The sequence below is a fragment of the Schistocerca cancellata genome, chromosome 5 (genome assembly GCF_023864275.1).
Source record: "Schistocerca cancellata isolate TAMUIC-IGC-003103 chromosome 5, iqSchCanc2.1, whole genome shotgun sequence".
NCBI classification, from domain to species: domain Eukaryota; kingdom Metazoa; phylum Arthropoda; class Insecta; order Orthoptera; family Acrididae; genus Schistocerca; species Schistocerca cancellata.
In genome coordinates, this window is record NC_064630.1 from 8,551,334 (window position 1) to 8,623,422 (window position 72,089).

The 72,089-nt window shown below is 43.4% G+C and overlaps 2 non-coding genes across 2 annotated transcripts; one reads left to right on the forward strand and one right to left on the reverse strand.

Annotated features, from left to right (window-relative positions):
• Positions 1 to 35,436: 35,436 nt before the first annotated feature.
• Trnat-ugu (transfer RNA threonine (anticodon UGU)) lies at positions 35,437 to 35,511 on the reverse strand. Its single transcript has one exon. It is a non-coding gene; the product is annotated as a tRNA-Thr (tRNA).
• A 70-nt stretch (positions 35,512 to 35,581) lies between these two features.
• On the forward strand, positions 35,582 to 35,656 carry Trnat-ugu (transfer RNA threonine (anticodon UGU)). The gene has a single exon. It is a non-coding gene; the product is annotated as a tRNA-Thr (tRNA).
• The last annotated feature ends 36,433 nt before the right edge of the window (positions 35,657 to 72,089 follow it).

Consider the following 72,089-nt stretch of genomic DNA (forward strand, 5'->3'; position numbering starts at 1 on the left):
GTCATTGTTCACGTTATGAAGTTCAGTACTAACATACAGCTTAATTGCATATTTTCAATTCATTACTCGGTTGCCTATTTCAAAATTTAAAGCGAAACATAACGTAAGAGTGACTTCTCAGTTTTCTTACATACTCACTTAGTGTCAAAAAATGATACAACCTTCAGTTACCACGTCAGTGTTTAATAATGCGTGTTTTTCGTTCCCATCCTCTTGTACAGGATTTTGGATGTAAATTGGGATAGTGGGCTGGCGACCATTAATTATTTCCTTTTCGTTCATTAGTGTAACTTTTGTATTCACGATCAGTGGTATCCCTTTTCTGTCTACTTTTGTCCGTGAGTTAATACACAAAATAACTTTCATTTTCCAAATCATAGCTCTTTTCAGTTTAATTACTTTTTAATTTTAGTAGAACTTTCATCAGAAGGGTCGGTTGTACATTTCCTCCTACTTATCGGTATCACTTCCTCGCCAGTGATAGCCTTATCTAATTAGAAAAATCCATTAGGCATACACGCGATCCACGGTCATATTTTACATCGCAAGCAGGATAGGCCAATTAGTAAGAGGGAGGTTATAGACAGACGTGCAACTGTTGGGCATCTGACCGCTCAGACGAACCGAAGGGCTGACAACAGTGTCTCCTCAACGACCGTTCAGCGAACGTCGCTGTGTGTGTCGGCCTCCGAAGCAGGCCCCTGGTTCGTGCACCCGTGCTGACTTCTCTTCAGCGGCGGCGAAGGCTGCAATTTGTTCGCCAGCACCGTAACTCGACGTCCGCCGAGTGTCCACTGGTGGCCTTTTAAGGTGAACCACGTTTTGTGCTCCATCTGCGTGAAACGTCTGAAAGCAGACACACAGCAACAATCATTGGAAGTTCAAACAAATTTCTGGCTTGCAGCCGGTCGTCGTTCAATCCTTCGCACGATATTTCATCTGGGCACCTGCCAGTCATCTTCAGGTGAGACGTCGCAGACTGGCGAAAATGTTTTTTTTTTTCTTTATTGAATTTCAATTCCCCCCGAAGGGGGCGGGCTGGCAGCAGCTTAGTATGCCGCTCTTCAGCCTACAGACTTTGTGAGAAAGATCAAGAGAATAAATAATAAAAAACAGGCGATAAAATCGGAGACTTAAAGAGTAACATGGCGAAAAGAAATCGTGGGACTTAAAACAAAGAACAGAGGGATGATGATGCTAATAAAATACACTCCTGGAAATTGAAATAAGAACACCGTGAATTCATTGTCCCAGGAAGGGGAAACTTTATTGACACATTCCTGGGGTCAGATACATCACATGATCACACTGACAGAACCACAGGCACATAGACACAGGCAACATAGCATGCACAATGTCGGCACTAGTACAGTGTATATCCACCTTTCGCAGCAATGCAGGCTGCTATTCTCCCATGGAGACGATCGTAGAGATGCTGGATGTAGTCCTGTGGAACGGCTTGCCATGCCATTTCCACCTGGCGCCTCAGTTGGACCAGCGTTCGTGCTGGACGTGCAGACCGCGTGAGACGACGCTTCATCCAGTCCCAAACATGCTCAATGGGGGACAGATCCGGAGATCTTGCTGGCCAGGGTAGTTGACTTACACCTTCTAGAGCTCGTTGGGTGGCACGGGATACATGCGGACGTGCATTTTCCTGTTGGAACAGCAAGTTCCCTTGCCGGTCTAGGAATGGTAGAACGATGGGTTCGATGACGGTTTGGTTGTACCGTGCACTATTCAGTGTCCCCTCGACGATCACCAGTGGTGTACGGCCAGTGTAAGAGATCGCTCCACACACCATGATGCCGGGTGTTGGCCCTGTGTGCCTCGGTCGTATGCAGTCCTGATTGTGGCGCTCACCTGCACGGCGCCAAACACGCATACGACCATCATTGGCACCAAGGCAGAAGCGACTCTCATCGCTGAAGACGACACGTCTCCATTCGTCCCTCCATTCACGCCTGTCGCGACACCACTGGAGGCGGGCTGCACGATGTTGGGGCGTGAGCGGAAGACGGCCTTTACGGTGTGCGGGACCGTAGCCCAGCTTCATGGAGACGGTTGCGAATGGTCCTCGCCGATACCCCAGGAGCAACAGTGTCCCTAATTTGCTGGGAAGTGGCGGTGCGGTCCCCTACGGCACTGCGTAGGATCCTACGGTCTTGGCGTGCATCCGTGCGTCGCTGCGGTCCGGTCCCAGGTCGACGGGCACGTGCACCTTCCGCCGACCACTGGCGACAACATCGATGTACTGTGGAGACCTCACGCCCCACGTGTTGAGCAATTCGGCGGTACGTCCACCCGGTCTCCCGCATGCCCACTATACGCCCTCGCTCAAAGTCCGTCAACTGCACATACGGTTCACGTCCACGCTGTCGCGGCATGCTACCAGTGTTAAAGACTGCGATGGAGCTCCGTATGCCACGGCAAACTGGCTGACACTGACGGCGGCGGTGCACAAATGCTGCGCAGCTAGCGCCATTCGACGGCCAACACCGCGGTTCCTGGTGTGTCCGCTGTGCCGTGCGTGTGATCATTGCTTGTACAGCCCTCTCGCAGTGTCCGGAGCAAGTATGGAGGGTCTGACACACCGGTGTCAATGTGTTCTTTTTTCCATTTCCAGGAGTGTACTTAAAATGGCGACGTTTTCCTTACTTGAACAGCGTGCAATCATTCGTTTTCTGAATTTGCGTGGTGTGAAACCAATTGAAATTCATCGACAGTTGAAGGAGACATTTGGTGATGGAGTTATGGATATGTCTAAAGTGCGTTCGTGGGTGCGACAGTATAATGAAGGCAGAACATCGTGTGACAACAAGCCGAAACAACCTCGGGCACGCACAAGCCGGTCTGACGACATGATCGAGAAAGTGGAGAGAATTGTTTTGGGGGATCGCCGAATGACTGTTGAACAGATCGCCTCCAGAGTTGGCATTTCTGTGGGTTCTGTGCACATAATCCTGCATGACGACCTGAAAATGCGGTAAAGTGTCGTCCAGGTGGGTGCCCATGTTCTGGGACAGCGAGGGCGTAATCCTTACCCATTGCGCTTCAAAGGGCACTACGGTAACAGGTGCATCCTACTAAAATGTTTTCAAGAACAAATTCCTTCCTGCACTGCAACAAAAACGTCCGGGAAGGGCTGCGCGTGTGCTGTTTCACCGAGACAACCCACCCGCACATCGAGCTAACGTTACGCAACAGTTTCTTCGTGATAACAACTTTGAAGTGATTCCTCATGCTCCCTACTCACGTGACCTGGCTCCTAGTAACTTTTGGCTTTTTCCAACAATGAAAGACACTCTCCGTGGCCGCACATTCACCAGCCGTGCTGCTATTGCCTCAGCGATTTTCCAGTGGTCAAAACAGACTCCCAAAGAAGCCTTCGCCGCTGCCACGGAATCATGGCGTCAGTGTTGTGAAAAATGTGTACGTCTGCAGGGCGATTACGTCGAGAAGTAACGCCCGTTTCATCGATTTCGGGTGAGTAGTTAATTAGAAAAAAAATCGGAGGCCTTAGAACTTGAATGCACCTCGTATACCATATACCAAGAACAGAGAGCAAAAGTTTCTCGCTTATTATTTTTGACGTTGTCTAATCGGTGCGTAGCTGCTTAAGACGTAAGCTCCAAAGGTAAGAATTCCGTTGCCCGTTGGGAGGCTGGCGCCCCTCGAACGTACGAGCGGCTGGGAGCCATCCACCCTGCGACCGGCTGCAGCGAGCGGGGTCGAGCCACGGCGGGAGATCGGCGCCTGAATATTTCAGGCGTTCCTCCGACTGCAGCGCCGCCTCTGCCTCTGTTACAACTTCCACAACCGGCCGCGGCGAATGGAAAATGTATATTTGAGGAGGGAGAGCGCCGAGGAACGAGTGAGCGTGCATATATATTCAGCCTTAGAGGGCGGAGCGCCGGGCAAGACGCCGGTGGGACGTGGCGAGTGAAAAACGCCGCCGGCAGCAGCGGTGGCAGAGGAGGAGCAGGAAGAGTAGCCCGGGCCCTGCGGTGCCGGTAAATGCGCCACAGGGAGAGCCGAATAATTCAGGCACCACCGGCAGGGTCAGGTGGCTCCTCGGTCAGAAATTAGTAATTCACGCCAGGGCTGAAATTATTTAGAGAGGGAAACTTAGCAAATACTTTGTTCCCTCGTCATACTGATGTTTACGTTCGCGCGGTCGTTGTAGGGTTAATTTGTACCAGGTTCCTCTGTCACTGAAAGTACGAGGAGCTCCGCGTTGTCTCCATCGAAATCTAGCACTCGCTTCGCCAACTGGGCAATCAATGTGTGTTACAGCCAAGGAGGATCGGAAACTGAATTTGGCACAGCAGAAGCAGAAATAATGAACAATTTTTCAAAATCCTGAAACATTATTGGGACAATGTTTCGACGACTTTCACACTCATCATCTTCGGGTGAAACTTGGGGTTCTCGTTTAGTTGATTTCTTGTTAGCTGGCGGATTGCAGACTGCTCCCCCCATGGTCAAGTGGATTGCCTATTCTTGTGCCTATGGAAGAGACAGCTGCTGTAAAGGAACCAACTGCACATGAGCCCCACACTTCACCTAAGGATGACAGGTAGAAAACTGACCGAAACGTAGTGACAATATGAGTCCATGACGCAGATGATAAGAGATTTATTTGCAGCCTGCATTGCTTTTGAAACGTCTCTTTAGAAATGAAATCAGAGACAATGCTCCCAGTTTAATCCTCGTACCATTACGAAAATGAGGGATATACGCTGGCCAATAATATTCATGTGGCCATCTGTCAAAAGCGTGAATAACCACATTTTGCAGCGCAGATCATCCTGTGACGTGCAGGGTGAGACACAGTGCGGTTATGGAACGTACTGACAGGGTTGTGGAACACTGCCCACAGGATTGCCGTGGTCAGCAGCGCTAGGTTTCAAGGTTGAGAATCCACGGTGCGAACAGCCCAATCCACGTGGTCTCACGGATTTTCGATTAGGTTTGAATTTGGGGAGTCTGCTGGCCAGGGGAGTACGGTAAAGTCATTGTGCTGCTCTTCTAACTACGCACGTGCACTGCGAGTTTCGTGACGCGTTGCATTGTTGTGCTGGTAGATGAGATACTCTGGAAGAAAAAGAAATTCCGAGTAGGGATGGGCATGAAGCCCATGGATAGATGCGTGCTTGTGTTGAACCATTATCCCTTCCAAAATGACGAGATGACCCATGGAATGGCCCGAAAACTATCCCCAGGTGTTACGTTTGCTGGACACTTCCGACGATAGTTACAATGTGTTTGGTGCCAGACGTTTTGCACCCTACACGCCAAGGCCCATCTGTCAGCTGAAAGGGCCCACGTCTCTACACTTCGTGGACGTCCAGCTAAGGTACTCAAGCGCAAAGCGCATCCTTCGTCGGACGTGAACAGCAGACCGCATGTGTGCATCTCTAGGCACCTGCTGGGGAGGCCCATACAGAGCACGATTCATGGGTGGTCTTTGACGAAACACTGTTCATAGTCCTTTGGTTCATCAGGGCTGTCAGTTCCTCAACAACTGCACGTCTAGTCACCCATACACACCCGCAGCCGTTGTTCACCCCACTTCTGTGGCCAGTGGTACACCCTAGTTGACATAGAGCGGGTTTAAGGTAGAGCAATTTTGCAATGCGTGGTGCACTTTAACCACAGCGGCATGCGACCAGCTTACAGACTTTGCCGCTCTGGAAATGGTTCCACCCGTGGTTCGACAGCCAATGATTATACGTCTCTGGGCGTAAGACAAATCGCTCTGTTTCCGCATTACGGCAACGACTGCATTGTTTCTTCGTCCCCCAAAACGCCTCCTTTACCCTCCACTGCTAGTGCTGCCACCTTCCGTCTGTGAGTGGTTACTGCATGTTATCGTCGAGCATGGGCGAGAGCAGAATTAATATTATTGTCAGTGGGCTTGAGAAACAGACGAAATCGCTGAAAGTAAGCAAGGCTCCAGTGTCGTGTGGGATTCCTTCCGATTCCATAAAGAATTTGCCGCTCAGTTAACTCCCATTACAACCATAATACATTGGAGACCCTCAGACAAAGAAAACCTGTGCCCAGTGGTTGAAAGAAAGCACCGGTGACATCCGTCTACAAGTTGGCTAGCAGAAGTGATCGATATAACTATTACTACTCACGCGCATCCGTCGCGGAATTCTAGAAGACATCCAGGGCTCTGACATAATGAGGTATCTCGTACACTATGACATCTCCAAAGCCAGTCAACATGGATACCGTAAACACCAAAACAAGTTGTGTTTTCCTCACATTATGTACTGAAACCATGCGTCAAGAGACTCAGGCGGATGGAGCTTTCCTGAACTTTCGAAAAGCTACTCCAACCTTTACTAACAAAAGGACGGTCGGATGAGGTATGGAACATGTGACTGGTTGAGGATTTCCTGAGTGGGGTGACGCAATATACTATTTCTGAGGAAAAGTCATCCACAGAAGTATTTCTAGGCGTGTCCCAGGGATGTGAATTCGGAAATCTCTATTATACACTCCTGGAAATGGAAAAAAGAACACATTGACACCGGTGTGTCAGACCCACCATTCTTGCTCCGGACACTGCGAGAGGGCTGTACAAGCAATGATCACACGCACGCCACAGCGGACACACCAGGAACCGCGGTGTTGGCCGTCGAATGGCGATAGCTGCGCAGCATTTGTGCACCACCGCCGTCAGTGTCAGCCAGTTTGCCGTGGCATACGGAGCTCCATCGCAGTCTTTAACACTGGTAGCATGCCGCGACAGCGTGGACGTGAACCGTACGTGCAGTTGACGGACTTTGAGCGAGGGCGTATAGTGGGTATGCGGGAGACCGGGTGGACGTACCGCCGAATTGCTCAACACGTGGGGCGTGAGGTCTCCACAGTACATCGATGTTGTCGCCAGTGGTCGGCGGAAGGTGCACGTGCCCGTCGACCTGGGACCGGACCGCAGCGACGCACGGATGCACGCCAAGACCGTAGGATCCTACGCAGTGCCGTAGGGGACCGCACCGCCACTTCCCAGCAAATTAGGGACACTGTTGCTCCTGGGGTATCGGCGAGGACCATTCGCAACCGTCTCCATGAAGCTGGGCTACGGTCCCGCACACCGTAAAGGCCGTCTTCCGCTCACGCCCCAACATCGTGCAGCCCGCCTCCAGTGGTGTCGCGACAGGCGTGAATGGAGGGACGAATGGAGACGTGTCGTCTTCAGCGATGAGAGTCGCTTCTGCCTTGGTGCCAATGATGGTCGTATGCGTGTTTGGCGCCGTGCAGGTGAGCGCCACAATCAGGACTGCATACGACCGAGGCACACAGGGCCAACACCCGGCATCATGGTGTGGGGAGCGATCTCCTACACTGGCCGTACACCACTGGTGATCGTCGAGGGGACACTGAATAGTGCACGGTACATCCAAACCGTCATCGAGCCCATCGTTCTACCATTCCTAGACCGGCAAGGGAACTTGCTGTTCCAACAGGACAATGCACGTCCGCATGTATCCCGTGCCACCCAACGTGCTCTAGAAGGTGTAAGTCAACTACCCTGACCAGCAAGATCTCCGGATCTGTCCCCCATTGAGCATGTTTGGGACTGGATGAAGCGTCGTCTCACGCGGTCTGCACGTCCAGCACGAACGCTGGTCCAACTGAGGCGCCAGGTGGAAATGGCATGGCAAGCCGTTCCACAGGACTACATCCAGCATCTCTACGATCGTCTCCATGGGAGAATAGCAGCCTGCATTGCTGCGAAAGGTGGATATACACTGTACTAGTGCCGACATTGTGCATGCTCTGTTGCCTGTGTCTATGTGCCTGTGGTTCTGTCAGTGTGATCATGTGATGTATCTGACCCCAGGAATGTGGCAATAAAGTTTCCCCTTCCTGGGACAATGAATTCACGGTGTTCTTATTTCAATTTCCAGGAGTGTATATTATGATTTGTCAAAGAATACTATTATTGATCTCCATACAAATATTCATTAAGATCTTGGTAAGAATGCTAAGTGATCCTTAAATTGCCATTTGATTTAAATATTCTGAAATGTAGAATTATGCACTTCATAAAACAAAGAAATACAATACCAGTGAGTTAAAATTACAATGAGTCAACTCACATAAACACCTTAGTGTAAATATTTGTATGCATACACGTACAACATAGGTAAAGATCATTTCGGAACTTTCTCAGGATGCTGGGTCAAAGCATTGAGACTAGAAGAGTTTGCTTTCAGAGCACTTATTCAATCCATCTCTAAATATTAATCATTTGTGTGGAAAACTTACCACCTAGAACAAACAGAAGATGATGAACGTACTCAAAGAAGGTCTGCAGGAATCGTCACAGGTTTTCTTGTCACAGGGGAATTTACCAAAACGGATTTGGTGTGTGTTTTTAGATATACGCCGATTACCCCGTCAGCAGTATAGAAGCGGCAGGGTCGGCAAGACATCCAAACATGTGATACAAGTACTCAGTGCCATAGCTACACAGTGCTATGCAGAGTGTACACATAAATGTGTAGATTTATGAAGAAATGGGATGATAGGTATCGATTCTTAGGAGTGTCAAGCGATTTTCCTTGTACCACGAAAACAACTGAGACCACTTAGCCTCGTGATAAAGGAACTGAGGAGCTAAGAGATAGATAGCAGCAAAGGTTCTCGTATCACCCCCGCCCTATTCCAGCCACACTTCTTGGTCCATGGAATATAACGAATATCGCTGGTAACGAATGTAGGAATGACGAGTTTAAAGACTTTTCAGCAAAAATGATTCAAGTTCCGTTTTGTTCGCCATCGAAAGGAGTGGACGGAAACTTTTGAATTTGACATAGAAAGGAGTGGAAGGAAGAACTAGAACTTGACTCTGCAAGGGTGGCGAGATCATTGGTTTTGGAGCACAACCTCGGACTGAGAATGGAAATAAACAACCCTTGGTCTTTTGAAAATAATCACCCTTTCGCCTTTTGGGAAAACATAAATCTGGATGGTCGAAACTGGATTAGTGCCACACCGTCTTAACCGTAAAGCATGTTGGTGTATGAATCTGCAGTGGAACGAATGCACAGAGTTAGTAGTGGGAAATGCTGATGCGACACTGAGGTTGATCAGAGGAATCGTAAGGTAGTGGTGAACTAGTGGCTGGCGCACCAACATCCCACCAGGATGCTAACCAGGTAGGACTAAGAAACTAAATACAGGAGGTCCAAAGAAGTGCCGTTTTGACACGAATTAGTTCATAAAACGCGAAAGTATTCGACTCAAGTGTCAGAAGAATCATGAGAGGCAGTGTACGTCACGGTTTATAGCTGAAATTCCAAGAACGGAACAACAAAGGGTGAGTAATGGACTGCGGGAAAACCGGAAAAAAAAAGAATCAAAGCATATGAGATGTGATGCTATAGAAAAATGCTAAGAGTTAGGTGGAATAGCGAAATAAGGAATGAGGAAATTACCGGCAAAATAGGCGAAGAAAAGAATTCAGGTGAAACACTGAGAAGAAGAAGGGACAGAATGATATGACAAGTGTTCAGACAACGGGGTGTAACTCCCGTGATACTGGAGGGTGAAACACCCCCCTTTAATTCCTTAATTGGGTTTTGTGTAATTTATCGAAGCCGCCAAACAGTTCATTATTATGATTATATGACCGTGTGCTTAATGGATGAAAGGCTATCGGTTTTTCTGCTGTGGTTTCGGGGGTATTTCAACCGAATGCGGCTGTTCTGAGACTGAATAGTGGAATGATTGAAAGTTTGCCTATTATTAATGACCATAAAGGTTGCGATGTACAAACTGGTATATATTTCCTACTAACACACTAATTCTGAGGCAGTTGCTACCTTCGCCTTACACGTCTAATTACAGTTAATATCTTTTTATTGGTTGCTGATTTCGTCACACGCAATGCTGATGGTTAACATTCACAACAATCCTCACTGCAATCCATGGTTGTTGCTGGCCGACGCGAAACACGTAATTCGGCACTTGTCACTTTCTGTTTCACATCACTCGCGAATCGGTATTAGAGAGGGTGAACCCCACGACGATCAGGGGGACGTGCTCACTCGTCATACTCCGGTGAATTTCACCGTTTACAACTCACTCGACCACCATTCTTGCCCGCCTCTCCAGCACCACTTGTCACTCGACACTTTCCAGTGCTACTCGCGCACTCAACACTAATCTCACTGCCTACTGCAGCGCTCGACAATCGACCCCTGTCTATTATCGACCTTGACGTCGGATACCAGCATCTATGCTTGTGGGCTCACGGATTCCTTACAAGGGGCTGTAGAGATAAAAATTGTATGGAACACGAAGAATGGAATACATCCAACAAATAATTGAGGACGTAGGATGCAAGTGCTACTAGGAGTTAAAGAGAATGGCACAGGAGAGCTACATCAAAACAGTAATGACTCAAAATTGGGGGGAGGCAGCATATCCAGTTACTTTGAGGACAATTTGGAAGTTTACCAATAGTCGCTCTTTCTGCGGAAAGGAGAAAATAACAGAGGTAACCGAAGGTCTTCTCGTCATACACAGTGAAGTGGAGTGCCGATTATAGACGTAGATTTTTGCGGGCTCCAAGTCCTGTGACTCGATTATTGAGTCACAGCTGTCTGCGTAATCAACTGAGCGTAAATCTGTCATACGGTAGCATCCAAATATGATGGGCAGGCGCGGAAGAAATGTTTGTCATGTCAGCAGGCGTTTATTGAACATGGCATCGTGCCGTTTTCTGCCACAGTACTTAACGAGAATCGGACGTTCTGAATCCCCACAGTGTTCCAAGCTAAATATTCGAAAACAAAAAAGGAAACTCGTATTCAATGCACATCCTCGTTTATACTCATTTCGCACAAACTTCTGAAAACGGCGTGTATCACTACTATAGCTCATAATAAAATTTTATCAATTTATCACGACAAATCTTAAGACTTGATTGTCAGTCCGTATGCCAAAACATGCAACTAACATCAAGCAACATCTCTGAAATTTCGTAGCAGATCATCAAATCAGAAAGATCATAGCATTTTAAAGGCATCCATGCCACTCCCGCCTTTAGGACAAGATTTTTCATCTGTCTGAATGGCCCGCTTAGCAGAACTATCTATTCGGGACATCGTTTCCAATGTCACCTGATGTAGTTCTTTTTTTCTAATTCAACGAACTTCAAGTATTATTGATTAAGTAAGGTCGAAAACACATGGTCACAAGCGTCACTGAAAGTCACTGAAATTGAACGTCCGTGACGTGATAAAATACTGAAGTGGTTTGATACATCACTGGTTAATGGTATTTAACTGTATGTATGAGACACATGTTTCAGTTGTCATGAACCGATGTGTAAAAGGAACTGTTTTATTTTGATTGACGTTCTCATCTTCCCATCATCGTCAGCTACAGTAATATACCTTTCGTCCATAAAATCCAGTGGCAATACAGAATTCCATCACAGTATATCTACATAAGCTCTGGATATGAAGAGATGTACATCACTACATTTCACCGGTTGAACGAAAACTCAGTTAGCGACTGACGTTGTTGTTTAGTGACATCTTCACTGTAAAATAAAAATTCACTTTCCGCAAAGGAAAGATGGAAATCTTGGAGCAAACAAATTTCGCCTGTATTAAAATTCCTTTTTTGTCACAGATACACACATCCGGTTATTACATAGTTCATAGTAAACATGTGACGAAAATGGACATTTCTTACTTAAGAGCAAATTAATTAATGATGTATTTCGTAGTTCTTTCGAGAGCTGTGCAATATTTTCATGCAGAGAGACAACACTACGTACACACGCGAGAAGGAAAATATCATCAGTGACAATTACCGCATTCTAAACGACCGAAAATGTTTGTTTATTGGGAGCAGTTATGAGGAGCAATTCATCTACTGTACACTACTGCTTGCGCTTCTCGCTACCGGGATTTATGTTTCGCTCTCTCATGAATAAGCAATAATAGTAGCTATTTCTATTTCATGTTTACCCAACTTGCATCCAATGCATACTATCTCATTGAAAACACATTAAATGTACCACTGTGCAGCTCTTGTTTGTATACAATGATGAGCAATTAGGGAACATGTTTACAGTGACTGTAGATACAGCCAGTTTAACAAATACTATCGTCTCCGATTCCTACCAGAATCGTAGCAGGCAGGTTTGCTAATAACATCAGAAGTACCTCAGTACCAAAAGCAGAGTCAATGCCCACGTAAAGCAAAGAGATGGTCGAATTTTTTCTCGCTGTCGTTACCTTGAACGCATTAAAACATTACAGCAATTAATTATGTAAATAGTTAGATCTAAACTATAGAGAACAGTGTGAAAAGCGAGACAGGACAACCAGTCACAGTAGGAGACACCATCACAATGAAACTGAATGGCCCTATTGTGAATAATAATTAGAATATTTTCTAAACGTACCATATAGAATAAAATTAAACACTTCATTTGGAGAAACAAGAGTATAAATTAAAAAGGGATACCAAAAAGCGCTAGGCATCTAGAAGTGGCAATAACAACCTTACCTGATATTACTAGAGATATCTACATCTACATCTACATTTATACTCCGCAAGCCACCCAACGGTGTGTGGCGGAGGGCACTTTACGTGCCACTGTCATTATCTCCCTTTCCTGTTCCAGTCGCGTATGGTTCGCGGGAAGAACGACTGTCTGAAAGCCTCTGTGCGCGCTCTAATCTCCCTAATTTTACATTCGTGATCTCCTCGGGAGGTATAAGTAGGGGGAAGCAATATATTCGATACCTCATCCAGAAACGCACCCTCTCGAAACCTGGCGAGCAAGCTACACCGCGATGCAGAGCGCCTCTCTTGCAGAGTCTGCCACTTGAGTTTGTTAAACATCTCCGTAACGCTATCACGGTTACCAAATAACCCTGTGACGAAACGTGCCGCTCTTCTTTGGATCTTCTCTATCTCCTCCGTCAACCCGATCTGGTACGGATCCCACACTGATGAGCAATACTCAAGTACAGGTCGAACGAGTGTTTTGTAAGCCACCTCCTTTGTTGATGGACTACATTTTCTAAGGACTCTCCCAATGAATCTCAACCTGGTACCCGCCTTACCAACAATTAATTTTATATGATCATTCCACTTCAAATCGTTCCGCACGCATACTCCCAGATATTTTACAGAAGTAACTGCTACCAGTGTTTGTTCCGCTATCATATAATCATACAATAAAGGATCCTTCTTTTTATGTATTCGCAATACATTACATTTGTCTATATTAAGGGTCAGTTGCCACTCCCTGCACCAAGTGCCTATCCGCTGCAGATCTTCCTGCATTTCGCTACAATTTTCTAATGCTGCAACTTCTCTGTATACTACAGCATCATCCGCGAAAAGCCGCATGGAACTTCCGACACTATCTACTAGGTCATTTATATATATTGTGAAAAGCAATGGTCCCATAACACTCCCCTGTGGCACGCCAGAGGTTACTTTAATGTCTGTAGACGTCTCTCCGTTGATAACAACATGCTGTGTTCTGTTTGCTAAAAACTCTTCAATCCAGCCACACAGCTGGTCTGATATTCCGTAGGCTCTTACTTTGTTTATCAGGCGACAGTGCGGAACTGTATCGAACGCCTTCCGGAAGTCAAGAAAAATAGCATCTACCTGGGAGCCTGTATCTAATATTTTCTGGGTCTCATGAACAAATAAAGCGAGTTGGGTTTCACACGATCGCTGTTTCCGGAATCCATGTTGATTCCTACATAGTAGATTCTGAGTTTCCAAAAACGACATGATACTCGAGCAAAAAACATGTTCTAAAATTCTACAACAGATCGACGTCAGAGATATAGGTCTATAGTTTTGCGCATCTGCTCGACGTCCCTTCTTGAAGACTGGGACTACCTGTGCTCTTTTCCAATCATTTGGAACCTTCTGTTCCTCTAGAGACTTGCGGTACACGGCTGTTAGAAGGAGGGCAAGTTCTTTCGCGTACTCTGTGTAGAATCGAATTGGTATCCCGTCAGGTCCAGTGGACTTTCCTCTGTTGAGTGATTCCAGTTGCTTTTCTATTCCTTGGACACTTATTTCAATGTCAGCCATTTTTTCGTTGGTGCGAGGATTTAGAGAAGGAACTGCAGTGCGGTCTTCCTCTGTGAAACAGCTTTGGAAAAAGGTGTTTAGTATTTCAGCTTTACGCTTGTCATCCTCTGTTTCAATGCCGTCATCATCCCGGAGTGTCTAGACTTGATGTTTCGAGCCACTTACTGACTTAACGTAAGACCAGAACTTCCTAGGATTTTCTGTCAAGTCGGTACCTAGTATTTTACTTTCGAATTCACTGAACGCTTCACGCATAGCCCTCCTTACGCTAACTTTGACATCGTTTAGCTTCTGTTTGTCTGAGAGGTTTTGGCTGCGTTTAAACTTGGAGTGAAGCTCTCTTTGCTTTCGCAGTAGTTTCCTAACTTTGTTGTTGTACCACGGTGGGTTTTTCCCGTCCCTCACAGTTTTACTCGGCACGTACCTGTCTAAAACGCATTTTACGAGTGCCTTGAACTTTTTCCATAAACACTCAACATTGTCAGTGTCGGAACAGAAATGTTCGTTTTGATCTGTTAGGTAGTCTGAAATCTGCCTTCTATTACTCTTGCTAAACAGATAAACCTTCCTCCCTTTTTTAATATTCCTATTTACTTCCATATTCAGGGATGCTGCAACGGCCTTATGATCACTGATTCCCTGTTCTGCACTTACAGAGTCGAAAAGTTCGGGTCTGTTTGTTATCAGTAGGTCCAAGATGTTATCTCCACGAGTCGGTTCTCTGTTTAATTGCTCGAGGTAATTTTCGGATAGTGCACTTAGTATAATGTCACTCGATGCTCTGTCCCTACCACCCGTCCTAAACATTTGAGTGTCCCAGTCTATATCTGGTAAATTGAAATCTCCACCTAAGACCATAACGTGCTGAGAAAATTTATGTGAAATGTATTCCAAATTTTCTCTCAGTTGTTCTGCCACTAATGCTGCTGAGTCGGGGGGTCGGTAAAAGGAGCCAATTATTAACCTAGCTCGGTTGTTGAGTGTAACCTCCACCCATAATAATTCACAGGAACTATCCACTTCTACTTCACTACAGGATAAACTACTACTAACAGCGACGAACACTCCACCACCGGTTGCATGCAATCTATCCTTTCTAAACACCGTCTGTGCCTTTGTAAAAATTTCGGCAGAATTTATCTCTGGCTTCAGCCAGCTTTCTGTACCTATAACGATTTCAGCTTCGGTGCTTTCTATCAGTGCTTGAAGTTCCGGTACTTTACCAACGCAGCTTCGACAGTTTACAATTACAATACCGATTGCTGCTTGGTCCCCGCATGTCCTGACTTTGCCCCACACCCGTTGAGGCTGTTGCCCTTTCTGCACTTGCCCGAGGCCATCTAACCTAAAAAACCGCCCAGCCCACGCAACACAACCCCTGCTACCCGTGTAGCCGCTTGTTGCGTGTAGTGGACTCCTGACCTATCCAGCGGAACCCGAAACCCCACCACCCTATGGCGCAAGTCGAGGAATCTGCAGCCCACATGGTCGCAGAACCGTCTCAGCCTCTGATTCAGACCCTCCACTCGGCTCTGTACCAAAGGTCCGCAGTCAGTCCTGTCGACGATGCTGCAGACGGTGAGCTCTGCTTTCATCCCGCTAGCGAGACTGGCAGTCTTCACCAAATCAGATAGCCGCCGGAAGCCAGAGAGGATTTCCTCCGATCCATAGCGACACACATCATTGGTGCCGACATGAGCGACCACCTGCAGATGGATGCACCCTGTACCCTTCATGGCATCCGGAAGGACCCTTTCCACATCTGGAATGACTCCCCCCGGTATACACACGGAGTGCACTTTGGTTTTCTTCCCCTCCCTTGCTGCCATATTCCTAAGGGGCCCCATTACGCGCCTGACGTTGGAGCTCCCAACTACCAGTAAACCCACCCTCTGCGACTGCCCGGATCTTGCAGACTGAGGGGCAACCTCTGGAACAGGACAAGCAGCCATGTCAGGCTGAAGATCAGTATCAGCCTGAGACAGAGCCTGAAACCGGTTCGTCAGACAAACTGGAGAGGCCTTCCGTTCAGCCCTCCGGAATGTCTTTCGCCCCCTGCCACACATTGAGACGACCTCCCACTCTACCACAGGTGAGGGATCAGCCTCAATGCGGGCAGTATCCCGGGCAACCACAGTCGTAGTCCGATCGGGGGATGCGTGGGACGAGCTGGCCGTCCCCGGCAAACCCCCATCCGGACCCCCACAGTGATGCCCATTGGCAACAGCCTCAAGCTGTGTGACCGAAGCCAACACTGCCTGAAGCTGGGAGCGAAGGGATGCCAACTCAGCCTGCATCCGAACACAGCAGTTGCAGTCCCTATCCATGCTAAAAACTGTTGTGCAAAGAACGTCTGAACTAATCTACAGAGAGCGCAAACAAAAAGACACAAAATTGAAACGGTTATTAAAATACAAGATTGCCTAGTAAATGCAGTAATGCTGCCACTTGTGCACTGCTGACACACTGCTCGGCGGCGGAAGGAGACTACGCGATTTAACACTATTCGAGTACTAAAACGTGATGCTACAACTCTCAAATACTATGATACGCCCGAAATTTATGAATTAAACAATGCAAGTACCAAAAACACGCAAAGAAATTAAGAATTAAACTATGTAACAAATGAGTGAGCTAGGAGTATATGACTTGCTGCTGCAGCTGCTTATCCAACGGCGGCAGGGAGTTCTCAAAAAAAAGCTCCTAAAGTATTGATGAAATTTCAGTGAGAATTATGAATAGTTCTTTTAGTTTAACAAATGATGTCGTAAGTGATGTATGTAAAGTATCACTGGCACAGGAAAGTTTTCGAAATGGAGTACAAGGAAATTGAAAAGAAAGACTTCATCCTGTTTCCTTCCTGTCATATATCTAAAATTGTACAAAATACTGAAACATGTAGTGTGGTCAAGATAAGTCTCACACTTCAGTTAGCAAATTGCAATTAGGATCCCACAAAGGCTTCTCGATTGAGATTGAGATTTATACATTCGCTTACCAAATAGTACACACAATAAATAATACAAGTAAGGCAGATGGCACTTTTTATGTTCTCCAAGACATTTAATTCTGTACATCACTCTACAAGAAAACTTACATTTTATGCAACTGATGTCTTTAAAACAACTAGTTATGGTTATATTTAACAAAGAGACTGCAAGGAGTTGCGCTGCATTACGCAAATAACATTTGAATTTGATTTTAGTGAGTGGAGAGAATCGAGAAGGGATTCCCACAAGGTTCAGCTTTGGGTCCACTCCTTATCACCATTATGCTGTGGCAGTCATATGAATAGAGCACTAGACTCCACCTGTGGAACTATTGGGATCCATCCTGGACGGGCGCGAGGATTTTTTCTCATCCAGTTCCCTCCAAGATGATCCCAGGGCCACTCAGCTTGCTGTCAAAACGAGTGTAGGGGAGTACCCACGGGCAGAGGACTTTGGGGCGAGGAACCCGCCTCCCCGCAGCCTCCTGGTGCCACAGTGGACATAAGGGTTTGCACTCTACCTCCAGTCAGGCCAATAATTCAGTCAGGACTTTATGTTCTACCTTCTAATCCTAATATTTATGAGAATGAGATTCCACATAACATTTTTGGAGCACAATTACTACTTTTTTGCCTACTACGCTAGTGTTATAATGAATTCCATTAGGGAGAAGGCGACCAAAAAGAAATATTAATGACATTCTTCAAAGAATTATGATTCTCGCAAATCGGACTCTCCTTAAAATTTTGAGAAAACACGCTGTACTTAGTTCCGTACAGTGAAAAGAGTCATATAAATAACTGAGTCAGCATATGAACAGGAGGCAGTAAAAGGGTCATAAAATGTGTTTAGTTTCGACTACTATGCCGATATCTGCAATTTTCTTGTTTATTGGCTTTTCCTAATAAACACGAATTTAGGAATATCATTCGTGCTTTGTCTCTGAATCGCAAGTACAGCAATAATATTTGTGCTTCAGATAATGTACAAATGTTCATAAATTAGATTATCAGTCAATTGTAATGCCGTTTAAATATACGTATTTATTCATTCAAGTCTTCGTATACCTATCTTCATTTTTCAAAAAGTTTGCTATGAATAACATACTCAATACATACCGATTCGATCCATGCGTCTTCCTTTCTGGATCAGCAGCTGACGCCACACAGTGTACTGACGTCATGTCAGCAGCAGATATACTGGCCATTAAAATTGCTACACCAAGAAGAAATGCAGATGATAAAAGTGTATTCAATGGACAAATATATTATACTAGAACTGACATGTGATTACATTTTCACGCAATTTGGGTGCACAGATCTTGAGAAATCAGTACCCAGAGCAACCACCTCCGGCCGTAATAACGGCCTTGACGCGCCTGGGCATTGAGTCAGAGCTTGGACAGCGTGTACAGGTACCGCTGCCCATGCAGCGTCAACACGATAACACAGTTCATCAAGAGTAGTGACTGGCGTATTGTGACGAGTCAGTTGCTCGGCCACCACTGACCAGACGTTTTCAGTTGGTGAGAGATCAGGAGAATGTGCTGGCCAGGGCAGCAGTCGAACATTTTCTGTATCCAGAAAGGCCCGTACAGGACCTGCAATATGCGGTCGTGCATTATCGTGCTGAAAAGTAGGGTTTCACAGGGATTGAATGATGCATAGAGCCACGGGTCGTAAAACATTTGATATGTAACGTCCACTGTTCAAAGTCAATGCGCACAAGAGGTGACCGAGACGTGTAACTAATGGCACCCCATACCATCACGCCGGGTGATACGCCAGTATGGCGATGACGAATACACGCTTCCAATGTGCGTTCAATGCGATGTCGCCAACGCGGATGCGACCATCATGATGCTGTAAACAGAACCTGGATTCATCAGCAAAAATGCCGTTTTGCCATTCGTGCACCATGCTTCGTCGTTCAGTACACCATCGCAGGCGCTCCTGTCTGTGATGCAGCGGGGGTAACCGCAGCCATGGTCTCCGAGCTGATAGTCCATGCTGATGCAAACGTCGTCGAACTGTCCGTGCAGATGGTTGTTGTCTTGGAAACGTCCCCGTCTGTTGACTCAGGGATCGAGATGTGGCTGCACGATCCCTTACAGCCATGCGGATAAGATGCCTTTCATCTCGACTGCTAGTGTTACGAGGCCGTTGGGATCCAGCACGGCGTTCCGTATTACCCTCCTGAACCCATCGATTCCATATTCTGCTAACAGTCATTGGATCTCGACCAACGCGAGCAGCAATGTCGAGATACGATAAACAGCAATCGTGATAGTCTACAATCCGACCTTTATGAAAGTCGGAAACGTGGTGGTACGCATTTCTCCTCCTTTCACGAGGCATCACAACAACGTTTCACCAGGCAACGCCGGTCAACTGCTGTTTGTATATGAGAACTCGGTTGGAAACTTTCCTCATGGCAGCAGGTTGTAGGTGTTGCTCCCGGCGCCAATCTTGTGTGAGTGCTATGAAAAGCTAATCATTTGCATATCACAACATCTTCTTCCTGTCGGTTAAATTTCACTTTTGTAGCACATCATCTTCTTGGTGTAGCAAATTTGATAGCCAGTAGTGTATATGCTGTGTTTCACGTATCAGAAAGTGGCACAAGACACTTGCCAGATTCATGTCAGTATATTATTGGTTCCAGTCAAAAAAGGAAGGTGATCTATCGGTGTAATATCATATACGCTTATCATGCACGACAGCTTTCTTCCACATGTGCAACCGATTGACAACTGTTAAATACTATATGTTTTTCGTACAATTACCAGAATATTGCATGATATGTCGGCGTAATGTTATACATGCTTATTACACATGATGATTTCCGTCCATATGCGCAACTAAGTAGTGTGTTTAAATACTATATGTGTTTGGCACACTTACAGGAACAACGGCATGAATTGTCAGGGAAATGTTGTATATGATTATTATGCATAACAGTTTCACATACACAACAAAGTGATGGTGGTGACATACCATAAGTTTTTCATACAGACACTGCTAATATGCCCATACCTGAAATTGCACCTTCGTCATTATTGAAACAGCAAGGTGAAAAGGACTTATTAGCTTACTACAAACATTAATCCTGTAACAACTTCTGATTACATAACTACACTCAATCTGGCATTTGCATCATCAGTGATGTTCTACCAGCAAGTCTGAACAGGAATTCTGGTGCTGCCCGCAAATATACCACTTTGAATGGCTCCTGTCTATTTCAGTTCGATCATCATCGATGACTACAGTGCAAATAAGAAGTCAGTCCAGCAACGCTAGTGATGATGGTATGGGTAAGTGTACTCATTTATTGTGTGACATAGTGTCACTGTCTTGGATGACGAAACTATGGCCTACGAGAGAACGGATTTGCAGAAATGTAAGTATATGTTACATTTATGATTTATACAAAAGTAAAACAGGTACTTTAGACGATGCTTATCAGATACGTTTTCCTTTCTATGTGATCTGAATTCCCTTTCGTATATGTGTGATCAGGACAGCAGCATGGTGTAACTAGATCTTGATGATGAAGTTCTAGCTTTTCTAATGTGTGATTTGCATGAGAACAAGTACACGTGTCCATACATGGGTATCTTAAGTTTTCATGCTTTTTCTGTAGGTGCTGCAAATGTCAAGCTACCAGAGAACATGATGCTATTTTCGGCACATGGCCCGTGTGTTTGGTTTCAAGCATAAAACGTAGATAAGCGTATGGCATCGTTGACCGGGAGGCTCCTATTCAGGGAAGCTGGGCAGCCAGGTGCAAGTCTTATTTCATTCGACGCCACATTGGGCGACTTGCACACCGGTTATGAGGATGTAATGATGATGAGGCCAACATTCAGTCCACGAGAGGACGAAATCTCCAACCTGGCTTGTAATCGAACCCGGGCCCACTTGCCTGGGAGGCAAGCACGGTACAACCATGCTAAGCTGGTGGACGGTTCCAAGCAGATTGTGGATGGCTCAACACTGGCCACTGACAATGAGCTATCAAACGACAGATCACGCCACCATTTTCTAGTTGGATCTCACGGGGAATGAAAGTGATAATTGAGGAGCAGATACATGAGTAGTAATGTACTACTGTTATTACTACTACTACTGCTAAGAACCAGAAATTATTGTTATTGGTGGAAGTACACATCTGAATGTGTATGTATGCAGTACTTATCAGTATCACTTCTTCTTCTTTTTCAGAAATATTGGAGCCATCTGTGGGCACACTTACCACACCAAAAATTCGATAGACAAATCCCTGATTACTCAATTCACATTTATGGTCTGTAGGAAGATAAAAAGCTGTACAGCGGAGGACAACGAAGACCATTCTGTACAGAAAGAAGTAAAGCATAAAGTAGTTGGATCGCTCTACTTCCTCAGAGCAGCTGGTCAGCATCCCAAACACGTAAATTTACTGCTATTCCTGAAGCTTGATAAGTATCACAACATCTTGATCAATGATATGTTCCACCAACTCTCCTCCCAACTGATTTAAAAATGAACATAAACGGCGTTTTTACTACAGATGCCTGAATTCTCTCATTTTGAGTGGGTACGCAGAATGATGAGTAATAGACAGCTCAAGCCAGGAACCAGTACATGTGGGAATGTCCGATGAGAATAAATAGTTCTTAAAGTATAAGAACGCCCACCACCAAGAACACTTACCCTGCGTTATATACACTGACTTTGAGTACTTACCAGCTCCCATGGTGCACTCTGAAGATCTCATTGCCTCTCACAACACGTCCATAGAACAACACCTGTCATAAGTCGCACTTAATCAAGATCTATGTTCATAGGACTCCAATTAACAAATTCGTGCCTGTGCTTCTATGATGAAAATTTAAATGGCATGCTGGAGTGGCCAAATCTAGAATATTACTTCGTCGTTTTGGGGTTGTTGTTAAGTAGGAGTGACTTCAGGCACTGAGTTTGGAGACATACTGCTGGGGTCGGCAAAATCATATGAAGGTTTAGAATAAATTAGCATATTACATGGGAGCCACTAGAAGAAAGCCAAGTTGCTCAGGTGGTTCATGTATGTCTGAGCAATATGGGACTTAACATCTGAGGTCATCAGTCCCCTAGATCTCAAAACTACTTAAACGTAACTAATCTAAGGACATCACACACATCCATGCCCGAGGTAGGATTCGAACCAACGACCGTAGCGATCGCGTGGTTCCAGACTTAAGCACCTAGAACCGCTCGGCCACACCGGCCTGCTCAAAGTTGATCTGACGATACCCACTTGTACGTACGATATCTAACAGTCGAGGAACGTGTAAGAGAATTAAGCTGCCTCATCACATAATTAGCACAGGAATGATGAGAATATGGTAAGAGAAAATAGGATATGTACAGTCGTGCTCAACAGTATCCGAATGACCTGAATTGCATTTCGCCTGATTCGAATGCAACCCACGTAGCGCAGCTGTCTAGCAGATCCTCTAATGGCCCCTTGGTACAGTCGTTTGAATATTGAAAATGGTTCCAACAAGTCATCACTAGAAAACACTGCTCTGTATCGCAATAACTCAAAATGTAAAGTAATAGCAAGGTACAACAAATATCAGGGAACACCTTATCACAGATAAGACTGTCCTTAAGGCTTGTAAGCTCACATTTATTGTAATAAATGACATACCTGAAATGTTACCACTCTCATTATTACGTCAGATAGGTAATGCACGTAGTAAGTTCGTCGTATTCATGATTTCCTCTCCAAAATAGCATACCGTACTTATTATTTAACACAAAATGACATTAAACATTTATGTTATTCACCAGCAACTAGTTGAGAATATGTATGAACTTCAAATGACACGACGAACCGTCTCGTCCTGCATATAGATTCAAACCCAGGTCATGCAGACTAAGCAAAGACTTCGTGACTGACGGAAACTAACTGTCATTCCTGACTAGGTATACAGAGAGTGATAGACCTCGATTTTAGACAGTATCAGTTAGCAAATCTCAACTTTAAATTACATAATGTAAACACTGTTAACGGACGCGAATTCCTACCCAGCATCCACTGTCCTTGTTAAAGAACTACGAGAGATGTTAAATATTGCTTCTTCGCAAGTAACTTACTTGAAATTCCGTGAGGTAAAGCTTTGTGTTGGACAGGGATTCAAACCCAGAGCCTAATTGGATTATCATCGAAGCACAATCAACTGTGGCATATCGGATTTTCTCGGCAGTAGCCACATGTTTTAACTGAAATGACGAGACGAAACATTAAGTTTTTCTTTCCCAGGACTCCAACCTGGTACCTATCGCTGTTATATTCTAGAGAAAACGAACGTTAAAAATGAGTTTGTTACACCAGCAGCGACATGTGAGCATGTTTTAATTAGAGACAATATGACGAAGAGTTCAGTGCTGACTGGGAATCGAGCCCCACACATATCGTTGTTGACTGCACACAAAGAGACGTCAGCTACCCAATTTTTCTCCACCAGCAGCTCGGAATAACATCCTTGAATTTACGATGATTTCTCAAACAGTTCTGTGTCTCACTATCACTGAAAAACGTCAGATACCGTTAGTGTTGACAACGAATGAAAATACATTAAAACTCAAAATTATTACCCACCAGCAGATAGGTGTCCTCATGCTAGAGCTTGATAATACATAATGGAAGCTTTAGTGCAGGGCCAGGATTCGAACCCTTTCACGCGCAATATGTGGAGATGTTGAGGAACCTGCAGTTTTGAACAAACAACAAATTGCAGTCGAGCTGTATTGTCACGAAGGGATCAAATTCCGCGTTAAGGGCGGTCTGAGTTGCATTCCCAGATCAGAACCAATTTTATCGACATACAGAAGCTCAAATAAAAGATGGAATAAGTGTCTTGTGACCCTACATGGCGTTTGTTTCGTCACTGGAAATAAATAACTAGTATAAGAAAGGTTACTGTTGATACAGTTTCTACGTGTCGCGACTCCTGACTTTATTGAGGATCAACCTAACGGCTACTTGGTAGAGAAGGAATATCATGTTCAACATGAATGTCAGACCACAATGCCATTGTACCTTCTTCACTTGGCGTAGCCAGAAGAGAACACAATCTGTCTCTCCTTATCAAAAATCACCACCAAAAGTTGGACTCGAACCCAGACCATAAGTATACGAACCTAGCATCAATCCAAGAGACCACCAAATTTTCTTCTCCATCGCTCATTTTTCTATCATCACAACGTTGCGCCACACTGGATGAGAATTCTGACACACAGGATCCCTGTAGTGGTTTGCAAGATGTTCAGTACATTCATTTACTTGGTTGACCGAATCGCCATGAACTAGCTGCCTCGGCTACCCAGCAGATACGTTCGACACTATATTTTGTAATCACCGAAATAAAATCACGTAACTGACACCTACACAGAACTGCCAACAATGTAGGATGCACAAATTTAAACAGGAAGTGTTCCTTTAGACTTGAGCTACTCTATTGCGCTATCTGTTTGTTGAAAACGTTGTGCAGTGCAAAATAAAAGCTGTAACTGTCTGCCTCTCAGAACTCTAGATCCGGCCATATGCATTATCTCACAGCACTGTGCAATGCGCAAGTCCTGGAGGAATTGTTGTTGAGTTCTGGAGGTGTTGTAGCCATGTGTCAGCTAGTAGCGTAACGGTAACCGTCGCGAGTTTGGGTACATTCACTGCTACATTTTTTAAAACGCCATACTGCTGTCTGCTGCATTTACCGATCTAATTGAACTTTCAACATAATTCCCTTCACTTCTCAATCCAAAATAGTCGCATGGGGAAAAAGGGCTGACTTCTGCGACATTTTGTTCTTTTCAGGTCTAATAGATGGCCAGGCTGCAGATGCATCTCGAAACTTTTGTATTATCTATGGGGAGAGCGCATCGTGCCAAAATACGTCAGAAAAGTATTTTCTACATTAGCTGTCGTGTTCTAGTGGCACTTTATTCTTCATATAACCTTGATTGACAGCTTTAAATCAGAACAAGTTTTCTACATGCATGTAATCAACAAACAGCATGTGCATTGTCAGACTGTTACAGATTATTCAGAGATATATAAGATATATAAAAACAACTGTGAGAGTTATGATTTATAAAGCTTGATTTACAGTCAGTTCTGAGTATTATTAATAACTACGCTCCAGTCCCTAAACCCAGTTACAGAAATGTGAATCAGACGGATTGTGTATTCCAGGCCGTAGCAGCCGCGTCTTTGAGACGTCAGCTATGGTCACTTCTCAGCCCAGTGTAGGATCACATCGGTTCGTCTTCTTCCTGCTGGTAATGTAACTGAGATTTGGCAACAAGGTAAGGTATGTTTGGCAACTCTGTGATCGACGAGTTACTTCCTGGTGTGCACGGAGTTAAGCCTCAGAGTTCACTTGATTTTTCCTCTCATTTCCATTGAATAATCTGAGTTATTATTAACGCTTGAGCAGTAACAAAAGATTGTAAATTTACGGTTTTCAGCAAAGGAAAGTCGTTGCACGTGAAAATCGCATCTAATCTCGTTCTTTAAATAGCGGTTTACGAGTTCTAGCCAATACTGGTCTCTTAAGAGGGGACTTCGACGCATGCCAGTTCCCTAGCGCTGTAGAAACGTGCTACCCTGAGAGAAAGCGTCTGTTATTGTTTGCGGTTCCAGTCTTGCTGACTGCAACGTTTTTATCCCTTCTGTGAAAGAGGTACAAGCAGTCACACAACACATCGATAAGAAAATCGCAAGAAAATACTTTCGGCTCATAGTGCAATGGTGAAAAACTGGCAATGATGCCCAGCAGGTAACGCCTCTTTCCGCTGCTGACAAACTAATTTTGGGTTTCTAGGAATGCATAACTTTATTTATGAAATGCCACATTTGCATACCACTTGAGTATGACACAGCATACCAATCAAATACAGACCCAACTGAAATCTAAGTGATTAATATTTTACTAATTCGTGCCGATAGAGGCATGCTTCTGTACAGATACTCAGTTTTATTGAAACAGACTTTCGTTGTAAGGTTATCGTGGGTAGTTTTATTTCATCTCTTATAATACAGTGCACAATTTTCGTACGGTTTCTTTTAGTGTTGTTAAAACATTAGTTAACACGAGAGAGAAATTAATCATCAACGATATATGCGAATTCCCTGATGTTATCTGTAACAGTCTGACAATGCACATGCTGTTTGTTGATTACATGCATGTAGAAAACTTGTTCTGATTTAAAGCTGTCAAAACAAGGTTATATGAAGAATGAAGTGCCACTAACACACGACAGCTAATGTAGAAAATACTTTTCTGACGTATTTTGGCACGATGCGCTCTCCCCATAGATAATACAAAAGTTTCGAGATGCATCTGCAGCCTGGCCATCTATTAAACCTGAAAACAACAAAATGTCGCAGAAGTCAGCCCTTTTTCCTCATGCGACTATTTTGGATTGAGAAGTGAAGGGAATTATGTTCAAAGTTCCATTAGATCGATAACTTCAGCAGACAGCAGTATGGCGTTTTAAAAAATGTAGCAGTGAATGCACCCAAACTCGCTACGGTTACCATTACGCTACTAGCTGACACAAAGCTGCAACACCTCCAGAACTCAACAACAATTCCTCCAGGACTTGCGCATTGCACATTGCTGTGAGATAATGCATATGGCCGGATCTAGAGTTCTGAGAGACGGACAGTTACAGCTTTTATTTTGCACTGCACGACATTTTTCACAAACAGATAGCGCAATAGAGTAGCTCAAGTCGAAAGGAACACTTCCTGTTTAAATTTCTGCATCCTACACTGTTGTCAGTTCTGTGTAGGTGTCAGCTACGTGATTTTATTTCGGTGATTACAAAATATAGTGTCGAACGTATCTGCTGGGTAGCCGAGGCAGCTAGTTCATGGCGATTCGGTCAACCAAGTAAATGAATGTACTGAACATCTTGCAAACCACTACAGGGATCCTGTGTGTCAGAATTCTCATCCAGTGTGGCGCAACGTTGTGATGATAGAAAAATGAGCGATGGAGAAGAAAATTTGGTGGTCTCTTGGATTGATGCTAGGTTCGTATACTTATGGTCTGCGTTCGAGTCCAACTTTTGGTGGTGATTTTTGATAAGGAGAGACAGATTGTGTTCTCTTCTGGCCACGCCAAGCGAAGAAGGTACAATGGCATTGTGGTCTGACATTCATGTTGAACATGATATTCCTTCTCTACCAAGTAGCCGTTAGGTTGATCCTCAATAAAGTCAGGAGTCGCGACACGTAGAAACTGTATCAACAGTAACCTTTCTTATACTAGTTATTTATTTCCAGTGACGAAACAAACGCCATGTAGGGTCACAGGACACTTATTCCATCTTTTATTTGAGCTTCTGTATGTCGATAAAATTGGTTCTGATCTGGGAATGCAACTCAGACCACCCTTAACGCGGAATTTGATCCCTTCGTGACAATACAGCTCGACTGCAATTTGTTGTTTGTTCAAAACTGCAGGTTCCTCAACATCTCCACATATTGCGCGTGAAAGGGTTCGAATCCCGGCCCGGCACTAAAGCTTCCATTATGTATTATCAAACTTTAGCATGAGAACACCTATCTACTGGTGAGTAATAATTTTGATTTTTAATGTATTTTCATTCGTTGTCAACACTAACGGTATCTGATGTTTTTCAGTGCTAGTGAGACACAGAACTGTTTGCGAAATCATCGTAAATTCAAGGATGTTATTCCGAGCTGCTGGTGGAGAAAAACTGGGTAGCTGACGTCTCTTTGTGTGCAGTCAACAACGATATGTGTGGGGCTCGATTCCCAGTCAGCACTGAATTCTTCGTCATATTATATCTACTTAAAACATGCTCACATGTCGCTGTTGGTGTAACAAACCTATTTTTAAAGTTCGTTTTCTCTAGAATATAACAGCGATAGGTGCCAGGTTGGAGTCCTGGGAAAGAAAAACTTAATGTTTCGTCTCGTCATTTCAGTTAAAACATGTGGCTACTGCCGAGAAAATCAGATATGCCACAGTTGATTGTGCTTCGATGACAATCCAATTAGGCTCTGGGTTCGAACCCCTGTCCAACACAAAGCTTTACCTCACGGAATTTCAAGTAAGTTACTTGTGAAGAAGCAATATTTAACATCTATCGTAGTTCGTTAACAAGGACAGTAGATGCTGGGTAGTAATTCGCGTCTGTTAACAATGTTTACGTTATGTAATATAAAGTTGATATTTGCTAACTGATACTGTCTAAAATCGAGGTCTATCACTCTCTGTATACCTAGTCAGGAATGACAGTTAGTTTCCGTCAGTCACGAAGTCTTTGCTTAGTCTGCATGACCTGGGTTTGAATCCACATGCAGAACGAGACGGTTCGTCGTGTCATTTGAAGTTCATACATATTCTCAACTAGCTGCTCGTGAATAACTTAAATTTTTAATGTCATTTTGTGTTAAATACTAAGTACGGTATCTTATTAGGAAGAGGAAATCATGAATACGACGAACTTACTACGTGAATTCCCTATCTGACGTAATAATAAGAGTGGTAACATTTCAAGTATGTCATTTATGGTAATAAATGTGAGCTTACAAGCCTGAAGAACCGTCTTACCTGTGATAAGATGTTCCCTGATATTTATAGTACCTTGGTCTTACTTTACATCTTGAGTTATTACGATACAGAGCAGTCTTTTCTAGTGGTGACGTGTTGGAAATATTTTCAATAGTCAAACCACTGTACCGAGGGGCGATTAGAGGACCTGATAGACAGCTGTGCTATGTGGGTTGTATGCGAATCAGGCGAAATGCAATTCAGGTCTTTCGGATACTTTTGAGCACGACTGCACAAACGCATGCATAGAATGGTTTCTCATCAGTTTATATGGTAGTGAAATCGGAAAGGGAATCGTTAATATTTGTATGAAGTAACCTTTTAGACGCACTGTATAGTGTCTTGCAGAGTATAAATGTTGTGTGCGTGTGTGTGTATGTGTGTGTGTGTGTGTGTGTGTGTGTGTGTATGTCTGTGTCTGTGTGTGTCTGTGTGTGTGTACCCCAACTGCCTGTTACAATCTCATCAGTTTTTGTGTTGCTGTAATACTTTCTGGAATACTTTCTTTGTGTTAGAGTGATGTTATCTATGCATTTTTGTATCTCTGCGACCAAATTGCGGTGCGACACTTTGATAGATTATCGATTATGAGAGGCGATGTGTGACGTGGTGCGTTCTCATGGTGTACAACATAAGATTCGATTTGGTGGAACTGACGCCTCCCCCTGTGCAAACTTTCTGGTAAATCCTTTGATAGGCTCTTGTACTGTTTAATGTTTACCGAATTTCCGCAAGAGCTAAAATTGTGACACAGTGTGGCTTACCAATCGAAGGACACACTTATCAGCACCATCATGCTTCGACGAGAGTTTGTTTGGAGGGGAAACGGGTTTCCCAGTCGACTGCGACGATTGGGTCTATGCTTTCTCGGCAGACGTAGACGTTCCCCCTCACGTGTGTCGTATTGTGTCTCAGCAAATTTTAATAGTCAGTCACATTCTAAAGCATCATCAGAGTGGTGGTGACATCCAATTAGTCTCTCAGCAACTAAGGATCACAATAGGCGGCAACGTATCCTCCCAACGTCTCGAAAATGCTGTGGACAATCACACACCTATCCCCTACCTCTCAGATGAGTAGCCTTAGATCTATGAGAAACATTTCTGAAACGTTTCATTTAGTCAGCATTTGTTTATGCGAAAGGTTATGGCTTGACAGATGTTACGTCCTTTGTAAACTGCTTGAGTCTTCTGTAGGTCATTCATTCATCTCTTGTTAACCCACTGAACGGCTTCCGTCATCTATATCCCTAAGTTTACATAAGAATTTCACACACAGTCATGGTTGTGGAATCTCGGGCCTTTTGTGTTCAGTGAACAACCTGCAATCAAAACATGTTGCTGAGAGTGTACTTTATGAACTTAAAACTTTTATGGAGCGGCTGTGACAGTATTTTAACCGTCCCATGCTGACATCACCTTTCGGAATCAACTGCCGAGCTTACTCACCGCTTGCGTCTCTTACGCTTAGGTCTTTGACACAAGCATTGCTGTCAGATCTAAGCGTACAGACGACATTTTGACAAACTGTAAATCTCCATATATGTCCTTAGATATTGTTTCCAGACCATTACCCAGAAAATTTAAAATATCAGTCTTACTAATATTTGGATACTTGGAAATTTTATGAGGCAAGGAGAAACAGCGTCATATAAAACATTTGCCGTGAGCACACAATGATACACAATATTTATTAATCCTGTATGGTACATTATATGTAAGTCCTAGTGCAATAGTTGAGGTGATAGGAATGGTCTTATCGTAAGAATGTAGAACCTTCCCAATTTTCGTAGGTCTTATCAGTTAATCAATGTAGAAGTATTTATTTTGATTTTGTTTTTTCGATACTACGTGACCGTGAATCAGGAGCCATTAGTACTATGCGTCGACACAGACATAAGTAATAGCACCCTTTTAGCGCTGTGTCCCACTTTACAGCAATGGAAGCAGCTATGATAATTTAGGGATTAGACTTTTTGCCACTTTTCTCTTTGACGTAGCCATTTTAAATGTGCATTGTATAAATTTTTCCAATGAACTAATCCCATCCTTCAACTTTGATTTTAAAAGAGCTGAAAAATAAATATGTGCTCACTCGACGTTTACCATCAACAAATGTTTTTTTCTGTGGAACAAATGGTTCAAATGGCTCTGAGCTTTTTGGGCCCTAACACCTGAGGTTGTCAGTGCCCTAGGACTTACAACTACTTAAACCTAGATAACCTAAGGACATCACACGTATCCATGCCTGGGGCAGGATACGAACCTGCGACCGTAGTGGTCTCGCGGTTCCAGACTGAAACACGTAGAACCGCTCGGCTATAGCGGCCGGCTTTCTGTGGAACACGTCCACGTCATGTGATACTAAGCATAGCGAGCTGGTTAGATCTCCTAAGCCTTTTCGCTTAACATCTCTCAGTGTCCGCATTGACATTCATGATTCACGGATACTGCAGACAATTAACTAATGTGACGCAAGTGCACAGCCAGAGTCACCGGTTGGTTGGCTGGTTCAAATGGTTCAAATGGCTCTGAGCACTATGGGACTTAACACCGGTTGGTAATGTCGATGCTGTAAGAAACGGGTCGCGTCAGTACTTGGAAAATAAAGTTAAATGGCAGGTTGAAGAACTTTTGGCCAGTGCTCTGTCGTACCAACATCATTACCGAAACATATTCGCAGAAAATTTTCGTTTTGAAGTCTTTGTGCGGAATCATTTATTCTAGTAAGTTCCTTTCCCTTTCCGCCTGGCGTTGATGAACGCTCGTCTATTTCTTTTTTTTTTAATGAGTTTCGATCTTCTTCATGTTCACATCTAATAATTTTCTCTCACCTGGAGTCAGTCCTTCATAATCGAAGCTTAATGCCTTTTTCGCTTGCTTATTTCTGCACTATTGTTGCTGTCTGCCCATCACTTTTATTTCAGATGTAGATTTGAATACTTAACCGTAATTGCCTGTAAACTGGCGCAAGCAGAGTAGAATGCAACAGTTTTGAGCTGTACGAAATGTCGTCGGGAAGCTACGCTGCACGTAACCTCGCTTTGTTCATCGAGACGTTCAGAGGAAATGTTCACCTTGCACCTTGCAGACGTGTGGGGAAATCTGCAAGTCCCTCAGCAGTAAAATGCCTAACAGCAGTAATGCCGGGCACTTGGCGTGTGGGGGTTGCGTAACGGAGGAGGTTGGAGGGAAGGACTGGGGATAGGGTGAGGGTAGCGGCAGCCGCAGGTGTGAGGGAGGGAGGGAGGGAGGGAGGAATGGAGAGAGAGAGAGAGAGAGAGAGAGAGAGAGAGAGAGAGAGAGAGAGAGGGAGAGGAGCCGGCTCTGCTCGTTTATTATTACTCGCCAGGGAGGTCGTAAATGAATATTGCAGGGGATGCTAGTCTAATGGATGCCGGGCCCGTATACCGGAATTAAGCTAACGCCACGGCTCCAGGCCAGGCCGCTCCGGCCCAGGTACCGGTTTGCAGCTTGTGAAATATGGTCGCCCGAGATGTACGGAGGCCTGCGCTAATGGAGAAAAATCAGGGCGCCACGGCAATGGTGCGTAACGGGCGGCGGCGGCGGGGGTGGCGGGGGCGTGCCGTCCGTCCCACAAGAAGAGGGCCGAACGGAACCCAGGCGAGTTACGGACAGGCCGCCCCCAAGTACCCCAGTCAAGGAGAAAAAGTCTCCCTCTGCCTGTCACAGAGGCGTCGCTACTTCTGGTTTGTTGGTACACTCATGCTCTTTGAAATTACATCACCATTTAGGATACCAAATAGCGAAATTTAACATATGGTACGTTGAAACGTCCCCTTAGAAAAATTATACATGACTGTGCTTAAACTGACACACAATATTTTTAGCGCAACGCAATCTGACTTTCAAAAATCCCTACAAAAGAATGGCCCTGACTAACATTAACCTATACCTTTCACAAATCACTTACCTCACCAAAAATCTTCGTTACTCGAACTACTGCGATACAGCGAGCGCCACTACTGCCAGCTAAATAAAAGATTCAAACTACTGAAGGCACTAACTACTAATAGGCATAGTTAGCAAATGAAAGATTTTGACAGAGAACAAACAATGTATTTACCTTACTAGTGTTCAAAAGTCATAATTTATATAGCAGTTCATGACATCCAGTCTTACAAATTTCAAAACTCCGCCATCTCTCTCCCCACATCCACCACTGCTGGCGGCTCACCTCCAACTGCTCAACGCTACGCGCTGTTCACATCCATCTGCCCAACACTACAATGGCAGACGACAGTGCAAACTAGCCACAGACTGCACACAGCACAGCCAGTGATTTTTCATACAGAGCGCTACGTGGCGTTACCAATAAGGAAACCTAAACAGCCTACTTACAACGTGTACAGCATAATTGGGAGAATGGATCGTGGAATGTGCAAGTAATTTGGGGGATTAGAGGGTACCAAGTATAGCGCATGGTGACACAACTTCTGAAAGCAACAATGGCTCTATCCTCGCTGGGTATGGAAACTGAGCTGGGACTACAGATATAGTTATCACAGTTCATGTCACTTTAGTTTCGTGGCAGAGTTTATCTGTCGTTCTGGCTGTGAGTGGTGGCTCGCCAGTCGCTGTGCAACTTTGATCCAGATGCTTCCTGTGAGCCAGAGATCAGGGGATCATGCTGGACACAAAGATCACTGAGCACGGGATGGAAAGTCGCAGTACTGGACTTGCTTATCGAAAGACACCGTCCCCGGAATGTGTCATGTGGGACTGGCCTTAACACGTAAGAGATGCAACGAACGACATACAGATTTGAGCCAAAGGTCATCGCGTTCTATACTCATATACTCAGTGGCACCCCACATCATCTCGCTAGGTGTTGGGCGAATGCAGTATGGCAACGTGAATCTTCCTAGGGACACGTGGAAACGTTCGTCGTGATACAGTACGCTGAACTATCACTCGTCAAAAGAGACATTACCTGCCTCTCATGTTGTCAGTATTGTCATTATGCAGAGCGCACCATCTGTGAGTCTCTGCTAGCCACTGCTTCAGAGAAAGCCTTGGTTATGCCCTGCTTTGTTGATAGTACAGAGCTATAATAAATTATTCACTCATTTTCAAATACGAGGGTTGGAACTTACACCCAGTAGTGGCAACTATTTATTCACAACCGATACAAAAGAGTTACATGTTTGTAACTGTTACTGTCCTTCAAAGTTGTCACCAGCGTTGTGTATAACCCGTTGCCAGGGATGCGGAAGGCGTAGGATACCGTTAGCAGATCCTGTTCTGTTGATTGTACGAATGAGTCGGTCTAAAGTTATGGTGAGTCTTGTGTACGGCTGTGATGGTGTTATTATGTTCCTCCACGGCAGACCGTCAATGCGCAGTATTACTGTTCGTTTTTGGAGCAACACCTCGACCAGCTTTGCGAGCGAAGCGGCGATGGTTCCTGAACAACCCACCCATCATTTCGCACGACAATGCACGAGCGCATACAGCGCTGGCTGTGGCTACTCTGTTCGGTCGATGGGACTGGGAAGTACAGTACCATCCTCCATGTTCCCTGGACTTAATTCCTTGTGACTTTGATTTGATTGCGAAGATGAATGAACCACTTCGCGGCATCCGCTTCAGAACTGTTCCAGAGATTCGACAGGCAGTCGACCGCTCGATTCGCACCATCAACATAACAGGCTCTGCTAACGGTGTACTACGCCTTCCACATTGCTGGCACCCTGTTCTGCACAACACTGGTGCCTACTTTGCAGGAGAGTAACAGGTGCAAACATGTAACTCTTTTGTACCGGTTGTGAATAAATAGTTGCCAGTATTTAAGTTCCACCCTCGTATCTACACACATCAGAAAACGTTTTGCACCACGTCGGTTCCGAGAGATCCAGAACCTGTACAGAAAATTGGAATAGAGATCAACATAAAAATCCTTTCCGCCCTTTTCATTGCTCATGAAAACCACACATTGCATGTTGTACCACCATACAGCGAGACCTTCGGATGTGGTGGTCCAGATTGCTGTATACACAGCTACCTCAACTACCGAGCAGCACGTCCTCTTGCATTGATCCATGCCTGTATTCGTCGTGGTATACTATTCATAAGTTCATCAACGCACTGCTGGTCCAGATTGTCCCACTCCTCAACGGCGATTCGGCGAAGATCCCTCAGAGGACTTCGTGAGGCAGGTCGTCCATAAACGGCTCTTTTCAGTCTATCCCAGGCGAGTTCGTTAGGGTTCATGTCTGGAGGACATCTGGCCACTCTAGTCGAGCGATGTCGTTATCCTGATGAAAGTCCTTCACAAGATGTACACGATGGGGGCGCGAATTGTCGCCCATGAAGACGAATGCCTCGCCAGTACACTGCCGATATTGTAGCACTATCGGTCGGAAGACGGAATTCACGTATCGTACAGCCGTAACGGCGCCTTCCGTGACCAGCAGCGGCGTCACCTAACGTTACCGCTGGATATATTTCGTAAACCACATCAAATACTGACGAACCGATTCCACAGACCGAACGTGAGGAGAGGGGCTAGTTTAATTGTTTAATACAAACCATACAAAAATGCACGGAAGTATGTTTTCTAACACAAACCTACGTTTTTCTAAATGGAACCACGTTGGTTTTGTTCGGGAACCTCCACCTTGAAATGATAATTAAATGGACACCCTAGCTGCAAACAGGCGTTGATGTACTTCATTGGGGACATGTTGAAAATATGTGTCCCGACCGGGACTCGAACCCGGGATCTCCTGCTTACATGGCAGACGCTCTATCCATCTGAGCCACCGCGGGCACAGAGGATAGTGCGTCTGCAGGGACTTATCAGTGCAGGGATAAGTCCCTGCAGACGCACTATCCTCTGTGCCCGCGGTGGCTCAGATGGATAGAGCGTCTGCCATGTAAGCAGGAGATCCCGGGTTCGAGTCCCGGTCGGGACACATATTTTCAACATGTCCCCAATGAAGTACATCAACGCCTGTTTGCAGCTAGGGTGTCCATTTAATTATCATTTCATTTCTAGTAAAGTTGCATGGTCATCCACGGTAACTCTTCTTTCGGGAACAGATACTACCGTCGTATATAACCTCAACCTTGCTGTACTCGGTGGACAGTGTGTCTGAGCCGTTCAGCTTGACCGGATTTCCTCCAAATACGTCTCCAACGACTGTCTGGTTGAAGGCATAAGCGACACTCATCGGTGAAGAGAGCGTGACGCCAGTCCTGAGCGGTCCATTCGGCATGTTGTTGGGCCCATCTGTACCGCGCTGCATGGTGTCGTGGTTTCATAGATGGACCTCGCCATGGACGTCGGGAGTGAATTTGCGCATCCTGCACCTATTGCGCACAGTCTGAGTCGAAACACGACATGTGGCTGCACGAAAAGCGTTATTGAAGATGGTGGCGTTGCTCTCAGGGTTCCTCCGAGCCATAATTCGTAGGTAGCGGTCATCCACTTCAGTAGTGGCCTGAGAGAGGCGTGTCATCGACAGTTCCTGTCTCTCTGTATCTCCTCCATGTACGAACAACATCGCTTTGGTTCAGTCTGAGACGCCTGGACGCTTCCCTTGTTGAGATCCCTTCTTGGTACAAGGTAACAACGCGGACGCGATCGAACCGCGGTATTGACCGTCTAGGGATGGTTGAACTGCAAGCAACAAGAGCCGTGTACATCCTCCCTGGCAAAACGACTTGAACTGAACAGCGGTCCGACCGCTCCCGTCTAATAGGCGCTGCTCATGCATTGTTGTTTGCATCTTTGGGTGGGTTTGGCGACATCTCTGAACAGTCAAAGTGACGGTGTTGGTGATACAACGTCCTCAGTCAACGTCCATCTTCAATTCTGGCTACTGCGGTGATGCAAAACTTTTTGATGTGTGTATATTTTCCAAAGCATTAGACGTACAAATAATACTTCTAGAACCGTAAACTCATCAAGTTTGCGTTTTCAACTCTACAAATATTCTTCGAGTCCCCCTCTGGTCAGACAACATACGTCCAAGCGGTAATCCGTTCCGTACACATCTACATACATACTCCTCAAGCCACTGTACGGTGTACAGTGGACAGCCCCACCTACCACTAGTGGTCGTTTCCTTTCCTGTTCCACTAGCAAACAGGGCAAAAGAAATAAAAGGAGTGTCTAGAAGCTTGTGTACGAGCCTTATTTTCCTGCATATTATCCTCGTGCTTGTGAGGTATCGGGCAAGTCTTGGGACCACGCTCGGACCTCTCGGCGGGCCGCAGCTGCGCAGCAGCCGTGTGGTGCCGAGCGTTAACTGGGAATTCCATGCTGACGCTGTGACGAGCACTGCTCTTTGTGTTGATGAACGAGATTTGTATGCCAGTAGCGCAAAGGATGGCGGACTTTGTGAGACCATAATGGCAGACATTTTTCAGTCCATGTAGAAACTAACGATAGCCAGATGAATCATGATACCTCAAAAAGAAACGTAGATTACCATTATTTTCACTACGATTCTGACGGTGTAATCGAATTTTCAATATCTTTATTAATTCAAACTTTAGAATCAGACTGTTAATTATACAAGTAAAACCCAGCAACGAATTTGCAAAATCTAAACGGCTCATCCGATTTCGTCGATCGACGTGTCTTTAGAAAGCTATTAGTGTAAACCTAAATTGATATAAATTATAGGCATGTAACTTAAACAGTACATGAGCTATTGGAGGTCAAAGTGGCCGATTACTACCGGTCACGTCAGGCCATAAGCACTCCACAGCGACATGAAGAAACGGTAGCAGCATGCTTATAAATATATTTATTCATCTATGACTTTGTTTATGCTGTTCCTGAAGAAATTGGTCAATTATATACTGTGTTTTAGGAAGAACAGAGACATTAGGCTACTTTTGCTTGCTATTCCTCTGATATACACTCCTGGAAATTGAAATAAGAACACCGTGAATTCATTGTCCCAGGAAGGGGAAACTTTATTGACACATTCCTGGGGTCAGATACATCACATGATCACACTGACAGAACCATAGGCACATAGACACAGGCAACAGAGCATGCACAATTTCGGCACTAGTACAGTGTATATCCACCTTTCGCAGCAATGCAGGCTGCTATTCTCCCATGGAGACGATCGTAGAGATGCTGGATGTAGTCCTGTGGAACGGCTTGCCATGCCATTTCCACCTGGCGCCTCAGTTGGACCAGCGTTCGTGCTGGAAGTGCAGGCCGCGTGAGACGACGCTTCATCCAGTCCCAAACATGCTCAATGGGGGACAGATCCGGAGATCTTGCTGGCCAGGGTAGTTGACTTACACCTTCTAGAGCACGTTGGGTGGCACGGGATACATGCGGACGTGCATTGTCCTGTTGGCACAGCAAGTTCCCTTGCCGGTCTAGGAATGGTAGAACGATGGGTTCGATGACGGTTTGGATGTACCGTGCACTATTCAGTGTCCCCTCGACGATCACCAGTGGTGTACGGCCAGTGTAGGAGATCGCTCCCCACACCATGATGCCGGTTGTTGGCCCTGTGTGCCTCGGTCGTATGCAGTCCTGATTGTGGCGCTCACCTGCACGGCGCCAAACACGCATACGACCATCATTGGCACCAAGGCAGAAGCGACTCTCATCACTGAAGACGACACGTCTCCATTCGTCCCTCCATTCACGCCTGTCGCGACACCACTGAAAGCGGGCTGCACGATGTTGGGGCGTGAGCGGTAGACGGCCTAACGGTGTGCGGGACCGTAGCCCATCTTCATGGAGACGGTTGCGAATGGTCCTCGCCGATACCCCAGGAGCAACAGTGTCCCTAATTTGCTGGGAAGTGGCGGTGCGGTCCCCTACGGCACTGCGTAGGATCCTACGGTCTTGGATTGCATCCGTGCGTCGCTGCGGTCCGGTCCCAGGTCGACGGGCACGTGCACCTTCCGCCGACCACTGGCGACAACATCGATGTACTGTGGAGACCTCACGCCCCACGTGTTGAGCAATTCGGCGGTACGTCCACCCGGCCTCCCGCATGCCCACTATACGCCCTCGCTCAAAGTCCGTCAACTGCACATACGGTTCACGTCCACGCTGTCGCGGCATGCTACCAGTGTTAAAGACTGCGATGGAGCTCCGTATGCCACGGCAAACTGGCTGACACTGACGGCGGCGGTGCACAAATGCTGCGCAGCTAGCGCCATTCGACGGCCAACACCGCGGTTCCTGGTGTGTCCGCTGTGCCGTGCGTGTGATCATTGCTTGTACAGCCCTCTCGCAGTGTCCGGAGCAAGTATGGTGGGTCTGACACACCGGTGTCAATGTGTTCTTTTTTCCGTTTCCAGGAGTGTATGTATATTTAATATGTTTATGTATTTAAAAATGTGTGCTAGTGCGTGTTAATGTGTCAGCGGTAGGAATATTTATTTAATTTCAATTTATTTAAATGTAAATCCAGTACTTCGAATGTGTTTCAAAATGTTGTTGAGTGTGCGTTGCCTTGGAGACATGGCGCAAGCACTATCGCCAATCACAGCGTTCGTTACTAAGGGAGGCGACTACCGAAGTGAATGGATGGGGAGTTCGGGAGAGTGCGGCGCGAGGGACAGTACGGCAGAGGACACGGGAGTGAGTGCTGGGCTTGGAGATGCGACGGGTGCGTGCGACAGACATGGAGAGTGTGGAGTGGCTTGCACGTGGTCGAGGTAAGTAGAAATATTACGGAGTGCCGACTTGTGCTCTTGTGTGAATTCCGTGGCTTCTGCAGTGAAGATCTGGTATGCGTTTAGAAGTGAATATCTCGTGAGCTGTGTTGTTGTTCATAACTAATTACGTGAAGAGTGGTCTCGCGGTTCGAGGCGCGCAGTCCGGAACCGTGCGACTGCTACGGTCGCAGGTTCGAATCCTGCCTCGGGCATGGATGCGTGTGATGTCCTTAGGTTAGTTAGGTTTAAATAGTTCTAAGTTCTAGGGGACTGATGACCAGAGCTGTTAAGTCCCATAGTGCTCCTAGACATTTGAGCCAATTACGTGAAGTAGGAACCTGCTGTTTCCCTGTTATTCAACTTATATTTTATTTTATTGCTGGACCATAGACACCAGTAAGTGTTTTGCAGAAATATACCACATTCTCAAAAGTACTTCTACTATCGTACTCATCATTTAAAGTCGTAAAATACAGTACCAGCAGACTTTATTTAATTTAAATCTTGTATTTATAAATTTCTACGTTTCATTCGCAATTGGCTAGTGATAAGAATCTTCGACCATTCGATTCATGTGTATATTCATAGTGTATACTGTAGACGGAGCAGTATTTGGCTTGTAATGCGGCAACCACGTATCCCAGCCCCTAGACAACGAAGCCAGCGAAAACTTTCAATATTTCAACTGGGTACATACACTCCTGGAAATGGAAAAAAGAACACATTGACACCGGTGTGTCAGACCCACCATACTTGCTCCGGACACTGCGAGAGGGCTGTACAAGCAATGATCACACGCACGGCACAGCGGACACACCAGGAACCGCGGTGTTGGCCGTCGAATGGCGCTAGCTGCGCAGCATTTGTGCACCGCCGCCGTCAGTGTCAGCCAGTTTTCCGTGGCATACGGAGCTCCATCGCAGTCTTTAACACTGGTAGCATGCCGCGACAGCGTGGACGTGAACCGTACGTGCAGTAGACGGACTTTGAGCGAGGGCGTATAGTGGGCATGCGGGAGGCCGGGTGGACGTACCGCCGAATTGCTCAACACGTGGGGCGTGAGGTCTCCACAGTACATCGATGTTGTCGCCAGTGGTCGGCGGAAGGTGCACGTGCCCGTCGACCTGGGACCGGACCGCAGCGACGCACGGATGCACGCCAAGACCGTAGGATCCTACGCAGTGCCGTAGGGGACCGCACCGCCACTTCCCAGCAAATTAGGGACACTGTTGCTCCTGGGGTATCGGCGAGGACCATTCGCAACCGTCTCCATGAAGCTGGGCTACGGTCCCGCACACCGTTAGGCCGTCTTCCGCTCACGCCCCAACATCGTGCAGCCCGCCTCCCGTGGTGTCGCGACAGGCGTGAATGGAGGGACGAATGGAGACGTGTCGTCTTCAGCGATGAGAGTCGCTTCTGCCTTGGTGCCAATGATGGTCGTATGCGTGTTTGGCGCCGTGCAGGTGAGCGCCACAATCAGGACTGCATACGACCGAGGCACACAGGGCCAACAACCGGCATCATGGTGTGGGGAGCGATCTCCTACACTGGCCGTACACCACTAGTGATCGTTGAGGGGACACTGAATAGTGCACGGTACATCCAAACCGTCATCGAACCCATCGTTCTACCATTCCTAGACCGGCAAGGGAACTTGCTGTTCCAACAGGACAATGCACGTCCGCATGTATCCCGTGCCACCCAACGTGCTCTAGAAGGTGTAAGTCAACTACCCTGGCCACAAAGATCTCCGGATCTGTCCCCCATTGAGCATGTTTGGGACTGGATGAAGCGGCGTCTCACGCGGTATGCACGTCCAGCACGAACGCTGGTCCAACTGAGGCGCCAGGTGGAAATGGCATGGCAAGCCGTTCCACAGGACTACATCCAGCATCTGTACGATCGTCTCCATGGGAGAATAGCAGCCTGCATTGCTGCGAAAGGTGGATATACACTGTACTAGTGCCGACATTGTGCATGCTCTGTTGCCTGTGTCTATGTGCCTGTGGTTCTGTCAGTGTGATCATGTGATGTATCTGACCCCAGGAATGTGTCAATAAAGTTTCCCCTTCCTGGGACAATGAATTCACGGTGTTCTTATTTCAATTTCCAGGAGTGTAGTTGAGGGCCACCACCTCATGCCATCAGTTTTCATTTCATTTTTATGAAAGCTTGCATGCTCTTTATACGACACGTGCGATGGCGGCAGTGGATTCGTTCTACAGTCGACCTCAGATTCCGGTTCCCTACATTTCCGCAATACTGCTTTGCGGAAAGAGCGTCGTCTTCTCTCCAGGGATTCCCATTTGATTTCACGAAGCATGTCCGTATTACTTGCGTCCTGATGGATCCTACCGGTAACAAATGTACCAGTATGCCTCCGAATTCCTTCGGTGTATTTCTTTAATCCGAAATGGCGCAGATGCCAAGCACTCTAAGAGTAAATAATGGGTCGTATTAGCGTTCTATGTGCGGTATCCATTATGGATGAGCTACAATTCCCCAGAATTCTCTCAATAAAGGAAGTCGAGCATCCGCCTTCCACACTATCTACCTGACGTACTCATTCTACTTCATATCGCTTTGCAGCGTTACGCATTTCCAGGGTGTTATAAAAAGGTACGGCCAAACTTTCAGGAAACATTCCTCACACACAAAGAAAGAAAATATGTCATGTGGACATGTGTCCGGAAACGCTTACTTTCCATGTTAGAGCTCATTTTATTACTTCTCTTCAAATCACATTAATCATGGAATGGAAACACACAGCAACAGAACGTACCAGCGTGACTTCAAACACTTTGTTACAGGAAATGTCAAAATGTCCTCCGTTAGCGAGGATACACGCATCAGCCCTCCGTCGCATCGAATCCCTGATGCGCTGATGCAGCCCTGGAGAATGGCGTATTGTATCACAGCCGTCCACAATACGAGCGCGAAGAGTCTCTACATTTGGTACCGGGGTTGCGTAGACTAGAGCTTTCAAATGCCCCCATAAATGAAAGTCAAGAGGGTTGAGGTCAGGAGAGCGTGAAGGCCATGGAATTGGTCCGCCTCTACCAATCCGTCGGTCACCGAATCTGTTGTTGAGAAGCGTACGAACACTTCGACTGAAATGTGCAGGAGCTCCATCGTGCATGAACCACATGTTGTGTCGTACTTGTAAAGGCACATGTTCTAGCAGCACAGGTAGAGTATCCCGTACGAAATCATGATAACGTGCTCCATTGAGCGTAGGTGGAAGAACATGGGGCCCAATCAAGACATCGCCAACAATGCCTGCCCAAACGTTCACAGAAAATCTGTGTTGCTGACGTGATTGCACAACTGCGTGCGGTTTCTCGTCAGCTTACACATGTTCATTGTGAAAATTTACAATTTGATGACGTTGGACTGAAGCCTCATCCGTAAAGAGAACATTTGCACTGAAATGAGGATTGACACATTGTTGGATGAACCATTCGCAGAAGTGTACCCGTGGAGGCCAATCAGGTGCTGATAGTGCCTGCACACGCTGTACATGGTACGGAAACAACTGGTTCTCCCGTAGCACTCTCCATACAGTGACGTGGTCGACGTTACCTTGTACAGCAGCAACTTCTCTGACGCTGACATTACGGTTATCGTCAACTGCACGAAGAATTGCCTCGTCCATTGCAGGTGTCCTCGTCGTTCTAAGTCTTCCCCAGTCTCGAGTCATACGCTGGAATGCTCCGTGCCCCCTAAGACGCCTATCAATTGCTTCGAACGTCTTCCTGTCTGGACACCTTCGTTCTGGAAATCTGTCTGGATACAAACGTACCGCGCCACGGCTATTGCCCCGTGCTAATCCATACATCAAATGGGCATCTGCCAACTCCGCATTTGTAAACATTGCACTGACTGCAAAACCACGCACCGAAGTCGACATTACCTTCCTTCAACTGACGGTGAATCGAGGAAGTACAGTACATACTGACGAAACTGAAATGAGCTGTAACATGGAAATTATGCGTTTCCGGACACATGTCCACATAACATATTTTCTTTATTTGTGTGTGAGGAATGTTTCCTGAAAGTTTGGCCGTACCTTTTTGTAACACCCAGTGTACAGGGAGAGTCACCTAACATTACCGCTCGATATATTTCGTAAACCACATCAAATACTGACGAATCGATTCCACAGACCGAACGTGAGGAGAGGTGCTAGTGTAACTGGTTAGTACAAACCATTACAAATTCACGGAAGTATGTTTTTTAAGACAAACCTATGTTTTTTTAAACGGAACCCCTTTTGTTTTGTTACCACATCTTAACATATAAACAAACATGTAATCAGTGCCGTTTGTTGCATTGTAAAATGTTAATTATATCCGGAGATATTGTAGCCTAAAATTGACGCTTGAGTACCACTCCTCCGCCGTTCGATCGTGTGTATCGCAGAGCACCGAATTACGTAGGGATCCAAAGGGAACAGTGCTGGACCTTAGGTACAGAAGAGACTGCAACAGCACATTAAAGTCCACATGATAACACCTTTTTATTGGTCTTTTTCACTGACGCACATGTACATTACCATGAGGGGTGAGGTACACGTACACACGTGGTTTCCGTTTTCAATTACGGAGTGGAATAGAGTGTGTCCCGACATGTCAGGCCAATAGATGTTCAATGTGATGGCCATCATTTGCTGCACACAATTGCAATCTCTGGCGTAATGAATGTCGTACAGCCGCAGTACATCTGGTGTAATGTCGCCGCAGGCTGCCACAATACGTTGTTTCATATCCTCCGGGGTTGTAGGCACATCACGGTACACATTCTCCTTTAACGTACCCCACAGGAAGAAGTCCAGAGGTGTAAGATCAGGAGAAAGGGCTGGCCAATTTATGCGTCCTCCACGTCATATGAAACGCCCGTCGAACATCCTGTCAAGGGTCAGCCTAGTGTTAATTGCGCAATGTGCAGGTGCACCACCATGCTGATACCACATACGTCGACGCGTTTCCAGTGGGACATTTTCGAGCAACATTGACACGTCATTCTGTAGAAACGCGATGTATGTTGCAGCTGTTTGGGCCCCTGCAATGAAGTGAGGACCAATCAGGTGGTCGCCAATGATTCCGCACCATACATTTACAGTCCACGGTCACTGTCGCTCTACCTGTCTGAGCCAGCGAGGATTATCCACGGACCAGTAGATTCACTGCCCCGTGGTTTGTCAAACCCGCTTCATCGGTAAACAGGTAGAACTGCCACGCATTCTCTGTTAATGCCCATTGTCAGAATTGCACTCGATGATTAAAGTCATCACCATGTAATTGCCGATGTAGCGACACACGAAACGGGTGAAAGCGGTGACGATGCAGTATGCGCATGACACTACTTTGACTCAGTCCACCGGCTCTCGCAATGTCCCGTGGGTTCATGGCAACAGCAGCTAATACACCAACTGCACCCGCTTCTCCTGAGACGGGCCTGTTACGGGCCCGTTTCCGTGCTACGACCATACCTGTTGCATACAGTTGGCGGTAGATGTTTTGCAATGTGCGGCACGTTGGATGCTCTCTGTCCGGGTACCGTTCTGCATACACCCTGCAGGCTTCAGCTGCATTTCGTCGACGCTCGCCATAGATGGGTATCATCTCCGCCTTTTCAGAGTTCGAATACACCATGATCACAGTTCCTAAAACACTACACTGTCACAGACGTCTGGTAACACGGTGTACTACAGTTGGTCTGCGTGCGGAGACGAATGCAGAATAACAGTAGCAGCAAGCGCTACATGCGGACATTGCGACAGCTAGACCAAACCACAACAGTGCACTACAGCCACACTCGTAAACACGGTCGTCATCGTAAACATGTCCCTGCAGATGCTGCTCGCCGACCGTGGCCCGTGTCTGTTGCAACAAGCAACTGAACGTCGGAGGTTTCAAGCGTCAACTTTAGGTTACAATATCACCGGATGTAATTAACATTTTACAATGCAACAAACGGCACTGATTACGTATTTGTTTATATGTTCAGATGTGCTAACAAAATTAACGTGGTTCCATTTAGAAAAACGTAGGGTTGTGTTAAAAAGCATACTTCCGTGCATTTTTGTATGGTTTGTATTAAACAATTACACTAGCCCCCGTCCTCACGTTCGGTCTGTGGAATCGGTTCGTCAGTATTTGATGTGGTTTACGAAATATATCCAGCTGTAACGTTAGGTGACTCACCCTGTATATTTAATCGATGTGACTGCCTCAAACAGCACCCTACGTAATCGAACATTGCAGGATTGTTCTCCCTACACATCCGTATTAACTTACATTTTTTAATTTACATTTAGAGCAAATTGCAGCTCATCACACCAACTTTATGTCATCTTGTATCCCCACACAGTGCTTCAACTTCGACACATTCCCGTACACCGCATCATCTTCACCAAACGCCATCAGATCATTTGTGCGTGTAGAGAAGAACAGCGGTCCTGTCACACTTCTTTGGGGAACACTGACGATATCCTTGTCTCTTATGAACACTCGGCGTCAGGCACAACTTACTAGGTCCTAATACTTAATAAGTTTTCGAGCAACTGACATAAATATCTAGGAACCTATACCACATGTTCAGACTTTCATCACCAGCCTGCAATGGGACACTGTGTCAAATGCTTTTCAGAAATCTAGGAATATGCAGTTTTCCTGATCCACGCCATTCGAAGTTAGTAGGATAACTTGTAAGAAAAGGCGAGCTGAGGTGCATTTGAAACCGGTGGTTTTCTGTAAAAAGAAAATTTATTATGTTCGAACCAGAAATGTATTCAAGAATTCTGTAGAAACTCGATGTTAACTATATTGTTGTGTAGTCATGTGGGTACTTTCCTTCACTATCCATGCCTTGTCCACAGCTCGTGGTCGTGCGGTAGCGTTCTCGCTTCCCACGCCCGGGTTCCTGTGTTCGGTTCCCGGCGTGGTCAGGGATTTTCTCTGCCTCGTGATGACTGGGTGTTGTGTGATGTCCTTAGGTTAGCTAGGCTTAAGTAGTTCTAAGTTCTAGGGGACTGATGACCATAGATGTTAAGTCCCATAGTGCTCAGAGCCATTTGAACCATTTTTATCCATGCCTTCTTCATCAATGACCTGTCGATGGTTATCAGAGCGGCACTGATGATTTCTCTGGACTGTTCCAGCGTTCTTGGCAGTGAGGGTACGTTGCTCTACCTCCAAAGGTAAAAGTCACAAGGCATTATGTCAGTGGACGTGGGGGGTGGGGCATTAGAGCAGAGTCGCATCATGTACAACGATGCAGAATTTCGCCGTTTGGGTAGCGATGCACATCGCTTCTCCAATGATGGAGTGCGTCGACTTGTTGGAAGACGGAATTCTTGGAACCAGCCGTCCATTGTGAAAACAACCAGAACTGTAGCATGTCAAGAAAAGATGTACTCAACATAGCCTACTCATAGAAGATAAAGGAACGGTATGGTTTCGTTTTTTGTGATACTGCACAGAGAACATTAACCTCTCGCAAGTGTCGTTCATCCACCACAATTTCATGAGGATTTTCAGTACCCCACACTTTCACGCTGCGGCGATTAACCTACCCAGATGAATGGAACGTTGTTTCGTCACCGACGGAAAATTGAAGACACCGGCCACACTCTTCCAGTTTTAATTGTTGCACAGCCTGCAGACGGTACGGTTTGTAATGTAACAGCCGTCGCAAAGTTTTCCACACAATGTGCTGCGATATTCCTAGTTAGTAACTTGTGCAGACAGTTCATCATTTCTGCACTGAGCATGAAACTATCTTTCACGCTTTTCACGATTACATCTGACAAACTTGGTTACATGTCACAAACTGTTCGCAGACACAACCAGTAATCGTAACCAGTTCACCACCGGCAATGGAGGGTGAAGCTTTGACAATGCCAGCCACTCGTGCTGGCGAAACATCAGAAAAATCATTAGATGAACGTCGGCCGAATAACCCGAGACAGAAGCCAATAGGCAGTTTGTAATCGTAAATTGGCGGCAACTACGCATAATGTGATTATTTTCCATATTTCCTTCAGAGACCACGTTGCGCTATTGTAATACGTAAAATTCTCGCATACTCCAATACAAAAAATTTTTTTCTTTGTTTGTTCCATTACTGTCAAGGAACTGCACTTTAAACGCCAACTGGTGGCCACAATGCAAACTCGGTGACTTCACAGTCCTGTTCATGCACCACACATGTTTCTACATGTAAAACACCATAAAACAAAGGAAAAAAAATCCGTTAGATCACTAACTGCTAAGGTTAGAAGATAGGCTCTTCTGTAAATTTAAAAACTGTTGTATACAGTAAAAGTGAAACTATCTTTTGGAAGAAATCATCACAATACACGTTGCACATCACAGAAAAAGTTTATGCTGTTAGGATATGGGCCTACAACGTTCGAATAATTTGCAATGAAGATGGTCACACAGTGACCGAAATCGGTCTGTAAAACAAAGGATTTCAATATTTACGACCGATGCTACCATTTATCCAAAATAAATTAAAAAACTACGCCAGCTATGCAAAATGATCATAAATTGATACTGAAACAGGTGTCGGCAGTAAAAGCAAAACTGTAGGCTTTGGAGGCCGATGGGTGAAAATGTAACACCGCAGCGCAATTTCACCCTGCGGCTGTCAAGGATGGTAATCAGGGGATATGTCGATACCGGGGCACTAAGTCTTTGGGAATTTCTTTCTGTGTACTCAGTTAGACAGTAACCATACCTCGCAGACAGGCGAGTGGACAATATACACCAATATCAGCATTTGAGGCAGGATGTGTAACTGGGCGGCAAGACACCGGCTGGAGTAACTGGCGAATCGCTCGACATTTGAATAGGAGCGGTGCAACTATTCAACGATGTTGGCAGGACTGGGTGAACCGCGGCCGAACACAGCGTCAAGTGAAAGGTGGCTACACTGAGCCACAGCGCCAGAGATCGCGCCAGAGAGTATTGTTCCGCCGCCTCCACTGGCAGTGATTATTGAGAGGTAGCGGCAGGCAGTTCTTGCCGAGAAGTTGTGGTGGGCACTGCTTGTCGTGAAGTCGGAGTGGATATGTGGTAGTAGGGAGTGTTTGTTCCATGTTTTGTGCAGTTATTTGATGGGAGAGGTAGCAGATGTTATTCTAATGAAGATATTGTAATGATCAGAGTGCATTTCGTCAATATATATGAAGGTAAAAACCACTATGTTCTTTTATTATTTGTGTGTCTCAAATAATGCATCATTACAGGTTCAGTCAACAAAGCATCTGGCTTGTGCTCTTGCATTAGAGTGTAATTCTGGTTTTCTTGCGTAATTATAGTTTTTCTAATTTTCTTTTATCACATCAGTATAATTGGTATTTAAAATTCTTGTCTTGTTGAAGAAGAACCGTGCCAGATGTGCGTTGAGTCATACTACCACATACAGAACAGCTACATTTGTGCTTTGTTGGCTTCGTAGATTTTATAGTTGCTGGGGACTTAATTAATTAACTGCGTTAACGAAAATTTTCTTTCATTGTTTGTTGTTATTCTATGCAGTCAGATTGCGTACTAAAACTAGTCAGGGCCAGCCGTTTACGACACTTGCGTAATCGGACTTACAGCTACTAAAAAAAATATCTCCAGTATTATTTTAATTAAGCCCCCATGCACGTGGCGACCGCTGCTTCGGATCGTCCCTTGGAATTCTTCTGATTGTAAAAATAGTAGACAGTAGTATTGTTGTAGTAATTTGTAGTTTAGTAATTGTAGTTATATTGCATGTGTAGATTTGATAATTGTCATTCTTCTTATGGTATTTCATAATTTAATTTTGTTGTCTTGTATACGCGTTTGACGATTTAGTGCAATTATTTCAATTGTTCGTCAATCGTGTTCGAAGGAAACATTTCGAGTGAATGGTATTGTTGGACATAAGGAGGCATTGTGTGTAATTTTCGTACAGTGACGATTTTTGTATGTTTTGTAAATGATTACGCGATCAATGAAAAAGGCAAAAATGATGGATAGTGAGAATGACGAAATTGTTGACATGGCGAACTCGCCAACACAGGGGAACAGTATGATGAATAATGAAGTGGAAAACAATTTAATAAGTCGGGAAAATAGTCCGGAACCATTTCAAAATTTTTCTCAATCAGAAAATTCACAGAATACGAGATTAACGATAGAAGATTTTGAAATATTATCGAACACAGATAGCGTTATGGCTATGCAGAAGGAAGTTAGTTTTGCGGGAAATGTTAGGGGCGAAAAGAATTTCGAACCGGCTAACATGGAGCAGTTGATGGATGCTATATTACATTTGGGATCACAGATTGGAACTTTGCGATCTGAATTAAAAACAGAGATAGGGACAATTAAAACAGAAATGGGGAACAATGGAAACACGGTTAGACTCATTGGGATCACAGTTAGGATCTGAATTTAAAACAGAGATTGGAACTTTGGAAACACGGTTAGACTCACGAATAGGGACATGTTTCAAAAAATGAAAGATGAATTAAAGAAAGAAATTCGAGAAGAAGTACAACCGATTTTGAATGCTCACAATAATAGATTAGTTGCAGTAGAGATTAGACAAAGGGAACAGGATAGAGAACAGGAAGAAAGAGATCGCGTGATAGTACAGAAATTTTCAGGGTTAAATTTACAACGTGCAAAAGATAAGGAAGAAATATTTGAGAGAATCGAGGAATCCGTACCAAATGACAGATTAAATAACCTAACACAACAGTATGGACAGTTAACTACTAAATGCGTTAATACTGAAACGCGAGTCGCGACACTTACGGAAGACGTAAATAAACAGAAAGAACTAATTGGTGACTTATCGGAAAGAGTGGAGGAGATTTCAGATAAATTGACAAATCTTAGTAGAGATTCAGATGACACAGCTCCATTGCCATTTTCAGAAATCGAGGAGTACCAGACCATAAATAAACATGTTGAAAATCAGGGAAAATTTAATGAACGCGTGAAAAGGGAATTTGAGGCATTAAAAAAGCAAGTCAAACAAATTGAAGGCGAAATCGTAGGAAAAGACGGCAAAAGAAATTTAGAATCACAGATACCAGAGGGGTTTGAAGAAAATAATTTGTTTCATTTACGGGGTGCAACAAGAGAGCGCCAGGCGCGCGAACTTGACAATAATCGACATTGGGACTGGGACAGACGCGGTAGGTCTTTGTCGCCACGAGGCGAAAACTTTGACTATAAACACTTTTTGACTGTTCGGAAATTTAAGATCTTCCGCAATTCTAAGAATGACATACATCCATGTATATGATTAGATCAATTTATGTACGCACTTCCACCAAATTGACCACTAAGTCACAAACTGGAATTTATGTGTGGATATTTAGAAAACGAACCGGCGACGCGGATGCGCGCACTCATTAGAAATTGTAATAATCTGAATGATTTTTATCATGCATTTCTATCGGCATATTGGTGCGAAAACACGCAAGATAGAGTCAAACATAGTCTGATTATGCAGCGTAATTTCAAACAGTCTGAGTTCCGCACGCCGGCAGAATATTTTGAAGACATGATTCGAAAGAATCAGTTCCTTTCCAACCCTTATAGCCCGACTGAATTAATTCGCATTTGTTTAACTAAGCTGCCACAATCCATAAGACAAATTGCTTTAGCCGGAAGATGTAAAGACGACACTGAGACTTTTAAGACTTTGTTGCAAGAACTTGAGTATGACAACGACGACGGGACTTCTTGTAACTTTTTCAGTAACAGTAATTACAGTCGATTTTCAGAGAAAAGGGATAGTGATCGGAACGGGCGTTATATGGGTAACTTTGAGAATGACAGACGTAACAGACAGGACAATAGATACCAGCCTTATGACAATAACAGACGTTCTAACAGAAATTACACAGACAATTATAATAACGGTAATTCGTACCGGAATGATCAATCATACGGAAACAGTAATCGGTATTATCAAGATAGAAATTATTCAAACAGTAATAGAAATTCTTACTACAGAAGTAATCAGGGTAGTAGATACAACAATAATTTCAGAAGTGACAGTCGAAATTATACAACAAGTTGTTATGCAGACAGAAAGGAAAAATGAAATTTTAATAACAGACACAACCAAGAATTTGTATCTAACAGACAGGAGGGACCTAATTGGCATCCTCCACGTGACAGAACTTCAGAGAGACAAGTGCAAATCGTAGAAATGGATCCGCGAAATGACGCGAATAATCAAAGACGTGACGCAAACAATCGACAATGACTAGCAGCTTCGGCTTCTGGCAGCAATATAGACGGTTCAGAAAGTAATGACACTACGGCTTTACACTACGTACGCCTGGAAGACATGAGAGACATTTTGTTAGACGAAAAGGAAAATAATGTAGACGCATTTTTACATCCTGTTATTGAAGTATGTGTGGGTAAGAATAAGTTCACTGCAGTTTTAGATTCTGGGAGCCCAATTAACGTCATTAGTGAATCAGTTTTTCGTATATGTGAAAGGACTATTGCCTGTCCTGTGTTACCTATTTCTAAAACTACAATTCGAGGAGCGATTTCTGGAAAAGGTGTTGAAGTTAAACAACAGACCAACCTGAATTTCAATTGTCAAGGATACAAATTTTCTGCTAATTTTATTATTGTTCCATTACTCAGTACACAAATTATATTAGGTATGGAGTTTCTTAACGCACATAAGGCAATTTTGAACTTTAAAGAAGGAAGTGTGAATTTGACTGTTGCCGGAATGCCGAAATGTTTGAAATTTTTCGAATGTTTAACAAGATCTGAGTCAGATACAAAATGTTTAAGGTTTCTTACTTCTGATGTTTTCGTTGAGCATTATGACGACAGTGTGTTTATTCATGACAATGACAATAGATACGGAGACGCGATGGATGATATAATTAATACGAAGAATTAATTAATGAAAAGGTTAAGAAAGCTGAAGTGCCAGATGACGTTGCAAGAGAAGAGCTGCACCACATTTTGACTTCACATGCTACAGTATTTAGACATCACACAGGAACTATACAAGGCTTACAATATTTATTTAAGGTAAAAGAACACACACCATTTCGGGGGAAATCGTACGCAATTCCTTTGGCTTACAGAGACAAGGTTAAGAATGAACTTCAATACATGTTAGATCATGGCATTATTGAGCCTGCAGTCAGTCCTTATACTAGCCCATTACACGTTGTTCTTAAAAAGGATGGGTCAATTCGTTTGGTTCTGGATTCCAGACAGATAAATAATATCATCATTCCTGAAACTGACCGTCCACAAAATTTAGATGAACTTCTTCAACATTTTCATGGAATTAAAGTTTTATCCACGATTGATATGCGCGCAAGTTTTTGATAAATAGAACTCCACCCTGATTGTAGAAAATATACTGCCTTTTTAGCCTTTGGTAACTGTTACCAGTTTCGGAAATTACCGTTTGGACTTACTGTATCTTCAGCAGCATTCATTCGTAGCTTAAATGAAATTTTACCTGTTTATCTTCGTGACAATATTACTTCATATGTTGACGACATTCTTGTTGCTAAACATTCTTGGAGTGAGCACAACAAAATTTTGGATTCATTATTACGTATTTTTGCAAGAGTTGGCATTACGGTGAACTTAGAAAATTCTGAATTTGGTCGTTCTCAGGTGAAATTTCTCGGTCACATTATTTTTACAGAAGGTATTCTTCCTGATCCAGAAAAACTAGACGCTATTCGTAATTATGCTGTTCCTACCACAAAACGTGATGTTCGTAGTTTCCTTGGTGTCTGTAATTTTCTTAGACGCTTTGTTAGATTGGACAATTTGGCCACACCTCGTTTATGTGAACTATCTGGAAAGAAATCTAATTGGTGTTGGGATGAGGAAGCTCAGTCAGAATTTGAACAACTTCGTGATGCTTTAGTTGTTGCTCCACTTCTTTCACACCCGGATTTATCTAAAAATTTTTGTTTGGCGACGGACTCATCATACAAAGGCCTAGGTGCACATTTATTTCAAGAGATAGAAGAAAACGGCGTTGTAGTACAAAAGACTATTGCATTTGGAAGTCGTGTTCTTTCTAAATCAGAAAATAATTATTCGATTACGGAACTTGAAGCTTTGGCGGTTGTTTGGGCTTTTACAAAATTTCGGACATTTTTGTTTGGCAGACATACTAAGGTTTACACCGATCATCGAGCTCTGGAATATCTTATGTCGACAAAATTAACTCATGGCAGATTGTCACGATGGGTGTTGTACCTACAGGAATTTGATTTTAGTATTGTTTACATACAGGGTTCTTCAAATATTGTTGCTGATGCTTTATCACGTGCACCTATGGGTTTGAAACAAAGTGCTGAAGAGGACTGCAAGGAAAACAATCATTGTTTGATGTATATTCAAGGTGTTGCGTTTGAGAACTTTATTTCGTCTTCGCTCCAGGACATCGCTAAGGAGCAAAATAAGCATCCAATCTGGAAGGACATTAAGGAGAAGTGGAGGAGAAAGGAAAGCGTAGCGATTAGACAGCATTATTTAGTTCGCAATGACATTCTTTTTAAACGAAAATCGGTCGACAACTCTGTTTGGTTAGTTTGTATTCCTGATGAGTGGGTTAATAAGCTGATTTGGTATATGCATTTCAGTTATGCACACTTTGGTCCCAGAAAATGCTTTCATAAATTACGAGAAAATTGTTACTTCAATAATATGGAAAAACGTATTCGATTTGTTCTTGCCAAATGCAAATTATGTCAAAAGGCTAAGCCGCCAACAATTTCTCACAGAGCACCGTTGTTTCCTATCATTCCAGCGAAATTAAAGGACATGGCTGCAGTTGATTTGTTCGGTCCAGTGGTTCGATCTACTAATGGTTTTGCGTACATTTTCGTAGCAGTGGAACTGACGTCAAAATATGGGTGTCTCACACCTTTACGCAAAGCAACAGCTCGTTCAGTATCTAACGCTTTCATCAAACATTTTCCTAAAGAAGTGGGTCATGTTGATAAGGTTATATCAGATAATGGATCACAGTTTCGTTCTAAAATTTTGCTTCGTACTTTACGGCGTCGTAAGGTTAAACCAATTTTCATTTCACTTTTTCACCATCAATCTAACGCTTCAGAGAGATGGATGAAGGAAATCAATAAATTGTGTCGCCTTTATTGTCATCAGAATCACAGAACTTGGGATCAGTATCTTCATATTTTTCAAAACATTCTGAATGAACTTCCTAATGACTCAACTTCTTTACCGCCTATACTGATATTAAAAAACAAAGCACCGACAAATCGCATATCTGAAATCGTTCCTTTTCCGCCTTCACGGAAACTGCGGCATTCTGAAGTTGTGAACATGGCTCTGCAAAATATTGCATCTGCGGCTGCTAGAAGAGTGAAATCAGCAAAGCGTCCTGGTCGTTTAAAAATCTTGTCAGTTGGTCAGAAGGTGTTAATTAAGTCTCACCATCTGTCTCACAAAGGAAAGGGCTTGTGTCGCAAATTTTTTCTGCATTATAACGGTCCATATAGAATTCGTAAAATTATTCATGATAACACTGTCGAAGTAGAAACTCTGAAATCACGACGCTCTAAGGGAATACATCATATATCTAACGTAAAAATTTTTGTGGAATGACGTACTTGTGAGAAACTAACAGCTAGATGTAAACATGCAGAGAATACAAGTATACCGCGCTGTGTTTTGGCGGCGGCACATACTCAAAGCAACAGTCAAGTCTGCGCGCCGCACAGGGCAGTCAAAAAAATGGTTCAAATGGCTCTGAGCACTATGGGACCCAACTGCTGTGGTCATAAGTCCCCTAGAACGTAGAACTACTTAAACCTAACTAACCTAAGGACAGCACACAACACCCAGCCATCACGAGGCAGAGAAAATCCCTGACCCCGCCGGGAATCGAACCCGGGACAGGGCAGTCGTTGACCGCAAACAATTGCTTTCTACGTCACGCGCCTACAGCTGATCGAGCGCTCAGTGCGAATGCACTGACAGCTATAAACAAATACACAGTCTAATTTCTCCGACTAAATTCAGTATAAAGCTATAGTGACTTGATAAATTCTGTTATTAACATTCAGTATTTTTCAGGATACGGTTCTATAAAATATTTAAGAACTTCAGGTAAATTCTGTGCATGTCCGACCTTAAGACGACTTGCTATCGAGAAATTTTCAGGAAGAATGTAATTTCCAAGAAGAAACTAATAAACTAAAAAAAAAAAGGTAACTGTTAATTGAGTTCATTTTCAGGTAACATATTTCCACTTAGGTACGTACTTTAGACGTAATTTGCTGCTCGCGATTACGTGATTCATACTTTGTGCTAAATTTCATGTTCTATGAATTTACTTGTGAAGCGACGTGCTTGCGTACGTTAACTGATTTTGACAATGATTATTAATGAACTGAGTTGTAACTTGTGTATATTATGCATCGCTTGGCTGCTATGCTTTTTCACTGATGTCATATTTTTTAAATATGTGCCTGCTGTGCTTATTTATTTAAATTATAATTGTCACCTGATTAATTGTGCTGACTGTGGTTATGTATGTAGGTTACACTTTGTCATTTATCTGCTTGCGCTTTCATGTTTACTTATTAAGATTACATATGAACATTTATTTGCTTATGCTGATATGATGCTAATGACCTGTTTATTACGTAAGATATATGTTTACTGCTATGCGTATGGATTGCATATTTATACACTTCTGTTTGTCGTCACAACTACTCTTTAATTTAGTATATAGAAATGCTGATATACTGTGTATAAACATAGAGTTTAGGTCACACTATTGTATTAATTACAGATTGTTCGCTTGGCAGAGCCTCGTTGTAAGAACTGTGCTGCATCCACTTGTTGACATTCTGTTCACTACTGGTATATTTACTCGCTATTGCTTGTTTTGCTTACGCTCAGTGCTTTATATTTTAACATAAGAAAATGAACTGCAGTAATTCGACGAGCGACCTTAGTACAAGAAACGTCACAGAAGTCACATGAGCTGGAGGTTTTATGGAAGCTGTATAAATTTATGGTAATAGGAAGGAAGCTAACGACATGACATACCAAAACTAGGTTTAGACCATTGACATTACACTGCGTTTTTCGTGAGCAATTGAAATAGGAAGTGACACTTGACACAAGAAATACTCCACATGTTTGCTTCTGTTTGCCATAATTCTTGAAGTGGTGTACACACTGTGAAATATTATGATCATTCACACTCCGTAATCGTACTTAATTACTGAGAGTTATTCGAACTAAGTCTGTTAAAGGTCATGTATGCATTTCTTTTGTTTATAATTCGTAATGAGTAGAAGATTTTGGTCAGATGGATTACACAGAGGTTGTATGTTGACAGTGTGTCTTCGGATTGTATGGGATGATGAGGTTTGCATTAGGATTTTATCTGTACTTGTTCGAGGAGACTGACTAGAGGAAAGAGTTGTTATGGAAGTGAAATGATATAGGCGATAAGGTTTATATGTGTCGACGTATTGACGAGGTATTATTGAGATTGTGTGAAGTTGATGATTATTGGAGTTTTGGTGGATAAGAGGTAAAGTAAGTGAGGTGCATATTTTTTTTGTTGGTCTATATGGAACAAGGAGGATGAAGATAGCAGACTAGAACACTAAAGTGGAAGGAAGATTGTCTACACACACTTTGTTAAATCACTAAGCAGTATGTACTTTTTTTTGGGAGAGAGGAAGTATTTGCATATCTTGGCACACTGACAGTTGTTCAGCAACCGTACATTTTTATTTGGCTTGGCAAACATTGGTCTTGACATGATGACTATGACGTTGACTTAACTTTTATTGACTGTTATACATTGCTGCCACTACCACTTGATACACATGATGAACATCAAACCTTTGACAGAATTGCAATTACACAATTAACACTGTTCAATTACACAGTAGTACTTAATGTGGATGCAAGATGAGTGAGTGTGTTTTGTGTGTTTTCCTTTCCTAATCCTACCCACCTATCTCTTAAATATTATTTTATTTGCTTGCAGTGGCTTGCACTGACACCCATAAATATTATAGGTTTACTGATGTTTGTGATAGTTAATATGACAATTATCTGACATCATTTGTGTGTTTATTAGAATTTGTATGCTTAGTGTAAGAGCATTGTAAAAGCATTTGTATGTGTATTCAAACTATTGTTCATGCTTGAACTGTCTGATCAGTGATGGTGAATATTATGAACTGTTACATGCACTTTTCAACATGATGTGTGACACTTAGAAATGTTTAATTTCTGCTGATGAACTGTGTGATCAGTGATAGTAAATATTATGGACTGTTACTTGTACTTTTTCTACATGATTGGTGCCACTAGGACATGTTTAATTTCTGCTGATGAACAGTGTGATCAGTGATAGTGAATATTATGGACTGTTACTTGTACTTTTTCTACATGATTGGTGCCAATAGGACATGTTTACTTTCTGCTTATAAACTCTGATGAACAATGTGATCAGTGATAGTGAATATTATGGACTGCTTTCTGCACCTGCTCAACACTACTGGGTGCCACTGATGGACTGCTTCTACTGAGATGATGTCACCTGATGGTGTCTGCACCTATTCAACATTGCTGGGTGCCACTGATGGACTGCTTCTACTGAAATGAAGTCACCTGTTGGAGTCTGCACCTGTTCCACAATGCTGGGTGCCACTGACGGACTGCTTCTACTGAAATGATGTCACCTGATGGTGTGTGCACCTACTCAACATTGCTGGGTGGCACTGATGGACTGCTTCTACTGAAATGATGTCACCTGATGCTGTCTGCACCTGTTCCACAATGTTGTGTGCCACTGATGGACTGCTTCTACTGAAATGATGTCACCTGATGCTGTCTGCACCTGTTCCACAATGCTGGGTGCCACTGATGGACTGCTTCTACTGAAATGATGTCACCTGATGGTGTCTGCACCTACTCGACACTGCTGGGTGCCAGTGATGGACTGCTTCTACTGAGATGATGTCACTTGTTGCTGTAGCACCTATTCAACATTGCTGGGTGCTACTGCTGGAACTGTCAACTACTTGTTTCTTGAACTATGGAAAGGATTTATGTGAATATTTGTATAAACAGATTTTTTGTGTATTACTGTTTGTGAAAAGTTATGAGACTCTTACCTGTACATATTCGTCATTGCTGATGCTATCGATTGAATTGTTTAACCACATGATATTTGTGTAAACTATTATGTAAAGCCATATGTATGAAAGAATTTGTATTCCTTACTGTATTTTATATATTAGGCTATTGAAAGGTCAGTGCAAAGCCAAAATTTTATCTAGTTATATGATATTTACGTATTAATATTATCTTTTATTTTTGTCTGTATTTTTTTTTGACGAATTTGGTGGTATTTTCACCACCAATGCTGGCAAAAATACCATCAAATTCTAGCCCGTGGAGGAAGGGCATATGAAAGGTGGCTACACTGAGCCACAGCGCCAGAGATCGCGCCAGAGAGTATTGTTCCGCCGCCTCCACTGGCAGTGATTATTGAGAGGTAGCGGCAGGCAGTTCTTGCCGAGAAGTTGTGGTGGGCACTGCTTGTCGTGAAGTCGGAGTAGATATGTGGTAGTAGGGAGTGTTTGTTCCATGTTTTATGCAGTTATTTGATGGGAGAGATAGCAGATGTTATTCTAATGAAGATATTGTAATGATCAGAGTGCATTTCGTCAATATATATGAAGGTAAAAACCACTATGTTCTTTTATTATTTGTGTGTCTCAAATAATGCATCATTACAGGTTTAGTCAACAAAGCATCTGGCTTGTGTTCTTGTATTAGAGTGTAATTCTGGTTTTCCTGCGTAATTATAGTTTTTCTAATTTTCTTTTATCACGTCAGTATAATTGGTATTTAAAATTCTTGTCTTGTTGAAGAAGAACCGTGCCAGATATGCGTTGAGTCATACTACAATACAGAACAGCTACACTTGTGCTTTGTTGGCTTCGTAGATTTTATAGTTGCTGGGGACTTAATTAATTATCTGTGTTAACGAAAATTTTCTTTAATTGTTTGTTGTTATTCTATGCAGTCAGATTGCGTACTAAAACTAGTCAGGGCCAGCCGTTTACGAGACTTGCGTAATCGGACTTACAGCTACTAAAAAAAATACCTGCAGTATTATTTTAATTAAGCCCCCATGCACAAGAAGGACGTGGTCGACCTAGGGAGGCGACAGAGCGTGAGAATCGAGCAGCAGTCACAGAGGCCGTCACAGCCCCGGATTCATCCTCACCATCGATCCGACTGGCAGTAGATGTTTCAGTGACCACAAGGACCATTACTAGGAGGCTTACAGTAAAGGGGCTCAGCTCACTAAAATTGACCTCTGTACACCAACAAGCCCGTCTGCAGTGATGTTGGGCAAATTCGGCCTGCATTTTCATTGACTCGAGTAGACTTCCTTTCAGTGATTCTCCCGCTTCTAACTGTACACCGATCACAGGGAAAGGCATGTTTGCTGACCAGCCTGACTTTCGCCCGCCAAATAGCCCGACAGCAGGAGTGATGGTCTGAGCTGCCATTTAAATTTATAGCAGGATCCCATCATTGGTCAGCCACGGCATACTTACAGCATGACGTAACGTGGGCGATATTCTAGGCCCCGTTTCCTTGGTCGTCTTGGAGAGCTATCGTGGGTCTACATTTCAGGACGACAATGCTCGCCAGGACACGGTGAGAGTTTCTACGGCTTGTCTTGATGCTTTGCAAACCCTACACTGGCCAGCAATCCCGTGGGTCCGTCCCTAGTTGAGAACGTTCCAAGCGTTACGAGGGGGCCGTCCAACAATCTCGGGGTTCTCACTCCCTAACGCGTCAGTTGGACACAACTTGGCACGGTATCCTTCAGGACGACGTCCAAGAACACTGCCAATCAACGGTACGCCGAGTAACTACTTGCATAAGGGCCAAAGGTGGACCAACGCCTTATCAACCTGCTGACTTAGTGCCTCAGCCAGCGGGTGTGGCTGAACGGTTCTAGGCGCCAGTCTGGAACGGCGCGACCGCTACGGTCGCAGGTTCGAATCCTGCCCTGATGTGTGTGATTTCCTTAGGTTAGTTAGGTTTAAGTAGTTATAAGTTCTAGGGGCCTGATGACTTCAGATGTTCAAGTCCCACAGTGCTCAGAGCCATTTGAGCCATATACGAGCAGCACCATCGCGGAACAATAGACTACCAACTCTACAGGTTATGTCCGACACGCGCTGCTGGACGCTTACATATCTTACACCAAGCGTAACATGATCACTTTGAAATCATAAGTCAGTAACGCATCAACACATATCCTTCTTCCTGTGGAAACTGACTGCCACTGATAAAACGAAACAACACATAGTTATGTAAATAAATTTTGTTTGAAAATATACATATGAAGAAATAATATACACAGTAGAGACAATTTGTCTAACTGTTTTTAAGTGCCTTGATGTAGTACTTAAAACTGGCTGTGCGAATCAAAACGACAGATTTTCACAGCACAAATCACCACTGTTTACTTGCTATCAGTTTTAACAGAAAACCTGTACAGCGTTGTTTTATATATATATATATATATATATATATATATATATATATATATATATATATATATATATATATATATATATATTACAATAGTGTGCAAAAATATGAAGTAAATCGATAAACTACTGTTTCAGATTTCTTCTAGCACCATTTACCATTGCAACTTCTACATATATTTGCATTATATTTATTTAAAAAGTATAGCAGTATCATGTGAAAATTTGAGAAAAATCGGTAAAGAACTTATCGAAATCTCTTCTAACAACATTTCTTCCTTATATATTAAAAGTGTATCTACGTACAACATACATTTAAAAACATGTAACTTATCGCTGTCCCAACATTTAGTAGAAAAATTGCGCAAAATTCTGAAGATTATCTGTCAAGTACTTCTCCAGACTTTTGCTAATAATGTTTCCATTTTAAAAAGAACATATATTTGAAGTATGTATACCATACATTTCTTATATATTATATGTTTTAAGAAATGGTAACATATATCCATTTAGATGTTTATTAGAGTTGTTGTTGTTGTTGTGGTGTTCAGTCCAGAGACTGGATTGATGCAGCTCTCCATGCTACTCTATCCTGTGAGAGGCTTCTTCATCTCCCAGTACCTACTGCAGCCTACATTCTTCTGAATCTCCTTAGTGTATTCACCTCTTTTGCTCCCTTTACGATTTTTACCATCCACGCTCGCCTTCAGTACTAAATTGGTGATCCCTTGATCCCTTAGAACATGTCCTACCAACCAATCCCTTCTTCTAGTCAAACTCTGCCACAAATTCTCTTCTCCCCATTTCTATCAATACCTCCTCATTAGTTATGTGATCTACCCATCTAATATTCAGCATTCTTCTGTAGCACCACATTTCGAAAGCTTCTATTCTCCTCTTCTCCAATCTATTTATCGTCCATGTTTCACTTCCATACATGGCTACATTCCATACATATACTTTCAGAAACAACTTCCTGACACTTAAATCTATACTCGATGTTAACAAATTTCTCTTCTTCAGAAACACTTTCCTTGCCACTGCCAGTCTTCATTTTACATCCTCTCTACCTCGACCTTCGTCAGTTGTTTTGCTCCCCAAATAGCAAAACTCACTTACAACTTTAAGCGTCTCATTTCGTAATCTAATTACCCCAGCATCACCCGATTTAATTCGATTCACTCCATCATCCTCGTTTGGCTTTTGTTGATGTTCATCTTATATCATCCTTTCAAGACAGTGTCCATTCCATCCACCTGCTGTTCTAGGTCCTTTGCTGTCTCTGACAGAATTACAATGTCATTGGCGAGCCTCAAATGTTTTGTTTATCGTCCGTGGATTTTAATTTCCTATTTCGAATTTTTCTTTTGTTTGTTTTATCGCATGCTCAATATACAGACTGAATAACATTGGGGATAGGATACAACCCTGTCTCACTCCCTTCCCAACCACTGCTTCGCTTTGATGCCCCTCGACACTTATAACTGCCATCTGGTTTCTGTACAGACTGTGAATATCCTTTCACTCCCTGTATTTTATCCCTGCCACCTTAAGAAGTTGAAAGAGAGTATTCCAGTCAACATTGTCGTAAGCTTGCTCTAAGTCTACAAGTGCTAGAAAGTTTGCGGTCAGTATAGCCTCACGTGTTCCAACATTTCTACGGAATCCAAACTGATTCGGTAATTTTCACATCTGTCAACACTTGCTTTCCTTGAGATTGGAATTATTATATTCTTCTTGAAGTCTGAGGGTATTTCACCTGTCTCACGTATCTTACTCACCAGATGGTAGAGTTTTGTCAGGGCTGGCTCTCCCAAGGCTGTCAGTAGCTCTAATGGAATGTTGTCTACTCCCAGGGCCTTTTTTCGACTTACGTCTTACCCCTAGTGATATAATACTCCACATCCTTACATTTGTCCTCTAGCCATCCCTGCTTAGCCATTTTGCACTTCCTGTGGATTTCATTTTTGAGATGTTTGTATTCCTTTCTGCATGCTTCATTTACTGCATTTTTATATTTTCTCCTTTCATCAATTCAGTTCAATATATTTTCTGTTATCCAAGGATTTCTACCAGCCCTCAAAAATTTAAGGTCAATCGGTTAAGATATTTTCGAGATTTTTGGTAACAACATGTCCCCATCTCTGTGTAAAAAAATGGAGTGAATCAACTAATAAAATTTCGAGATTTTTGGTAATAACCATGTCCCTATGCATAGTATATACGAGTACATAGTTATACATTACACATAATGTAAAAAGAATACGTGATCCATGTCCACCCAAACGCTTCATTGAGTATCATGTAAAAATTTGAAGGTAAGCCGTCAAGAACGTTTCGAGATTTTTGGTGACAATGTGAAACTACGACCTGTGTCTCTGTAGTTGTACAGATTTATCAACCATATATATTAAAAAGTTACGTAGTGTATGTGCGTCTGAACATTTATTGCAGTATTTTGTAAAAATCTGAAGAACGTTAGTCGAGAATCTCTCGAAGTTTTTGACAATAATGTTTCTTTTTTATGTAGTGTGTATATTTGTATGTACCACATATATTAGTAAATATTTGGCATTTCTCTTTGCAAACGTATGTCATAGTATTGTGTAGGAATCTGAAGCAAAGAGGTCAAGAATTTTGAAAGATTTTTGCGAAAACATTTCGGCTTTATATAGTAAATATAAAAATATCTACCATACATATCTTAAAAAAATATGTAGCCAATGTCAACCCCAACATTCATTAGTGTAACATCTAAACTAAATCGGTCAAATATTTTTCGAGATTTTTGGTAACAATGTTAAACGATGACTTGTCTTTGCACAGTAGTATAGATAAGACTATTGTCGATTACGAGAGACTTAAAATGTTCAAATTAGATACAGTTAAACATACCTGAAGGAAGCTTACGATAGTGAATGAGAAATACGTATTACTCTTACTCACTGATTATATGGGTTGAGTGCAATATGCTGTTAGGCATTACTCTGCTTGCGGTCTGAAAGTTATCAGCAGACTATATATTTATGTAAATAATAGTTGTAATGTGATCCAAATACAAACATTCTAGTGTTAAAAACTTTAATTGGTCATCACACAGTAAGACTGAGAAGAAGGATTTCACTATGTAGATCAAGAAACAAAATGAAGAGATATGTATTTTTTAGGCAGTTTGATGTAATACATAAGAAAAATGGAAATCGGCCTTCTGTAAGATTTTTGTATATTCACGGGAAAGTAATGGAACTGTGACACTGGTCTATTCGTTCCAGAAACTCATACGATGTGGGAACTTTATTAGATGATCTAATGCTTAAGGCAGGTTTATTATCGCTGGTAGCGTCTTTCCAGCACTTCTGGAGTCACTAAATAACAATTATGGATAATGAGAAGGTGCTGCAGACACAAACCTGTGTGTATTCACATATTTATGATACAGCAAGTAGTTGTAAAAGTGACTTACATATAGTACTCGTCAAACCCAGATTTAAGTGAATAAAGCAAGTTTGTATGACTACGATTTCACTGCATCTCACGATTTTTGAATTTGCTCAGCCTTGAGCATTGATTTACTTACTGTTAATTTCCCTATCCTTGTTCCCATGTATTTACTAAATCTAATACTTGATGAGATGGTTAGGCTCGTCACCTGCCCATAAATGGTCGTAATGTGAGGCAATGATACATGTTCGTTGGGTCTCATTCGTAACTAACATGAGAAGATGATCCTTAACTCATTAGTTTGAAAATACATTAATGAAGAATATTTAAATAAAGACAGTAGGGTTATGTGGGGAAAAAATGGTTGTTGTTGTTATGTCCTTCAGTCCTGAGACTGGTTTGATGCAGCTCTCCATGCTGCTCTATCCTGTACTGGCTTCTTCATCTCCCAGTACCTACTGCAGCCTACATCCTTCTGAATCGGATTAGTGTACTCATCTATGGGTCTCCCTCTACGATTTTTACCTGCCACGCTGACCTCCAATATTAAGTTGGTGAACCCTTGATGCCTCAGAACATATCCTACCAACAGACCCCTTCTGCTAATCAAGTTGTACCACGAATTTCTCTTCTCCCCAATTCTATTCAATACCTCCTCATTAGGTATGTGATCTACCTATCCAATCTTCACCATTCTTCTGTAGCACCACATTTCGAAAGCTTCTATTCTCTTCTTCTCCGAACTATTTATCGTCCATGTTTCACTTCCATACATGGCTTCACTCCATACAAATACTTTCGGAAACGACTTCCTGACACTTAAGTCTCTGCTCGATGGTAACAAATTTCTCTTCTTCAGAAACACTTTCCTTGCCACTGCCAGTCTACATTTTACATCCTCTCTACTTCGAACTTCGTCAGTTATTTTGCTCGCCAAATAGCAAAACTCACTTACTACTTTAAGCGTCTCATTTCCTAATCTAATTCCCTCAGCATCACCCGATTTAATTCTCCATTATCCTCGTTTTGCTTTCGTTGATGTTCATCTTACATCCTCCTTTCAAGACACTGTACATTCCGTTCAATTGCTCTTCAAAGTCCTATGCTGTCTCTGACAGAATTACAATGTCATCGGCGAACTTCAAAGCTTTTATTTCTTCTCCATTGATTTTAATACCTACTCCGATTTCTCCTTTTGTTTCCTTTACTGCTTGCTCAATATACAGTTTGAATAACATCGGGGATTGGCTACAACCCTTTCTTACACTCTTCGCAACCAGTGCTTCCCTTTGATGCCCCTCGACTCTTATAACTGCCATCTGGTTTCTGCACAAATTGTAAATAGCCGTTCGCTCTCTGTATTTTACCCTTGCAACCTTAAGAATTTGAAAGAGAGTATTCCAGTCAACGTTGTCAAAAGCTTTCTCTAAGTCTACAAATGCCAGAAACGTACGTTTGCCTTTCCTTAATCTAAGATAAGTCATAGGGTCAGTATTTCCTCGCGTGTTCCAATATTTATACGGAATTCAAACTGATCTTCCCTGAGGTCGGCTTCTACCAGTTTTTCCATTCGTCTGTAAAGAATTCGCGTTAGTATTTTGCAGCCGTGACTTATTAAACTTATTAATTTTCACATCTGTCAACACCTGCTTTCTTTGGGATTGGAATTATTATATTCTTCTTGAAGTCTGAGGGTATTTGAAAAATGGTTCAAATGGCTCTGAGCACTATGGGACTCAACTGATGTGGTCATAAGTCCCCTAGAACTTAGAACGACTTGAACCTAACTAACCTAAGGACATCACACACATCCATGCCCGAGGCAGGATTCGAACCTGCGACCGTAGCGGTCGTGCGGTTCCAGACTGTAGCGCCTTTAACCGCTCGGCCACTTCGGCCGGCCTGAGGGTATTTCGCTTGTCTCATATATCTTGCTCACCAGATGGTAGGGTTTTGTCAGGACTGGCTCTCCCAAGGACGTCAGTAATTCCAATGGAATGTTGTCTACTTCCGGGGCCATGTTTCGACTCAGGTCTTTCAGTGCTCTGTCAAACTCTTCACGCAGTATCATATGTCCCTTTTCATCTTCATCTACATCTTCTTCCATTTCAATAATATTGTCGTCATGTAAATCGCTCTTGTATAGACCCTCTATATACTCCTTCCACCTTTCTGCTTTCCCTTCTTTGCTTAGAACTGGGTTTCCATCTGAGCTATTGATATTTATGCAAGTGGTTCTCTTTTCTGCAAAGGTCTCTTTAATTTTCCTGTAGGCAGTACCTATTTTACCTCTAATGATATATGCCTCTACATCCTTACATTTGTCCTCTAGCCACCCTTGGTTAGCCATTTTGCACTTCTTGTCGATCTCATTTGTGAGATGTTTGTATTCCTTTTTGCCTGCTTCATTAAACCTACTCCAGCATAACCCCTATTTGATTTTGTATTTATAACCCTGTATTCACCTGACCAGAAGTCTTGTTCCTCCTGCCACCGAACTTCACTAATTTCCACTATATCTAACTTAAAATTATCCATTACCCTTTTTAAATTTTCAAACCTTCCTGCCCGATTAAGGGATCTGACATTCCATGCTACGATACGTAGAACGCCACTTTTGTTTCTCCTGATAATGACGTCCTCCTGAGTAGTCCCCGCTCTGATATCCGAATGGGGGACTATTTCACCTCTGAAATAGTTTACTCAAGAGGACGCCATCATCATTTAACCATACAGTAAAGCTGCATGCCCTCGGGAAAAATTACGGCTGTAGTGTCCCCTTGTTTTCAGCCGTCAAAATGGTATAGACTATAAAATGTTAAATCATTGGACTATCATGATGTGAGTTCAGTTTCTGGGCTTTTGAAGAAATGACGTGATGTGAACATGGTGAACGCTACAAAAGTAATGACGGCATAGTCTGGTTGTGTTGCAGTGTGTTGCTAGGAACTGCAAAACAAAGTAAAAAAAAAGTTCCAGCACTTGTTTGAAAGCACTCGCCAGAGGTGTAGTCAGCAGTGGGTCGCCTGCTGCTGCTGTGGTACAAGGTTTGTGACGATGTTATACGACGTGAAACGCGACATCTACTTGCACGATGTGAAAGCATTGACACTGAAGATTGCACCGTTACGACGCGCAAGAATTGGCAATCGGGGCCCAACTGCTGCTGTGCTTAGCTATCCGCCCGATTGTTGCTATGATTACTTGGCATGCTGGCGTTGTGGAACGAGAAAGCACGTTTTGAAAGCTGGTAGTACGTGCCGATAAGAAACTAAAGAAATATGTGATAAAGACGTTAAATAAAGTAATGACTTTATTTCAAGAACTAGTTCGCCACGAACTTCAGTAACTGAACTCTGTGGAAAGAAAAGTGATGCTTTACAAAATTTGACGTACGAAACAATTTTCTTCGCCTCCCAAGGAGAACACCAATCCATCCCACGTGCGACTGTGTGCCATACTTAAAAAAAGCACTTATTTGTAGTCTAATTAAACTTTCTTTCATTGTACTATGGATGACCTATCATGCCTACTGTTCGATTGCGAACTTTCCTGCCCAAAAGTCTAATCACTCACATGGTCCAATTACATCCGACAACACCACCTAAAGCAAATCCTCAGTCTGTCATATCTGATCGTTCAGCAGTAACCCTCAACCAGTAACCACAGCCTAACCAAGATGAACTGTTCCACCTCAAATTCTGCAAAGCAAGAATGAAATTGGTAGTTACGTAATGTTTGTAACCACCATCTTAATGATAAGATACTCAGGAGGACTGTTAAAATTACTGAACTGTATCCAAATCATGACTTGTTTGAAAAAACTATAATTCTCCAACCACTCCTTCACGTAAATATCAGCATCACGCCGAATTATAGTCGTTAAAGCAATCGCTAAATATTTGATGTGTTACTGATGGAAACACTCATCAGTACATAGTAATAACTGTCTTGAAAGCAATTATTCAACAAAAAAATTATGGTGCTATCTGTGTCAGTTGCTTTAACGCACGAAAAGTAAAAGATGTAACTTTTTACTGAATGATATGTCACAATGCGACAACCGTTACTTCCTGTATGTACGATGTTAAATGAAATTAAACGCCCAAGAGATTAGCGTTGAATGGGTTCTTCCATGTTCAGACGAATAATGTCACCACCATTCAAAGGGCCATTATAAGTAACTATTTCAGACTCAGATATTCCTGTTGTATTTCCACAGCAATCACTGTTGTGAATTGTGACGTTCTTTTGTGAGTAAGAGTGTCATGATTCGCCTACCGTAGTCTGTCGCCAATTCCTCTTCGTTTGCTTTCGTGCTCCCAGCAGCTTAGCATGTAACGTCCTTGTACTAACCTTTAAGGAGTTGAATAATAATAACTGTAGTTTATACCTTTGCATATGTTTCACTTCCGAGGCACTTTAATATTCCTTTCTCAATAATGATAGGAGATCAGTTTGGTGTCGTGTCGTGTTGCTTGCAAATCACAGGTAATTATTTGAAGGTATGCAGACCTCTGAAAACTTGAACTTTGTCGTCCACATTTACTTTGCAAAGTCCGATCTATATTATTCAACATGATTTCAACACATTTGTCACATCACGCTTAATAGGAATACGGTCCCCAGTCACCAAACGTATCTACTAGCCAACTATAGTTCGGCACCTAATTGGCAGCGCATCCGATGAACAAATCAAACAGAACAGACCATTCACAGTAAAAATTGTAATATCGTGGCACTGCTTGGTTTAGCTCGGAACTTAATTCCTGCGATGGTCACTATGACACATCCGACCTTCCGAATAATCAATATTTAATGAGGTGAGTTACAAATCCAATTCTCCTTTCTACTTAATATCGTAAGACTGATAAAGATTTATAGCACAATGCCTTACAAACAGAAATCTGCCCAGCAGAAAACGTCGATCTGCCTGTACCAGCACTTGAAATTCATCAACACGCAGAGAAGCATTATTACTAACATTTTTAGCAGCAGTTCAACAGATTATTGCAGTGCGTTTTAGCCAGATAGTTAACACTCTCACATAACACGGTGACGCCCAAGTGACGTGGCACACTGAAGTCGCTGCATAGAAAGAATGATAGTGTTCTAGGCAAAATGAAACCGAGAGAAGAGTGTTAACAAGCTAAGTAACGGCACACGAAAATGGCTGTACAGCCTTATAGGGGTATTTCAGCATATAATTGTAAGACAGACCTACAAGCGGAAGCAACATCGTCTTCATAACTATCCTAAGTAAAAAAAGGGGGGGGGGGGGCGGGAGGGCGGGGAACAATATCACAAAGTGAAAGAAAGTACAGGGCTATTACAAATGATTGAAACGATTTCATAAATTCACTGTAGCTCCATTCATTGACATATGGTCACGACACACTACAGATACGTAGAAAAACTCAAAGTTTTGTTCGGCTGAAGCGGCACTTCAGGTTTCTTTCGCCAGAGCGCTCGAGAGCGCAGTGAGACAAAATGGCGACAGGAGCCGAGAAAGCGTATGTCTTACTTGAAATGCACTCACATCAGTCAGTCATAACAGTGCAACGACACTTCAGGACGAAGTTCAACAAAGATACACCAACTGCTAACTCCATTCGGCGATGGTATGCGCAGTTTAAAGCTTCTGGATGCCTCTGTAAGGGGAAATCAACGGGTCGGCCTGCAGTGAGCGAAGAAACGGTTGAACGCGTGCGGGCAAGTTTCACGCGAAGCCCGCGGAAAATTGGCTCATGCCGCAACTGGAGACCGACAGCACCGACTTCCATCTTTCAACAGGATGGTGCTCCACCGCACTTCCATAATGATTTTCGGCATTTCTTAAACAGGAGATTGGAAAACCGATGGATCGGTCGTGGTGGAGATCACGATCAGAAATTCACGTCATGGCCTCCACGCTCTCCCGACTTAACCCCATGCGATTTCTTTCTGTGGGGTTATGTGAAAGATTCAGTGTTTAAACCTCCTCTGCCAAGAAACGTGTCAGAACTGCGAGTTCGCATCAACGATGCTTTCGAACTCATTGATGGGGACATGCTGCGGCGAGTGTGGGAGGAATTTGATTATCGGCTTGATGTCTGCCGAATCACTAAAGGGGCACATATCGAACATTTGTGAATGCCTAAAAAAACTTTTTGAGTTTTTGTATGTGTGTGCAAAGTATTTTGAAAATATCTCAAATAATAAAGTTATTGTAGAGCTGTGAAATCGCTTCAATCATTTGTAATAACCCTGTAATGTATGAGCCTTAAACAGCTTCCAGTCAGTTGTGTAGGTAGCCTAAGCTTCGTTATTCCACTGCGTACATGCACCCGACGCAGTAACTTTTCACCCACCTCTGTATATTTCCTTCTGTAACTGCGCATTGATCCTCACGAGCAGTTCTAAAACTTCCAGATGGTTTTTCCTTCACACAGTAGGAGGTCCATGACTCGGTAATTTATTGCTAGCGCACTCGAGCAGATGTAATTTCGATGGATTGCTCACGCACTGCCTGCGATATGTAAGCTATAAGAGAATCTCAGAGCTGAGAGCAGTGTTGGCTGCAGTAAGAGCAGTGTCAGTAGGAGTAAGTAGTAGCTAGCAGTCTGGTGTATCGTGTTGGCTGGGTCGGTCGTGGGGAGCGATGGAGGTGCCTGAGCGTTGTAATATAAGGTAAAAGCAGCGTCGCTCCTATGTGCTATTTTTATATCAAGTCCCATGCAAATGTTTTAAAAAATCTCTTAATAATAATCTTTCTTATAAAAATTAACTTTAGATAACCATTCATGTCAATTTAAAGAATTTACTAATTTCTCCAATCCATGCTCATCCCGATTATTGTAAAGAAAAATCAGTTGTTAGTTTTTATGCATGAGATATCTATCAGCCAGCATTGCACTGGGCTGCGCCAGAAAAATTTCTTATAGGAGCAGATAAATATGCGTTATCCGACGACCTTACTGAGGTAAGAATTTTCAATTTATTCAGAATGATCTTTCAGGGCCATGACGCAGCACTGCTGACGTCCAAATTTACCAGTTTAGATTCACAGTCAGTTCATTATTGAAAGGTTATAAGTGAGCCTCAATTTTATTGAGAGATTAGTCACATTGTGTTATTGGTGGGTTACGGAATTTATCTGTTGGTAGGTTACGCTAATTGGCAATGCTATACATATTTTTTACGGTTGGGAGGTTTAACGACATCTGGATGATATATAATATTTTTTACTGTTGGGAGGTTACACTAAATGTGAAAATTAATTATATATTTTTACTGTTGGGAGGTTACACTAAACGCGAATGTTATATATGATAATTTATTTTTTTCTGTTGGGAGGTTACAACACTTTTCTGACTTTTGTTTGGTGCATATTTCGGGTTTTGTGTAAATCTTTCTTTCATATAGGCAATTCCTATAGAGATTTTACGAATTGAAACTGGCTTTGCACACTGATTAAGTGTTTTCTTCCTTCATCACCTAAGCAAAAAAATTTACAGACTTTTCTATTTCATTGACAATTGTTAGTGCTTGGAATGTACTCTATTTTTCTTCTGGACTTAAACTAGCACAAGAATCATCGTTCGAACCACAATACACGGAATCACTTGATTTAGTTCACGTTTCAAATGAGTGGCCAAGAAATTAGCTAATAAATAACATGTATG